This window comes from Theropithecus gelada, chromosome 1 (genome assembly GCF_003255815.1).
Source record: "Theropithecus gelada isolate Dixy chromosome 1, Tgel_1.0, whole genome shotgun sequence".
Taxonomy (NCBI): Eukaryota; Metazoa; Chordata; class Mammalia; order Primates; family Cercopithecidae; genus Theropithecus; species Theropithecus gelada.
Window position 1 is genome coordinate 21,304,929 of NC_037668.1, and position 70,656 is coordinate 21,375,584.

General features: G+C 45.9%; 3 protein-coding genes and 1 pseudogene across 7 annotated transcripts in view; 2 read left to right on the forward strand and 2 right to left on the reverse strand.

The window, feature by feature from the left end:
- Nucleotides 1-340, forward strand: part of LOC112631651 — a 1,261-nt pseudogene extending 921 nt beyond the window's left edge.
- Nucleotides 1-10,740, reverse strand: part of GON4L (gon-4 like) — a 96,646-nt gene extending 85,906 nt beyond the window's left edge. Inside the window, exons 1-2 of the mRNA XM_025378375.1 lie at nt 10,633-10,740; nt 7,127-7,657 (exon numbers count right to left, since the gene is read on the reverse strand). Of these exons, the coding sequence (XP_025234160.1) occupies nt 7,127-7,631 (505 nt within the window). The 5' untranslated portion in view covers nt 7,632-7,657; nt 10,633-10,740. The remainder of the gene's footprint in view (nt 1-7,126; nt 7,658-10,632) is intronic.
- A 2,652-nt stretch (nt 10,741-13,392) lies between these two features.
- On the forward strand, nt 13,393-41,153 carry SYT11 (synaptotagmin 11). Of its 2 annotated transcripts, none has more exons than XM_025384502.1 (4): nt 13,393-13,713; nt 22,660-23,486; nt 36,466-36,589; nt 37,160-41,153. In XM_025384502.1, the coding sequence occupies exons 1-4, from the start codon at nt 13,680-13,682 to the stop codon at nt 37,468-37,470; spliced, it is 1,296 nt and encodes a 431-aa protein (XP_025240287.1). In that variant the 5' UTR covers nt 13,393-13,679; the 3' UTR covers nt 37,471-41,153. The 2 variants fall into 2 exon arrangements, with proteins under 2 accessions (XP_025240287.1, XP_025240294.1); XM_025384509.1 differs by having other exon boundaries at nt 36,466-36,586.
- Nucleotides 41,154-57,265: 16,112 nt separating this feature from the next.
- The window catches only part of RIT1 (Ras like without CAAX 1), a 13,731-nt gene continuing 340 nt past the window's right edge, over nt 57,266-70,656 (reverse strand). The window contains exons 1-6 of one of the 4 annotated variants that reach the window (XM_025362893.1): nt 70,485-70,513; nt 70,263-70,411; nt 70,057-70,113; nt 63,760-63,833; nt 63,340-63,531; nt 57,266-60,071 (exon numbers count right to left, since the gene is read on the reverse strand). In XM_025362893.1, the coding sequence (XP_025218678.1) occupies nt 59,841-60,071; nt 63,340-63,531; nt 63,760-63,833; nt 70,057-70,113; nt 70,263-70,411; nt 70,485-70,492 (711 nt within the window). In that variant the 5' untranslated portion in view covers nt 70,493-70,513 and the 3' untranslated portion in view covers nt 57,266-59,840. Of the gene's footprint in view, nt 60,072-63,339; nt 63,532-63,759; nt 63,834-70,056; nt 70,114-70,262; nt 70,412-70,484; nt 70,514-70,656 lie in introns of those variants that run through there. The other 3 variants (XM_025362902.1, XM_025362918.1, XM_025362908.1) reach the window with 3 other exon arrangements.

Below are 70,656 nucleotides of genomic sequence, written 5' to 3' on the forward strand. Positions count from 1 at the left end.
GAGACGGGGTTTCTCCATATTGGTCAGGCTGGTCTTGAACTCCTGACCTCAGGTGATCCACCCTCCTCGGCCTCCCAAAGTGCTGGGAATACAGGCGTGAACCACCGTGCCCGGCCCTTGTCGAGGCCTTTTACCGAAGACCAATAACCAAATGGTGGTGGTGTACTTGGCCTCGCCGATCCATTCTGTGATCACCCTGCACAACCTCATCAACAAGATTGCCAACTGGGATGTAGAGAAGACAGACAGGAAAAAGAAGAAAGCAAAAAAGGATACAAAAGACGACAAAGAGAAAGATACAGGAAAAAAGTGATATAAAGAGAAAAAGGAGAAAATGTAAACCATATAGACTTTTTAATTTGTAAACTAAAATCTTATAAACTAAATCAGTGTGCTACTAGGGGGTTCTTTTCCACTTTAACTGCTTGTTAAAAAGCTGTCCTGGGCCAGGCATGGTGGCTCACGCCTATAATCCCAGTACTTTGAGAGGCCAAGGTGGGTGGATGACTTGAGGTCACGAGTTTGAGACCAGCCTGGCCAACATGGTGAAACCCCATCTCTACTAAACATACAAAAATTAGCTGAGCGTGGTGGCACACAAAATTAGCTGAGCTGTAGTCCCAGCTACTCAGGAGGCTGAGGCAGAAGAATTGCTTGAACTGAGGAGGGGCCATTGAGATTGTGCCGTTGCACTCCAGCCTGGGAAACAAGAGCAAAACTATGTCTCAAACAAAACAAAACAAAACAAAACAAAACCAGGAGTTGAATTTTTCCCATCTTGAAAGACTCTTTCGGTCTGTTTCTGGTAATTTACAAAATTGCTAAATGGAATACACAAATTCCGTATGTTCTCTGCCTCGTAACACCATGAGTTCTAACCCTTCTGAACTCTGAGAATACCACAAGTTTTGGACCCATAGCTCTAGCATTCTCAGGCTTGGGATCCAGGCTCCGTATATTGTTTACCTTGAAAGACACAATTAAATGGACTGGTTTTAAAAAATAAAAACGGGCCGGGCGTGGTGGCTCATGTCTGTAATCCCAGCACTTTGGGAGGCTGAGGCAGGCAGATCACCTGAGGTCAGGAGTTCACGACCAGCCTGGCCAACATGGCGAAACCCTATCTCAATTAAAAATACAAAAAAAGCCAGGTGCAGTGCCTCAAGCCTGTAATCCCAGCACTTTGGGAGGCTGAAGAGAGCAGATCACGAGGTCAGGAGTTTGAGACCAGCCTGACCAACATGGTGAAACCCTGTCTCTATTAAGAACACAAAAATTAGCTGGGCATGGTGGTGGGTACCTATAACCCCAGCTACTCAGGAGGCTGAGGCAGGAGAATCGCTTGAACCCAGGAAGCGGAGGTTGCAGTGAACTGAGATCGCGCCACTGCACTCCAGCCTGGGCAACAGACTGAGACTCTGTCTCAAAAAAAAAACAACAAAAAAATTAGCCGGGCATGGTGGTACATGCCTGTAGTTCCAGGTACTCAAAAGGCTGAGGCAGGAGAATCGCTTGAACCCAGGAGGCAGAGGTTGTGGTGAGCCAAGATCGTGCCACTACACTCCAGCCTGGGCAACAGAGTGAGACTCTGTCTCAAAAAAATAAAAAATAAATAAAAACATACATACACACATACATACAAAGAAGAAAAGTCCCACCAGTGCCACGACAGTTTACAAATGCCATGGCAACCCCTAGAAGTTACCTTAAATGGTTTAAAACGGGAGGATCTCTTGGTTCTGGGAACTCCCTGCCCCTTTTCTAGAATATTGATGAATAACCTGCCCTTATTTAGTATATAGTCAAGCAATAGCTATCTATTCACAAGGGCTGCTGCTATTGCTGTGTCTATGGGGCAGCCATTTCCTGTACTCTGCTGCTCTAATAAACTTGCTTTCCTTTTTCTCTATTGGCTTGCTCATGAACCTTGCACAAAGCCAAGAACCCCCTTGGGCTAAGCCCCAATTTTGAGGTTCACCTGCATACCTCATACCCAAATCTGAACTCAAATTCAAAGTCTTAAATACTTTCCCCATGAAGGCATGCATCACCATCCCCTACTCCAGATATCTTACATGTCAATCTCTGAGCAGTGTTAATTATTTCTTTGTAATGTATCCATGGTATACCCATTCTTCTCTACCCTTACTGCCAGCATCCTATTCTAAATCTTAAGGTCTTAAGGCGAAAGCTTCAAGGCTCTCTATAATCTGGATCTGCTCTTTCTACCTGAAGCCTTAGCACTCTCCCACACAAACACAGCATTTCTACATGTTTGCAGAATATGCTATTCTACTTCCACTTCTTCCCTAACAATCTATCAAATCCTGTGAATCCTTCAAGCTCCAATTCCAAAAAGTATGTGCTTATGGTTGTCTTCCCAATTACGATTCTAAACTTCCTGAGGTTAGAACTATGTCTTCTGCTTCTTTTAAATGTCACACAGATAAAGAGATTATATGTTTTAAATCAAAACTCAGAACAAAGGATCTGTCATTTTCAGACAAAAAAAAAATCTGACAGATAAAGTTAGACATCAAAATGTGTTTTATAGGTTACTGCAATGGCTTACTAAAACTACAGAATTATCATAATTCATGTTGAATACTTTTTGTGGAGTCTTTTATCATACAAGGAAGTTGTATAATACTACTACTAATAGTATTTCTGGGCTGGGTGCAGTGGCTCATGACTGTAATCCCAGCACTCTGAGAGGCCGAGGCGGGCAGGTCACCTCAGGTCACGAGTTCGAGACCAGCCTGGCAAACATGGTAAAACCCTGTCTCTACTAAAAATGCAAAAATAGCTGTATGTGGTGGTAGCCACCTGTAATCCCAGCTATTCGGGAGGCTGAAGCAAGAGAATCGCTTGAACCTGGGAGGCAGAGGCTGGAATGAGCCGAGATCACACCATCGCACTCCAGCCTGGGCAACAGAGTAACACTCTGTCTCAGCAGGAAAAAAACAAAATCCTTACCCCAAAGTTGGTCTCAGTCACTCAAAATGATTGATTTATTGAGCACCTACTAAAAGTCTACCACCAGCGTAATGGAAGGCACAGTGACTACAGAAGCCTCAGCCCCACGTCCTCCCATGTTCCGGTCTAGGGAGATCCTTCATGGCTCTTGAAAAACTTTGAGGCCGGGTGCAGTGGCTCAAGCCTGTAATCCCAGCACTTTGGGAAGCCGAGGCAGGCGGATCATGAGGTCAGGAGATCGAGACCATCCTGGCTAACACGGTGAAACCCCATCTTTACTAAAAATACAAAAAATTAGCCGAGCGTGGTGGCGGGCGCCTATAGTCCTAGCTACTCGGGAGGCTGAGGCAGGAGAATGGCATGAACCCGGGAGGCGGAGCTTGCAATGAGCTGAGATCGCACCATTGCACTCCAGCCTGGGCGACAGAGCGAGACTCCGTCTCAAAAAAAAGAAGTTTGAAACCAGCCTGACCAACATGGTGAAACCCCGTTTCTACTAAAATACAAAAATCAGCCAAACATGGTGATACACGCCTGTAATCCCAGCTACTCGGGAGGCTGAGGCAGGAGAATTGCTTGAACCCAGGAGGCAGAGGTTGCAGTGAGTCAAGATGGGGCCACTGCACTTCAGCCTGGGCGACAGAATGAGACTCTGTCTCAAAAAAAAGAAAAAAAAAAGCAAGAAAACTTGATTCCCTCCTATGCTTTGTATATATCTCTCCTGACTTCCTGAATTAAGTAGTTGAACTGATTCTTATCTCCTTACTATTTTCTTTAAACCATCACAAAGGAAATGCCTTTTTTCCAGTAAAAACACCTAAATTCCAGTATCACCTTAAGTTGTCCTCATCTAGTATACTCTGCTCTTACTTTTTAAAAAAAAGAATAGGCCGGGCGCGGTGGCTCAAGCCTGTAATCCCAGCACTTTGGGAGGCCGAGGCGGGTGGATCACAAGGTCAGGAGATCGAGACTATCCTGGCTAACATGGTGAAACCCCGTCTCTACTAAAAATACAAAAAACTAGCCGGGCGCGGTAGCGGGCGCCTGTAGTTCCAGCTACTTGGGAGGCTGAGGCGGGAGAATGGCGTGAACCCGGGGGGCGGAGCTTGCAGTGAGCCGAGATCGCGCCACTGCACTCCAGCCTGGGAGACACAGTGAGACTCCGTCTCAAAAAAAAAAAAAAAAAAAAACAAATAAAAAAAATAATAAAAGAGAAAAAAAGGAAAGGCATGGGGAGAATAAAGAAAAACCTTCATTTCTCCTTTCCTTATGTCTAAATAATGAGAACTCAAAAAGACTGAGGCTTACACACTTGCCTTATTAAGTAGAAAACTATCAAAATAAGAATTTCAAAGTAATAAAAAGTATTTGTCCACATCAACTATGTGCAGGACAATGTCCTGCCTTGTTTTATTTTTTATTTGTGATCAAAAGTCAAATCTATGTAATTAGCGAAATGGCACAAGCTATTTACCCTTTTTTATTCTAAAAAAATTGTGTAGAAGATTAGCAGTGAAACAATATGTAATACATACAAAAAAAAAAAATACTGCTATTTCTATCTACATTTCCAGATAAAACACAGGTGTCCCAAAAGCAATACAACAATGCAAGCTACTGTGAATAAGGTTGTAGATATATAGTAATATGCTATGACAAGGGATGATTTCACAGGAGAGCACTTTTCCCCAAAAGAGCTTTCATCTTTGACAATGTGCTTCAGGCAGCTCATGCCAGAGAGGGCATGACTAACACAGTACACCATCAAGATTAATGCTAAACTCCCTCATCTTGGGCACTCCATCAGTTTTCAAACACAGCAGGGTCAGAAACATAAAATTCTTCAATATAAACACACACAAGACACAATAAAACACCACATGCTGAAAAGGTACCAGTAGGACAAAATAAGAACAAGTGGACTTAAGGCCAGGCAGCTCACGCCTGTTAATCTCAGCACTTTGGGAGGCCAAGGTGGGCGGATCACAAGGTCAGGAGATCGAGACCATCCTGGCTAACGCAGTGAAACCCCGTCTCTACTAAAAGTAAAAAAAATTAGCCGGGCATAGTGGCGGGTGCCTGTAGTCCCAGCTACTCAGGAGGCTGAGGCAGGAGAACAGCGTGAACCCGGGAGGCGGAGCTTGCAGTGGCTGAGATGGCGCCACTGCACTCCAGCCTGGGCCACAGAGCGAGACTCAAGTGGACTTAAAATTTGGCAAAAAGGAAAACATCTTAACAGTCAAAATGAATGAATAGGCCAGGTGCGGTGGCTCACGCCTGTAATCCTAGCACTTTGAGAGGCTGAGGTCGGCAGATCCCGAGGTCAGGAGTTCGAGACCAGATTGGCCAGCATGGTGAAACCCTGTCTCAACTAAAATACAAAAAAAAAAAATAGCTGAGCATGGCAGCATGCGCCTGTAGTCCCAGCTACTTGGGAGGCTGAGGTAGAAAAATTGCTTGAACCCAGGAGGCAGACGTTGCAGTGAGACGAGATAGTGCCACTGCACTCCAGCCTGGCAACAGAGCTCAAAAAAAAGAAAAAAATCACCTACCTACCTACAGGAAAAGCTCAAATGCCTTAATATGAAAAACCCTTCACAATCTCGGCCAGGTGTGGTGGCTCATGCCTGTAATCCCAGCACTTTGGGAGGCTAAGGCAGGTGGATCACCTGAGGTTCGGAGCTCAAGACTAGGCTGGCTAACCCGGTGAAACCCCATTTCCACTAAAAATACAAAAATTAGCTGAGCATGGTGGCAGGCGCCTGTAATACTAGCTACTCAGGAGGCTGAGGCAAGAGAATCACTTGAATAGGGGAGGTGGAGGTTGCAGTGAACCGAGATCATACCACTGTACTCCAGCCTGGGTGACAGAGTGAGAATCTGTCTCCAAAAAAAAAAAAAAAAAATGAATAAGAGAAGTTGGTATCTTTTCTAAAGCATAAATGTGTTCTGCTTAGCCGTTTAAATGACTATCACCTACCTACAGGAAAAGCTCAAATGCCTTGGTATGAAAAACAAAACCCTTCACAATCTTAGCACAATCTACTACTCTAAAGTCATCTTAGTAGGGCGCGGTGGCTCACGCCTATAATCCCAGCACTTTGTGAGGCCAAGGTAGGTGGATCACCTGAGGTCAGGAGTTTGAGACCAGCCTGGCCAACATGGGGAAACCCTGTCTCTAATAAAAATACAAAAATTAGCCGGACATGGTGGCGGGCACCTGTAATCCCAGCTATGCGTGAGGCTGAAGCAAGGGAATCACTTGAACACGGGAGGCAGAGGTTGCAGTGAGCCAAGATGACACCACTGCACTCCAGCCTGGGCGACAGAGAGAGACTCCGTCTCAAAAAAAAAAACAAACAAAAAAAGAAGTCATCTCCCACCACCTCTTCCAAGCAACCATGTCACCATCCTCTTCTGCCAGTGTATCTTTGTGTACTGTTCTCGGCCTATGTGCCCATACCATTTTCTGTCAAACCGCAATTCATCCTTCAAATTGGAAGGGTCATTCATCTCAGTAGAGCCTTTCCCAGTGTCCCAGGCAGTAGTCTCCCCCTTTAAGCTGCTGCCCAATCACAAAAGACCATACACATCTCCAGACACACCAAATAAAGGATGAGAGAATGGAATGAAAGGGATACAGAAGTGGATATAGGGAATGGGAGGGGAAAGGAAAGTCTATATTCATTCCTAAAGTTCACTGCTGGCCAGGCACAGCGGCTCACACCTATAATCCCAGCACTCTAGGAGGCCAAGGCGAATGGATCACCTGAGGTCAGGAGTTCTGAGACCAGCCTGACCAATGTGGTGAAACCCCGTCTCTACTAAAAATACAAAATTAGCCAGGAGTGGTGGCAGATGCCTGTAATCCCAGATACTTGGGAGGCTGAGGCAGGAGAATCGCTTGAACCCAGGAGGTGGAGGCTGCAGTGAGTCGAGATCCCACCATTGCACTCTAGCCCAGTGACAGAGCAAGATTCTGTCTCATGAAAAAAACTAGTTAACTGCTGACCCTTAGAAACACAACAGTTCTAATTCCGTACCAAATCAATATCCCCTTTCAGAAATACTACTCTGTAAAGGCGCCCAGAAACAGCAATGGCAAAGAGGTATTGACAAGAATGTAACCTAGAGACCTTTTATACCTTACCTCCTTCTTCCTTGACTTCTTCACTAGGCTCTTCTGAAAAAGGCTCCTTTAGGATAGGATGATCACGTCTGTCTTCTTGGGTAACTGGCCCAGGCCTCAGTGTAATTTTTTTCCCTCTTTTTGAGCCAGTAGCCTGGAGTTTTCCTTTACCAATGTGTATATTAAGGGGGTGAAAAGACTCCAAGGAAGGTAGGGTGATTCCCTGAGAGATGGCAACATCAACACTTTCTAGAATTGGTACATTTGTGTCCTGGGTGAGCATCCCAGAGCTCAGAGATGTATCCTCCATACCAAGCTGATTTCCTGCATCCTGCACAGATTGTACTTCGAAGCCAGCTACTCTGCCATGACTTGGATCCCAGGACAGTGACACCGACCTCAAGTCCTTAACCTGGTCAGATTCTGCTTTAACAGCTGATTCTAGGTCTACGTTGTTTTCCTCCTGATTGCCTTTATGCTGCAGGGACTCTGTCACTGTAGTTCTTCTCTTCTTACAGGGCAACATTTTAAAAGTCCCACTTTTGTTCCATTCTGAAAGAATAAAAACAAGTTCTTACTGCCTTCATATTAATTAATCGTAGTAACATTTACTCAATTATCTTTTCATTTATTCATGTTCAATCACGAACACAATACTTCACACCAAACGCACAATTTCCCTTTAGGTGGAAGCTGAGAGACAGCGGTTAAGTGACTGAGTTCAAATCTCAACTCTACTGATTACTACTGATGGACTACTGTTACCTTGGCCAAGTGATTTAACTTTGCAAGTCTTCAGTACCCTCAACAGTAAAAAATTATTGCTCTTACTTCATAGAATTGTTACAAGAATTAAAGGGTAAGAGATTAATAAACATTGTTATTATTACCATCAGGGTGGTAGACTAGCATGATGCTGAGAATAAACTATGGAGTCAGACTGTCTGGATGTTTCCCGAGTCACCTTCTCTCCAGCTTTATGACCTTGTGTGAGTTACTCATCCTGAATCTCAGTTTTTTCAGCTATAAAATGGAATATAGTAGCATCCACTTCATTAGATGGTAAATGATCAATACATGTTTGCTATTGCTGTTTTAATAAACAGGTATTTCCATTAACGGAAACAAATCAAAAGCAAAGTGTGACTGTTTAAAAGGTTAGGCTATGTTGGCCGGGTGTTGGCTCACGTCTGTAATCCCAGCACTTTGGGAGACCGAGGTGGGCAGATCACCTGAGGTCAGGAGTTCGAGACCAGCCTGACCAACATGGAGAAACCTTGTCTCTACTAAAAATACAAAATTAGCCAGGCATGGTGGTGCACGCCTGTGATCTCAACTACTCCAGAGGCTGAGGCAGGACAATCACTTGAACCTGGACGTGGAGGCTGCCATGAGCCAAAATCGCTCATCATTGTACTCCAGCCTGGGCGACAAGAGTAAAACTCCATCTCAAAAAAAAAAAAAAAAAAGAAAAGGTTAGGCTATATTAACAAATTTTGTGTTGAAACAAGGAAGATGAGAGTCCTACTATCCTCTGTGCTATGTTACTTCTTGGCTTTTTGCTTCAATTCTAGTTATCACATTTTAAGGGCACTACTGACCTAAACCAGAGGGTATCCTCTATGTTCTTTTAGTACCTGTTTGCAAACCTCTTTTACAATACTTATCAGTTTTGTAATGGTTTCTCGTCTTTCTGTTTCTCGTCTGCTTCCTCCAAAACTATGAGCTTTTTGAGAAACAGGATTATTTCAACTCATATCCCTAACATCCAGCAGTATCTGGGTTTTTTTTGGAACAAGGTATTGCTCTGTCACCCAGGCTGCATTGCAATGGCATGAACATAGTTCGCGGCAGCCTCGACCTCCTGGGCTCAAGCAACGCTCCCACCTCAGCCTCCCAAGTCATTGGGATTACGGTTCCATCCAAGCCACTGCACCAGTTCAGTATTTGGGTATTGTAGATACTCCACATGTCACTGAATATTGTAGATACTCAGTGAAAGCTCCCTGAATAATAAATGAAACAGAGGTTAAACAACTTATTCTGTGCAGCATTTGGGCCAAGTGTTAAGCATTATATAAAAACTGATGGTGGCTGGGTGCAGTGGCTCACACCTGTAATCCCAACACTTTGGAAGGCCAAGGCGGGCGGATCACAAGGTCAGGAGTTTGAGACCAGCCTGGTCAATACGGTGAAATCTTGTCTCTACTAAAAAATACAAAAATTAGCCAGGCGTGGTGGTGGGCACCTGTAGTCCCAGCTTCTCGGGAGGCTGAAGCAGGAGAATCACTTGAACCCAGGAGGTGGAGGTTGCAGTGAGCCAAGATCATGCCACTGCACTCCACCCTGGGCAACAGAGCAAGACTCTGTCTCAAAAAAAAAAAAAAAAAAAAAGACATCTTATTACCCAGGAAAACTTTACTGTCATAAATAGATCCAACAATAGAATAAGCCGCCTTGTGTCAGATCACTGGCAATGTTCAAGCAAAGCCTGAATGTCCACTTATCAGAGTACTAGATGAAAGCTGGAACTAGAGAACTGAAAAACAAAAGTTCTTTGTAACTCTAAGAGTCTAAGGTTAGATTTCTCTTTCTTTCTTTTCTCTCTTTCTCTCCAGAGACAAGGTCTCGCTCTGTTGCCCAGATCGGAGTGCAGTGGCAAGATCCTAGTCACTGCAGCCTCAGACTCCTGGGCTCCAATGACCCTCTGGCCTCAGCCTCCCAAGTAGCCGGGACTACAGGCACTTGCCACAACCCTCAGCGATGTTTTTTGTTTTTTGTTTTTTGTTTTTTTTTGTAGAGACGGGGTCTCAATTTATTACCCAGACTGGTCTCAAACTCCTGGCCTCAAGCGATCCTCCCACCTCAGCCTCCCAAAGTGCTAGAATTATAGGCATGAGCCACCGCGCCCGACCTATAGTTAGTTTTAAACCTCCCTTCTGTTTCTCCAAGACATTAGGGGAGATTCTCCATCCCCTCAATCAACTGACGTCCTTAGTCATTAAAGCTTAATAAAACATGAAGATTTCGTTAGATTCCTGTGAGAGATGGTGGTGACTGGATGAGAAATAGAATGGGAGTAGCCAGGGCAACTCTTTAATTTCACAGATAATTACTGAGATCAAAAAAAGGAAAACAAAAGAAAAAGAAAGAAAGAAAAAAAAGGAAAAAAGACAGCTACTTCAGCTCCAGGCACTTCAAACACAACAGTAGCTCGACAGAGTCCGCTTTTTTGGGAACCCAAGTCGGACCAGCAGGGTGAATGAATGCCAATGTGGAGGCAGCCCCGGCACGGCCCTCTCCTAGGAAAACATTTTCAAAAGGCGTCCTAACCGCGCTTCCACCTCGGTGCCCAGGGCTGGCCCCAATCCCCATTCCCAACTAGAGACCTTCACGCCCTTAACTTCCGCTACGCACCCCGCGCCCACCCTCAGACCGGACCCTCTCGTCCTGGACATCGTTCGCCCAGGTGTCCCAGCTCCCACCTGCCTCTTCCCACCCCACCACACATAAACCTGTACCCTCACCTGCCGGCCTGATTCCGCGGAAACGGGTTTGGCACCACCGGAAGTCAGCCAACGACAGCGAATTGCGTGCGCGTCCCCGAGCCTAGGAGCGCCGCGCCGCAGGGCATCAAGGAGCATGCGCCTAACACTATGCGCCATCCCATTTGCGGGCAGAGTGAAGCCACAGCGGTAGTGCGTCAGTTATTGGCAAAAAAATTTAAAGGCACTACTTGACTTTCTCTGCCCATGGAGTTAGCCTACTCAAAAATGAGGTTAAGGTTCAGTGGTTTAGATTAACAGCTAATTTAGGGGCCGGGCGCCATGGCTCACGCCGGTAATCCCAGCACTTTGGGAGACGGAGGAGGGCGGATTACCTGAAGTCAGGAGTTCGAGATCAGCCTGGCTAACATGATGAACCCTCGTCTCTACTAAATATACAAAATTAGCTGGGCGTGGTGGCACACGCCTGTAATCGCAGCTACTCCGGAGGCTGAGGCAGGAGAATCGCTTGAACCCGGGAGGTGGAGGTTGCTAAGGCAGTCTTGGACTCAGGCTACAGTAATTATTCATATATGTACAATATTCTACATTTTACAAAATGCTCTCACATTTTCTTAGGTGACGTGGTCTCCACAATAAACTATGAGATTATTATATCATATTCCAGTTTGCACAGGACAAAGTTCTGGCTCAGCTGAGTAGGTGATTTCACAATGGTACACAGACAGCTATCAAGGAGAATCAGGTATTAAGTCTCCTAATTCTAGCTAATAATGCATTGACCCAGTGTCCAGGAGGCTGCCTGGGGTGTAACAGATGTTCAATAATTCAATACATGCTTTTTGAATGAGCGAATTAATGAATGAATGAATGACTCCTAAAATGATGTTATTTCCACTTTTCTAGAAATACAGAATGTCTGGAATCCACGGAGACTAAAAAAATAATAATAAAAATAAAAACAGAATGTCAAAAGCTGGAAAAATACTTTCAACCCCCTCATTTTACAGGTAAACCACCAACAAAAATTTATACATTTGAACTAATCCTATCTGTAAACAGAATCCAACAGGATGAAATTATCCACAGCCAAAATGAAGGTTCAAATTTACCCAAACACGGCTATAATTGGCAGTAGTCTGACTCTAACCTGAATCACACCAACTCTCCCAAATACCAAGGAAGACTCCAGAAGCTCAGAGTTTCATGTGTGTTGTCCTTTGACCTACAGAATACACAGATCCTTTGGTTTGGCCTCTCTCTCATACGAAACCCTAAGCACAGTGAGGCTCATGAAAAACAATTCAACCCTGGTTAACTTTGGCACTTTTCATTAGTTTTTGTTTGTTTGTTTTAAAAAAAGACAGCTTTACATACCACAATATCTATCCGTTTTACGTGTACAATTAAATGATTTTTTTTTTTTTTTAAGATGGAGTCTCCCTCTGTCGCCCAGGCTGGAGTGCAGTGGCCGGATCTCAGCTCACTGCAAGCTCTGCCTCCCGGGTTTAACGCCATTCTCCTGCCTCAGCCTCCCGAGTAGCTGGGACTACAGGCGCCCGCCACCTCGCCCGGCTAGTTTTTTGTATTTTTTTAGTAGAGACGGGGTTTAACTGTGTTAGCCAGGATGGTCTCGATCTCCTGACCTCGTGATCCGCCCGCCTCGGCCTCCCAAAGTGCTGGGATTACAGGCTTGAGCCACCGCTCCCGGCCTTTTTTTTTTTTTTTTTTTTTTTTTTTTTTTTTTTTGAGACAGAGTCTTGTTCTGTTGCCCAGGCTGGAGTGCAGTGGCGTAATCTCGGTTCACTGCAACCTCCACCTCCTGGGCTCAAGCGATCCTCGTGTCTCAGCCTTCCAAGTAGCGTGCACCACCACTCCCGGCTAATCTTTGTGTTTTTAGTAGAGACGGGGGTTTCACCATGCTGGGCAGGCTGGTGTCGAACTCGTGACCTCAAGTGATCTGCCCGCCTCGGCCTCCGAAAGGTTTGGGATTACAGGCGTGAGCCACCGTGCCCAACTGTTTTTTAAAAATTAGTAAATGTTCAGACTTGTGCAACCATCCCCAGGTTAGGTCTTTCATCAGAGTTTCTGAGGTTTAGGACAGTTTCCATCCACTGTGAAATATGAGCCTAAAAAAAAGTTCCGTAATAACCTTTAGCGGTCTCAGAAAGCATAATGATGGCAATCGATACTGAAATCCAGGCAGTACAGAATTTTATTTTCTCAAAATTCTGGAACTCAGGACCGAGAACATTTTGCTGCTGTATTAAAGCCCAGGAAACTGAAATCGGAGGATTTCATGTAATAATCTACCGACGCGGCCGGGCGCGGTGGCTCAAGCCTGTAATCCCAGCACTTTGGGAGGCCGAGACGGGCAGATCACGAGGTCACAAGATCAAGACCATCCTGGCTAACACGGTGAAACCCCGTCTCTACTAAAAAACACAAAAAACTAGCCGGGCGAGGTGGCGGGCGCCTGTAGTCCCAGCTACTCGGGAGGCTGAGGCAGGAGAATGGCGTGAACCCGGGAGGCGGAGCTTGCAGTGAGCCGAGATCTGGCCACTGCACTCCAGCCTGGGCGACAGAGCAAGACTCTGTCTCAAAAAAAAAATAATAAAAAATAATCTACCGACGCTTCTTACTCCTCAGAACTTTCTCGTTTTGGAACCACAGCCCATCAGTGGGCGGGGCCTCATTCTCGGGAAAACTCGGCGGTGGGAGGAGTACCCTCCCGGAGATCTTCCGGAAGGGGCGTGGTATGACTTCCGTAATCTTTCGGGCAGAGGCGGAGTCTTCTTCCGAGGACCATTCGGAAGAAGGCGGAGCCTACCTCGCATCAGGACCAGTCTGACTGCACCTGCATCCTTAGCTCAGCGCATCCCCGGAGCATCGTTAAGAGCCGAGCGCAGCTGACAACTAGGGGCCGGACCGTCGCAGGAGGCGTCCGCTGGATACCTTCCCCCTTCCCTGACCTAGAGCTCTACAGCTGCGGCCTCGGTACTGACCGAGGGTTCCCAGAGTTGTCTCACCATTGCAAAAACGTTATAGCAACAGCCTCTGATTACGACATGGCTGAGATCACCAATATCCGACCTAGCTTTGGTAAGTAGACTCGGGAAAACTAAGCTTGAGGTGGTCAGAATGGGTGCAAGGCCAAGGGGGCCCAGCGGCAGGGCAGAGAATGCAGCCCAGACCAGAGCCTTCAAAGTGCCAGCCTCGCTAAAATCGGGCCTGTGGTGGTGGGTAGTGGGCAGTTGACAGTGCATGAACTTGAGCTATGGGCTGCAGGGACTGGCAGGCCCAGAGCCACACCGAGGGTGGGGAAGTCCAGGATGCTAAAACCTTGTATGGTGCACTGTCAGCACTGCTGGAGGTGAGAAACAGCAAGCGTGCGGAGGATGTGAACCCCTCCTTCTGGGGGAGGAGAGGTGGGGTAGGACGAGCCCTCCCCCTTGGGGCACGCAGGGCGGTGCCCCTTCCTCCCCCTCCCATTCCTAAGGGCTGCGGGGGAGGGAGGTGACAAGGGGGATGGGGCATCAAGATGGCAGCTTGGAGACTGTGGGCCGTGTGGCTGGCAGCCAGGGGACGCGGCGGCCTCTGGGGAAAGAGGGGTGCGGGGGTGGGGAGCAAAAAGGAAGCCACTCCTTAAGCCGGTCAGCTGGATGCTGGAGCTAGGAGGAAACGTGAGCCCTGCAAGTTCCATTCTGCATCGTAATGGTGGGGTCCATCCGATGCTACCAAATGGCGCTTGGCGCTGCTGGGCTGGGGGATGACGTGATGTCTATTTCTGGGCCTCCTGGCAGCGCCGAGGCTGTCCTTCCGGGGCCTTTGTTCCCTGTTTCCCTGGGCCGGCTTTTCAAAAAGGGGGACTAACCCGCGTTGATGCTGGCGGGGGCGCGAGCCAGGCCGGAGGGGGAGGGGCGAAAGAGGCCCAGCCTGGGGGAGGCCGCTTTGTGTACCGCAGAAAGCATTACGTCATTTCAGAGCGGCTGGTCCCCGACCCAGCCCTGTGGGCTCCAAGATTAGTTTTACACTCCCGGAGCAGAAAGTGGAGTGGAAAATAGGGAAGAAGGTGGCAAAGACAAGCTTGAGAAGGAAGTTTTTTCCTCTTTGGGGACTCCTCCAGTATATGCTAAAGGAGCAAACTTCCTGTGTTATGCTTTCCTGGCCAAAAAAATAAAATATAATTGCCCTGCTTCTCCTTAATTCTACTACAGTTTAGAAGGGGGAAGCCAGTGAGAGTTGCTGCCAAAGAACCTTCTTATTCCTTCAGGGATTCTATTCCTCAGACAATCCAGAAGGTTTGAGCATCGGGACTCCAGTTTTTAGGGTGGAGACACAATCCAGCTAGGAAATGGCTTTTCTCATTCCTGAATAAGAGGTGCAGTGAAATGAGCAGAACCCAGTGTGTTCTATCCTCTCAGAATAAGGAAAAAGAAATCAAATCAGATGTATTCAGATAACAGATCTTCACACTCATTAACTACTTGTTCTCACTTATTCCCCAAGGCTAAATCTTGATTGTATTTTTTCTTCCACTTCACCTTCCGCATCTTTATTCTTTGAGTTCTAAGTTCCCAAAACAAAAGTCCCTTTCATGATCACATGAGCAATCCATGATTTCTTCCTGTTCTTTTTCTTCTTATGCCCTTCCAACAGATTCCTTTCCCTAACTGCAGTTCCAGAATCCTTGAAAAAGGAGATGGTGTGGAACATAATACAGTGATTTCTCTTAGAGGGACTATTATTGGAAAAGGGAAAATAAATTGTATCAGCCTGTTACGTACTACATTTTATTTAATCCTAACAAATACCCTTGACTGTATGTATGTATTATATATACTTGCCAGACAAGGAAACCAAGGCTCAGAAATAAAATAACTTGGCTAAAGTCAAACAAATGAGTAAAGGTAGTGCTAGTTTTTGTTTTTGAGACAGAGTTTCAATCTTGTTGCCCAGGTTGGAGTGCAATGGCATGATCTCGGCCCACCACAACCTCCACCTCCTGGGTTCAAGTGATTATCCTGCCTCAGCCTGCCAAGTAGCTGGGATTACAGACATGTGCCATCACGCCCGGCTAATTTTGCATTTTTAGTAGAGACGGGGTTTCTCCATGTTGGTCAGGCTGGTCTTGAACTCCTGACCTCAGATGATCTGCCCACTTCGGCCTCCCAAAGTGCTGGGATTACAGGCCTGAGCCACTGCACCTGGCCAGTGCTAGAATTTAAACCAATGTCTGGCTGAAACCAAAATTTATTCTCATTCCATTGTATTATATTGGCCTACTTGACAGTGAAAGGCTATGTTTAGGAAAGGGGGTATCAATAAAAGCAGTTCTGGTCAGAAGCTGAAGGAGCTGGCCAATAGCCCAGTGTGTCTTGCAGGTTTTTAAACCACAGAGGGTCTTCTACATAGAGAACTACCACTTCCAAATTTTTCACATCTCATAGAGTACTTCATTTCAAATGCCACAGCACTTGGGTGATACACCAAGCCAACACTCAATTATCTATGACCATGGAGGACAAAAGGAGCGAGAATCACAGGTCACTGCAATTTATAGCTACTTTAAAATACTCACTTCAGCCATTAGTTTCAACTTCCATTTCCCACCAAGCTTTTGACTAAAGCAAGACAGAGAGCTCTAGGTTTCAATATCTTTGATGTTTCTAGCTCATTGTCTTGGGTTTCAGGGAGAGAGGCAAGAGTCAACAAATACTAAAATGAAGAAAGGACAGCAAAAATAGGAAACAAGGCCAGGGGGAACACCTAGATAATTCAAAGATGCGTTCATCTGTTTCTCTTCCTTTCCTTCTCTATCCTCCTGGAATATGAGAATTCTTCATCTTCTCTCTTTACTACCATATCTCCATTTTCTTTTTTTTTTTTTTTTTTTTTTTTTTGAGACGGAGTCTCGCTGTGTCGCCCAGGCTGGAGTGCAGTGGCGCGATCTCGGCTCACTGCAAGCTCCACCTCCCGGGTTCACGCCATTCTCCCGCCTCAGCCTCCGAGTAGCTGGGACTACAGGCGCCCGCCACCTCGTCCGGCTAGTTTTTTGTATTTTTAGTAGAGACGGGGTTTCACCATGTTAGCCAGGATGGTCTCGATCTCCTGACCTCGTGATCCACCCGCCTCGGCCTCCCAAAGTGCTGGGATTACAGGCTTGAACCACCGCGCCCGGCCTCCATTTTCTAACAATAAAAGTTGATGCATTGTAAACATGTAAGCAGCAGTGGGTTCCTGCTCCCCCGCCACTCACTGCTGCAGAGAATAAATCTGTGATAGAGCCAAAAGAATTGCCCAGGTGTCTCCTAATCAGCCTTCAGATCTCTCTTTATGATTATTCTTAAAAATATGCCTGTCTTGGTAGTTTCCTGTCTTCCTCTTCTAATAGAGACAATGTTCAGTTTCACTAATGAGTAGCAAGCAATTTGCAGGAAAGCACCTGATTGATGAATGGAGAGCCACTTCCTTAGGCTGTGCCCATTCTTATTGGCAACTGAATCCAATTAGTTGTTCAACCAAATATTTACTGAACTCCTATTAGAAGCAAGAGACTCTGAGAGATTCAAAGATCCATAGGATATTCCTGCCTGCCTTCAAGTATCTTACTACCAAGGCTGTCTCCATTTTGTGAAAACTTTCCCTAAAAGCTATTTCATTTAATACTTTGAGACTAAACACTAGTATTATTCGGTATGGATATAGACATAGTCACCTTGATTTATTTTGTTAATAATGTTTTGCTCCTTATCTATATTATTTTAAAATGTATCTGGGTACAGTGGATCATGCCTATAATTCCAGCAACTCAAGAGACTGATGAAAGAGGATCTTGAGGCCAGGAATTCGAAACCAGACTGGGCAACATAGCACCTTGTCTCTAAAAAAAACTTTTTTTTTAATTAACCAGGCATAGTGGCATGGGCCTGTAGTCCCAACTATTCAGGAGTCTAGGGTAGTAAATTTGCTTGAGCCCAGGAGTTCAAGACTGCAGTGAGCTGTGATTGCACCACTGCACTCCAGCCTGGGCCACAGAGTGAGCCCATGTCTCTAAAATAATAATAATAATAAATATATATAATTTTAAATAAAATGTAACTCTTCCTTGGTTAGGCATGGTGGCTTACACCTGTAATCCCAGCAATTTGGTGGAGACTAAAGTGGGAGAATTGCTTGAGCCCAGGAGTTCAAGACCAACTGGGCAATATAGTGAAGACTCATCTCTAAAAAAAATTTAAAAATTGGCTGGGCATGGTGGCTCACACCTGTAATCCTAGCACTTTGGGGGACCAAGGCTGGCAGATCACTTGAGGTCAGGAGTTCAAGACCAGCCTGGCCAACATGGTGAAACCTGTCTCTACTAAAAATACAAAAACTGGCCGGGCGTGGTGTCACGTGCCGGTAATCCCAGCTACTCAGGAGGCTGAGGCAGGAGAATCGCTTGAACCCGGGATGCAGAGGTTTCAGTGAGCCGAGATCACGCCATTGCACTCCAGTCTGGGCAAAGCAAGACTCCAGCTCCGGAAAAAAAAAAAAAAAAAAATTAGCTGGGCGTGATGGCACATGCCTGTAGTCCCAGTTACTCAGGAGGCTGAGGCAGGAAGATCATTTGAACTGGGGAGGTCAAAGCTGCAGTAAGCTGTGATCATGCTACTTCACTCCAGCCTGAGCGACATGGTGAAATTCCATCTCTATAAAAAATACGAAAATTGGCTGGGCGCGGTGGCTCAAGCCTGTAATCCCAGCACTTTGGGAGGCTGAGACTACGAGGTCAGGAGATCGAGACCATCCTGGCTAACACGGTGAAACCCTGTCTCTACTAAAAAAATACAAAAAACTAGTTGGGTGAGGTGACGGGCGCCTGTAGTCCCAGCTACTCGGGAGGCTGAGGCAAGAGAATGGCGTAAACCCGGGAGGCAGAGCTGGCAGTGAGCTGAGATCCGGCCACTGCACTCCAGCCTGGGCGACAGAGCGAGACTCCGTCTCAAAAAAAAAAAAAAAAAAAAAACGAAAATTAGCCAGGTGTGGTGGCATGTGCCTGTAGTCCCAGCTACTCAGGAGGCTGAGGAAGGAGGATCACTTGAGCCCAGGTGGTGGAGGTTGCAGTGGGCCAAGCTTGTGCCACTGCACTCCAGCCTAGGCAATAAAATGAGACCCTGTCTAAAAAGAAAAAAAAAAGTAAGCTCTACCACAATGCCTGGCAGGGACATATAAATTTACACAAAAAATAGCAGTTTTATCATTGTCACTGCGATACACAATATTACATGTGTATTATGACCAGTGCAGATGAAATTATACCTGCCTCTCACGTAATCTGGACATTATGCTCATAGTATTGTGCTTATCATGCCCATAGGCTTTCTAGAGAAGATAAACCTTTCTTCCAGGTTTGGAGGGAAGAAAAAGATATGGATTCGTTGGAGAGGATGGGAAAGGATACCTCTAATAGAAGGGAAAATAGTAGGCATTATACTAATTATAGTCCAAGCTTGTGGTTGCCTAAATTCCTAAGTCATTTTTGACTCATCAGTGAGGTTATTGACTATAAATAGGTTTTTAAGTCCAAATAGAAATTTGCATTTATCCCTGATATATGTAATCATCTTAACTCAATCCCTTTTTTTTTTTAAGATGGAGTCTCGCTCTGTCACCCAGAATGGAGTGCAGTAGCACAATCTCAGCTCACTGCAGCCTCCGCCTCCTGGGTTTAAGCAGTTCTCTGCCTCAGCCTCCTGAGTAGCTGGGATTACAGGCACCTGCCACCATGCCTGGCTACTTTTTAAATTTTTAGTAGAGACAGGGTTTCACCATGTTGGCCAGGCTGGTCTCAAACTCCTGACCTCAGATGATCTGCCTACCTTGGCCTCCCAAAGTGCTGGGATTACAGGCGTGAGCCACCACACCCGGCCTCAATCCTCTCTTTCTAATCTTCGGAGGCTGTTTTGAATTCACTGACTCTTTTGTTCACTGAACAATTACTATGTACCGCATAGTTCTAGGACCTGGGACTATAGCAGTGAACAAAACAGACAGAGTTGCTGTTTTATTAAGCTTGTCTAGTGATCGAAGACAGATGATGAATATATGACAGGATAATAAGCTCCATGAAGAAAAATAGGGAAGGATGATGGGAACATTATCTTACTTGGGGCAGACAGGAAATACTTCTCTCATCCAGTGAGGTTTCAGGCTCACAAAAAGTGAAGCAGTGAGCTGCACAGATGCCTGATACAAGAATGTTTCAGGCAGGACACGGCGGCTCACGCCTGTAATCCCAGCTCTTCGAGAGGCTGAGGCAGGAGAATCGCTTGAACTTGAAAGGCAGAGGTTGCGGTGAGCTGTGATCGCGCCATTGCGCTTTAGCCTGGGCAACAAGAGCGAAACTCCATCTCAAAAAATAAAAAAAAGAATGTTCCAAAAAGAATCTGGAAAATGCTGGAATTATGTCTATTTCTTTTTTTTTTTTTTTCCTCGCTCTGTTGCCCAGGTTGGAGTGCAGTGGCATGATCTCAACTCACTGCAACCTCCACATCCCGGGCTCAAGTGATCTTCCCACCTTGGCCTCCCAAATAGCTGGGACTACAGGCATGTGCCACCATGCCCTGCTAATTTTTGTAATTTTTTTGGTAGAGATGGGGTTTTGCCATGTTGCCCAGGCTACATTTATTTCCTTAGTTCTCCCTCCCTTCCAAATGGTCCCCTAAAAAGTAAAGTGGAAAACTATAGACCTTATCTGGACCTTTAAGGCCTAAACCCAACTTAGCCTCAATGAACTTGAGGGAGCGAAAAAACTTGAGGGTCCAATTTGTGTGGGAAAAGATAAGACTAGGGTAAGGGAAACAAAAAAAAAACATCTATTTCTCTCTCTCTCTCTCTCTCTTTTTTTTTTTTTTTTTTTGAGATGGAGTCTCAGTCTTTCACCCAGGCTGGAGTGCAGTGGCACGATCTCTGCTCACTACAACCTCCACCTCCCGGGTTCAAGTGATTCTCCCGCCTCAGCCTCCTGAGTAGTTGGGATTACAGGTGTGTGTCACCACACCTGGCTAATTTTTGTATTTTTTTTAGCAGAGACAGGGTTTCGCCATATTGGCCAGGTTGGTTTTGAACTCCCGACCTCAGGTAATCTGCCTGCCTCGGCCTCCCAAAGTGCTGGGATAGCAGGCGTGAGCTGCCACACCCGGCCTATTTCTCTTTAGTTATTTGTTCATCCAACAAATACATATTAAGTACCTGCTATGTGTTTTAAGTGCTGAGGGTACAGCAATGAACAAAACAGACATAAATTTTTGTCCTCATGAGACTTATATTCTAGTGAAGATAAATAATGAATTGTAAAATAATGTGTGTGGGGGTGTTTATTCTTACATATTTGTGTATGTATTTTATATTTTTTTTCTTACATGTGTAGGGGTATGTGTATCAGAGAGAGATAATGACAAGGCATGTTGAAAAAATTAAGGCTAGGAAGAGTGGGTGGCAAGAATGGAGAAGATTGCACTTTTAAATAGGGGAGTGAGGAAAGGCCTAAGAAGGTGACATTTGAGCAAAGATCTGACATTTTCCACTAATAGGGAAGAAAACTCCTATGTCTTCCAGCGAATGATTTATTAAGGTAATAATAATGAAAAGAGAAAGTCCCTATTTCTTCCTATTTAGAATAATATATGTATAAATAAATACATGCATGTATATATACACACACACACATACACACACACATACATATATACATATACACCTATTTTTGCCTACAATGGATATATTCATCCCGGAGGAATACTTTTTTTTTTTTTTGAGACGAATACTTTTTTTTTCCATCGCCCAGGCTGGAGTGCAGTGGCACGGTCTCAGCTCACTGCAACCTCTGCCTCCCAGGTTCAAGCGATTCTCCTGCATCAGTCTCCCAAGTAGCTGGGATTATAGGCACATGCCACCACGCCTGGATAATTTTTTATGTTTTTAGTAGAGACGGGGTTTCACCATGTTGGTCAGGCTGGTCTTGAACTCCTGACTTCAGAGTCCGCCTGCCTCAGCCTCCCAAAGTGCCAGGATTATAGGTGTGAGCCACTGCCCCCAGCCTTGTATTTTATATACATGGGAGCTAAAATTTTGGAACATATTTTGAAAGTACATAAACCCAGAGTTCTTTCTTTTGGCACCCATCTTTTTTTTTTTTTTTTTTTTTTTTTTTTTTTTTTTTTTTTTTTTTTTTGAGACAGAGTCTCACTCTGTTGCCCAGGCTGGAGTGCAGTGGCCAATCTCAGCTCACTGCAAGCTCCACCCCGTGGGTTCACGCCATTCTCCTGCCTCAGCCTCCTGAGTAGCTGGGACTAGAGGCACCTGCCACCACGCCCGGCTAATTTTTTGTATATTTAGTAGAGACGGGTTTCACCGTATTAGCCAGGATGGTCTCAATCTCCTGACCTTGTGATCCACCTGCCTTGGCCTCCCAAAGTGCTGGATTACAGGCGTGAGCCACCGTGCCTGGCCCACCCATCCATTTTTAACACCCTGAGCACCCTACCAAGACCATCTAAACTCAGCTCCACATCCTTCCACCCTACCTGACAGTGAGTCAGTCGATGCAGGCCTTGTTCTGGATGCTATGGAATATCCTCCTGAAACTAAAAATCTTGTGTAACAGTTGAAGTGAACAGGTGCCCATGAAAAAGGTGACCTTGGAACACGTACAGAGCAGCTTTATGTGAAGCACAAATCAATATGAGCAAACCAAGTCTATAAATGCTGAGAGAAGGTCTAGAAAAGAACAGAAAGTCAAGTGGGGTGCTTCAGAGAAGGCTTTCTAGAGAAGATAAACCTTTCATCTAGGTTTGGCCGGGAGGAAAAGCCATGGAGTGGTTGGAGAGGTTGGGAGAAGGTGCCTCTAATAGAAGGGAAAGACTCTGAAGCCCAGATGAGCACATTTTGCTTTAGAGGCTAGACTGCAGATTAGCTTGGCTCCAGCAGCAGCAATGAGCAGGGGAAATCTAGACAGGAGGTAAAGTCCACCCGCCCTGACACACCTCTGGTCTCTGCCTTCAGATGTGTCACCGGTGGTGGCCGGCCTCATTGGGGCCTCTGTGCTGGTGGTGTGTGTCTCAGTGACCGTCTTTGTCTGGTCATGCTGCCACCAGCAGGCAGAGAAGAAGCACAAGAACCCACCATACAAGTTTATTCACATGCTCAAAGGCATCAGCATATACCCAGAGACCCTCAGCAACAAGAAGAAAATCATCAAAGTGCGGAGAGACAAAGATGGTCCTGGGAGGGAAGGTGGACGTAGGAACCTGTTGGTGGACGCAGCAGAGGCTGGCCTGCTAAGCCGAGACAAAAGTCCCAGGGGGCCTAGCTCTGGATCTTGTATAGACCAATTACCCATCAAAATGGACTATGGGGAAGAACTAAGGAGCCCTATTACAAGCCTGACCCCCGGGGAGAGCAAAACCACCTCTCCATCATCTCCAGAGGAGGATGTCATGCTCGGATCCCTCACCTTCTCAGTGGACTATAACTTCCCGAAAAAAGCCCTGGTGGTGACAATCCAGGAGGCCCATGGGCTGCCAGTGATGGATGACCAGACCCAGGGATCTGACCCCTACATCAAAATGACCATCCTTCCTGACAAGCGGCATCGAGTGAAGACCAGAGTGCTGCGGAAGACCCTGGACCCTGTGTTTGACGAGACCTTCACCTTCTATGGCATCCCCTACAGCCAGCTGCAGGACCTGGTGCTGCACTTCCTCGTCCTCAGCTTTGACCGCTTCTCTCGGGATGATGTCATCGGCGAGGTCATGGTGCCACTGGCAGGGGTGGACCCCAGCACAGGCAAGGTACAACTGACCAGGGACATCATCAAAAGGAACATCCAGGTGAGTAGGAAGTGTGTGTTGGGGAGCAATGGTAGGTTGGGGGAGAAAATATCTCAGGGGATAAATGGAAATGGGAGGGGAGTGGGATGGGTGGCAAAGAAGGGCTATAGAGAGGAAGCTCTTGGCTGTCAAGAATAAGCAGTGGTCAGAGTAAGACAGAGGACCTGGCAGATTAGGTCTCCTCTAAGCAGCAACTTCCTGAGGAGAGAAGGTCAGATAGCTTCCACCATTTCACTTAGTGGTTGGCATCCTGATGATGCTCAGCTTACTTGGAACAGGCTGGCCTACCAGTTGTAGATCCTCCATCATATCAGAGATATGGGGGCTAATTTCCTCTCCAAAATGATGTGATCTTCCTCCAGTGAATTTATTTTTCACAGCTGAGAAGCTAGGACAATAGTTCAGTAATTTTTCCCTCAGCTTCCCTTTCCCAACCTAACCTAGGGGTGTAAATGATACCATGTACATATCTTTTTTTTTTTTTTTTTTGAGACAGAGTTTCACTCTTGTCCCCCAGGCTGGACTGCAATGGTGCAATCTTGGCTCATTGCAACCCCCACCTCCCGGGTTCAAGCGATCCTCCTGCCTCAGCCTCCCGAGTAGCTAGGATTACAAGTGCCCATCACCACACCCGGCTAATTTTTTGTATTTTTAGTAGAAACAGGGTTTCACCATGTTGGCCCAGCTGGTCTTGAACTTCTATCCTCAGGTGATCCACCTGCCTTGACCTCCCAAAGTACTGGGATTACAGGCGTGAGCCAGCACGCCCAGCCGTCATGCATATGTCTCCTTATGACCATTTTACAATATAATTCAGTGAATTGCTTTACCCTTCTAGGCCCAAGCCTTTGCCATAGAGAAACTTTGGAAAGTTTTGCCAATGGAGAAAACTTTCCCTCTCTCCATTTCTCCTGTCCTCCCTCTTTGTATTAGAAGAGGGACGAGGGCCCTCCATCCTGTTTTCTCTCCCCCTCTTCCCACTGGATGGACATTGGCTCTTGAGTTGTCATTTCAGGAGCACAGTAAATGTAGTCCCATCCAACCCCATTAGTTCATTTATTTCTTCCACAACTGGGGAGGCAGTCAAATGCTGCAGTTAAACACTTGGGCTCCAGAATTGGACTGCATGACTTTACTCTCCAGCTCACCACTTGCCAGCTGTGTGACACAGGTGAGTTACTCGACCCCTCTAAGCCTCTATTTTCTCATCTGTAAAATGGAGCTCATAATATTGCCTTCCTTACATGGTTATGAGAATCAAATGAGATAATATGCCTGGCATATGATTGCTCTTGAAGAGGTTTCATTTTATTGGAGGAGAAAGACAAATATTTTTTGCAGTTTCTCTATAGTGAGTATGGTAGGTGCTATGAAGGAAGTTGCTGAAATTTTAAACTTAGAGTTTCATGTCTTTTTCAGGGTATAACGTAAGTGGTTAAAACAGCAAGGACTTTGAAATCAGACTTGAGTTTAAGTCCAAATTCCATCAGCTAAATGACCTTGGGCAAGCTGCTTCACTTTCTTTCTTTCTTTTTTTTTTTTTGAGACGGAGTCTCGCTCTGTCGCCCAGGCTGGAGTGCAGTGGCGCGATCTGGGCTCACTGCAAGCTCCACCGGGTTCACGCCATTCTCCTGCCTCAGCCTCCCGAGTAGCTGGGACTACAGGCGCCCGCCACCATGCCCAGCTAATGTTTTTGTATTTTTAGTAGAGACGGGGTTTCACTGTGTTAGCCAGGATGGTCTCAATCTCCTGACCTTGTGATCCGCCCACCTTGGCCTTCCAAAGTGCTGGGATTACAGGCGTGAGCCACCGCGCCCGGCCGAAGTTTCAGTTTCTTATGGGACTAGAGTAGGATGATGATTTTATGTAGCCACTAGGACATAGTGAGCCTTCAATAAATTGTGACCGTTACTACTATTGTTATTTCTATTATTAGTCAAGTTTGATACCTGGGTGATGCATGTGGTTTGTAAATATTTACATTTTGTTTTGACAAAGTGGAGGAAGACAAGGGAGGACTGAATTGGTGAAGGAGATTAGGAAAGAATTTCGAGGCCACTAGAAACAACTGCACATCTCCCAGAAAGAGCTCTGCCTGGGGGCAGATCATACTTATTTCTTGATACCTTTTTTACCTGCAAGCCCTCAGTGGACTCAGTGGGGAGACAGGAGGCTCAGGATTGGATAGAAGAGGCTCCTAAGTTAGCAGGCGCAGAGTGAGCAGTGAGCACCCAGGAAGAAGGTTTGCCTGCCGAAGAAGGGCACTGTGTCAAGTCTGGGTCGTCGACAGTGGGGAGCACACTCTGCGTGTGTGTGTTCTTGCCTTCTCTCTTCTGTAGTAGGCACCTGTCCCCCTGCAGCCAGCCCAGTCCTGCCTTTCATTTCCTGAAGGAACCGCTGCTGCCACCTGGCACACTCAGATTCTTGTCACAGGGGCCAGGGAAGTCCAAGAATCTTGAAGAATATTAGACACATTTGGTCAGAGCATAAACAAGACACTGCCACATCTTGTGGTTCTCAATGCCAGGATACAATGAGACATCCCAGAGTCCAGCACTGCAGGGGTTTTCGCATCCTCTGAGATTGGAATCAGAAGGTGTGAACAGAAACAGATGCAGGGGCCTGTTTCATCCCCTTCTCTCCCCTTCCCTCTCCTCCCATCTTTTTTCCTCAGGGCTCTGCCCACCCATTCCGCTGTTTCCTTATTCCCTTCACAGCGGCTCCCATCCTCCACTCCTTCCCTTGTCTACCTCTCCTTAAAGGAGGAGCCTTTCCAGTACACCCTTCCATGTGACTCCAACCTTGGTAAAGCCACCAACCAGCTGGACTCCTCCAGACAGCTATACACTTGCAGCCCAAGGCTGGGAGTGGAATATGGCTCTGTGCCAAGCTGCAGCTGGGAAGAGATTGGCAATGAAAGGGACTGATTTGGGCTGGGAACAAAACAGTCTCAAATCAAGGGCACTGGACACAGCACAGACAATGGCATTTGCTAAACTGCCAGGGGCTCTTGGCAAGAGCCACATTTCTTTCCACTTTATTAACTCCCTTGAGGAGGGATAAGCCAGGGCTAGGATCCTGAGCAACACACGCCCTGGAGGAGGCCCGAGATAGGACACCCAGAGCCTGTGCAGCACCACCCCAGAGCTTTCCAGCCTCCCAGGCTTCCTAAGCCCATTTTCCCACCCAGTGCCCATAGGCAGGACTATGTTCCATCTGAGCCATGGCTGTCATCTCCCTAGTCACTCATCCACTAGGTTCCCTAGCAGTGCAGGCTGCAAATGTCTCTCCTAAATCCTCCCTACTGCAGCAAAGTAGGATCTCCCCTAGGTGAACATGAGCTAGAGCTGCGCTGGACCATGCCACACTGGCTGTAATAGGCTTTTTCCTAGTCTGGCTTACACAGACCAGGAAAAAGCTACTGCACTCTAGTCTGGATGACAGAATGATACCCTGTCTCAAAATAAAATTTGAGAAAAAAAGAAAAAGAAAAGAAAATATGGCCAGGCACAGTGGCTCCCACCTGTAATACTAGCACTTTGGAAGGCCAAGGCGGGAAGATTGCTTGAGCCCAGGAGTTTGAGGTTGCAGTGAGCTATTACCACAAACTGCACTCCAGACTGGGCAACAGATCATGTATGTGTATGCAGGGAGGAAAAGGGGTATGGGGTTGAATGTTAAGGTTTTGTTTTTCTATGGTTGTGATTTAGGGTAGAGGTGGCCCTTAGGACATCTGGCCCCAAGAAGGGTTTATTGAGGTTATGTTGGTCCACCTAATACAAGGGCTCCTTGGCTAGAACATCACTCTGAAAGAGGTTCTGCTAATTATAGGAAAACAGACTATTCCTTGCCTAAGTATTATTTCTTCTGAGTGTATTCTTTAGGACCACTGTTCCTGTTCCTCTGTTCCACTGAAGGAGCAAGGAGATTGCTCTCAGACAGCCGAGCCCCGCAGCTCTGTCAGGCATGAGAAAATCCTTTCTCCCCCTTGTCCTTCTGCTTGCCTGCCCCCCAACAGGGCCTTTACCTCACTAGGCCAAGGGGCTGGGAAACAGAGCTTGCTCCCAGCCTTCAATGGCTCTTTCAAAAGAAAGAGCCATTGACATAGCTACTTGGAATGGGAATTGGGTAGAAAGAGAAAAGGAGGGGGCCTGAGGGAACGACATTAAACTGCCTTCAATGCAGGATGGAGTGGCATTCAGGTGGTGTTGTGGCTACAGACTTGGGCATCGCAAAGCGGTGCTGAGTGGGGACGGGCATGCTGCCAGTGTGAGATGGCCCAAGGTGAAGGAGGGGTCAGATGGAGGACAGTTGCCTGAGGAGTGATTTTTAAGGGAGAAAAAGATGAAAATGGTGACTAGAAGTTGTCTACTTTCCAAAAACACTAGGAAAGAGGCACGGGGATTTTGATTACAAAGATTTTGCTAGAATATATGATTTAGGATACAGAATTTTAAATAAGTAATCAGAAAACCTAAGCTATAATCTTGTCATTCATGTTATTCTTGCAAATAAAACTGTGCTTTTAAAATCAAATTTTGTCCGGGCGCGGTGTCTCACGCCTGTAATCCCAGCACTTTGGGAGGCTGAGGCAGGCAGATCACAAGGTCAAGAGATCGAGACTATCCTGGACAACATGGCAAAACCCCGTCTCTACTAAAAATACAAAAATTAGCTGGGCCTGATGACACGTGCCTGTAGTCCCAGCTACTCCGGAGGCTGAGGCAGGATGATTGCTTGAACCTGGGAGGCACAGGTTGCAGTGAGCCGAGATCACACCACTGCACTCTAGCCTGGCAACAGAGCAAGACTCCATCTCTAGGCCGGGCGCGGTGGCTCAACCCTGTAATCCCAGCACTTTGGGAGGCCGAGACAGGCGGATCACGAGGTCAGGAGATCGAGACCATCCTGGCTAACCCGGTGAAACCCCGTCTCTATTAAAAAATACAAAAAACTAGCCGGGCGTGGTGGCAGGCGCCTGTAGTCCCAGCTGCTCGGGGGGCTGAGGCAGGAGAATGGTGTAAACCCAGGAGGCGGAGATTGCAGTGAGCTGAGATCCAGCCACTGCACTCCAGCCTGGGCGACAGAGCGAGACTCCGTCTCAAAAAAAAAAAGACTCCGTCTCAAAAAAAAAAAAAAAAAAAATCAAATGTTGCTTTTCCCCTCACCTATCCTTCCTCCGTGTATAAAGTTAGAATCATAGTTAAAGACTGCATATTTAGTATTTAGATACTCAGTATTGAAGGATGACCCCAGAAATTGATATCAAACCTAGCTAACATTTTATTTTATTTTATTTTATTTTTTTTTTTTTTTGAGACGGAGTTTCGCTCTGTCCCCCAGGCTGGAGTGCAGTGACCGGATCTCAGCTCACTGCAAGCTCCGCCTCCCGGGTTTACGCCATTCTCCTGCCTCAGCCTCCCGAGTAGCTGGGACTACAGGCGCCCGCCACCTCGCCCGGCTAGTTTTTTTTTTTTTTGTATTTTTTAGTAGAGACGGGGTTTCACCGTGTAAGCCAGGGTGGTCTCGATCTCCTGACCCCGTGATCCGACATTTTATTATTATTCATGGAAACAGAGGGGAGCAGTAGCCAAAACCATGCAAAAGTCCTTTTTAGATCAGTGCTGTCTAATGATGATAGAAATGTTCTATATTTGCACCATGCAGTGTGGTAGCTACTAGCTACATGTCGCTGTTGAGCACTTGAAATGTGGCTAGTGTAACTGAGGAACTATAATTTTAATTTTATTTAATTTAAATTAAAATTTAAATAGGCACATGTAGCTAGTGGCTACTGTATTGGATAGCTCAGTTCTGAATGTTTTGGAATCCATTCAATTTTCTTTTCCATAGGGGATTACTTTTCTTTCTTTTTTTTTTTTTTTGAGACGGAGTCTCGGTCTGTAGCCCAGGCTGGAGTGCAGTGGCTGGATCTCAGCTCACTGCAATCTCCGCCTCCTGGGTTTACACCATTCTCCTGCCTCCGCCTCCCAAGTAGCTGGGACTACAGGCGCCCGCCACCTCGCCCGGCTAGTTTTTTGTATTTTTAGTAGAGATGGGGTTTCACCGTGTTAGCCAGGATGGTCTTGATCTCCTGACCTCCTGATCCACCCGTCTCGGCCTCCCAAAGTGCTGGGATTACAGGCTTGAGCCACCGCGCCCGGCCGGGATTACTTTTCATTTGATGTGGCTAATAGTAAAAGTGAGTTTATATTCACTGATTACATTCTGACTTCTAGCAAAATGAAACAACCCAGAAGTATATTGGTTGGCAAGGGCAACCAGAGTGTAATTCAAAACTGGCCGAGGGCTGGGCATGGTGGCTCACTCCTAGGAGCACCTTAGCAGGCTGAGGTGGGTGGATTGCTTCCACTCAGGAGATCAAGACCAGCCTGGCCAACATGGCAGAAACCCTAGACATGGTGGTTCACACCGGTAATCCCAGCTACTCAGGAGGCTGAGACACCAGAATCACTTGAAGCCAGGAGGTGGGGGTTACTGTGAGCTAAGATCGTGCCACTGCCCTGCAGCCTGAGTGACAGAGCAAGACCCTGTCTCGAGGGGAAAAACAAACAAAAAAAAACAAAAACACACTGGCTGAGGGACCAAGCATGGTGGCTCACACCTGTATTCCCAGCACTTTGGGAGGCTAAGACGGGCAGATCACTTGAGCCCAGGAGTTTGAGACCAGCCTGGGCAACATAGCAAAACCCCATCCATCTTTACCAAGAACACAAAAATTAGCTGAGCAAGTTAGCACATGCCTGTAGCCCTAGCTACTCAGGAGGCTGAGGTGGGAGGATCACTTGAGCCCTGGAAGTCAAGGCTACAGTGAGTCAAGATCACACCACTACACTCCAGCTCAGCAACAGAGTGAGACCCTAGCTCAAAAATAAAAATAAAATAAAATTGGCTGAGGGTACCTCCCATGGACACAATTAAGAGCTGACAATAGGCCGGACATGGTGGCTCACACCTGTAATCCCAGCACTTTGGGAGGCTGAGGCAGATGGATCACGAGGTCAGGAGTTCGAGACCAGCCTGACCAACATAGTGGAACCCCGTCTTTACTAAAACTACAAAAATTACCTGGGCATGGTGACACACGCCTGTAGTCCCAGCTACTCGGGAGGCTGAGGCAGGAGAATTGCTTGAACCCAGGAGGTGGAGGTTGCAGTGAGCCATTGCACCACTGCACTCCAGCCTGGACAACAGAGCAAGACTTCATCTCAAAAAAAAAAAAAAAGAAAAGAGCTGACAATACATATGTTATGGGTAAGGACAAAATGTGGGGCTTCTCTCTAGCAGAGAAAAACCATGCAAATATTTTTAAAGTTGATTCCCTTTTGTATTTCAATTTCAAAAGCTAAGGGGTGGGTTTAAACCTTGGTTAGTTTTTTGTTTTTTTTTTTTTTTAGACACAGAGTCTCGCTCTTTCACCCAGGCTGGAGTGCAGTGGCACAATTTCAGCTCACTGCAACCTCCACATCCCGGGTTCAAGCAATTCTCCTGCCTCAGCCTCCTGAATAGCTGGGATTACAGGTGTGCACCATCATGCCCCACTAATCTTTTGTATTTTTAGTAGAGACAGGGTTTCACTATGTTGGCCAGGCTGGTTTTGAACTCCTGACCTCAAGTGACCCGCCCTCCTCGGCCTCCAAAGTGTTAGCATTACAGGCGTGAGCCACCATACCCGGCCTAGTTAGTTATTTTTTTATGCCCCATGAGAGACATTTCCACATGCTCCTAGGATGAAACATAGACTGAAGAAATTTTTAAAGTCATGTGAAATGTCACAGTTTCATTCCTTGAGATGACTTCAGGCCTACAATCAAAGCACAAATTATTAGGCTTATTCCTTGTTTTTTATTGATGAGCTACTTGGCATATTTGCTGCTGCTGTTCTTTCCAGCACCAGACATACCTGAGTAGATAGTGAACTAGGCTGGGAGCTTCTTAAGGGTAGGATTCCTCAGTATCCATCTTTTCAGCCCTAGCTTCTAGCGGAGAGTGCTCGGCACTTAATAAGTAAGTGCCTAATAAGTCGTTTTTGCGAGTGTGTGGTGTATATAAGGCTGGTGATGAGCATAGTCTATTTTTGCTCAATTTAAGACTTCCTGGAGTAGATGACATTTCTTTGGGTCTTTGAAGAATACAAGGAATAAGGTGATAGCGGGGCAATGATTTGTCCCAAATTTAACTTACTGTGTTCTACATTCCTCAAAACTCACCTCCTTTTGTTTTCTTTATCCTGGCCTCATCCCCACTTTCTAAAGCTAAAAACATAAGAAATAGTCCACCCTTTCCTCCCTCTTCCCTAGGCTTCACAGCCAATTGACTGTCCAAGCCTAAAAAGCCCTGACAATTCTTCCTGAGACATATTTTACCTCCGTGTCCATCTCCTCTGCCATAGCCCTAGTTCCAGTCCCAATCATTTCTTCTGTAGCAGGTTGCTACAGAACAACGGAATCTGTTTTTTTGAGATGGAGTCTCACTCTGTCGCCCAGGCTGGAGTGCAGTGGCGTGATCAAGGCCTACCTCAACCTCCACCTCCTTGGTTCAAGCGATTCTCCTGCTTCAGCCTCCTGAGTAGCTGGTACTACAGGCATAAGCCACCACATCTGGCTATTTTTTCTATTTCTTTCTTTCTTTTTTTTTTTTTTTTTTTTTTTGAGACAGAGTCTCCCTCTGTCACCCAGGCTGGAGTGCAGTGGCGTGATCTCAGCTCACTGCAAGCTCCGCCTCCCGGGTTCACGCCATTCTCCTGCCTCAGCCTCCCGAGTAGCTGGGACTACAGGCGTCTCCCGCCTCGGCCTCCCAAAGTGCTGGGATTATAGGCGTGAGCCACGGCGCCCGGCCTAATTTTTTTTTTTTTTTTGAGACGGAATCTCCCTCTGTCGCCCAGGCTGAAGTGCAGTGGTGCAATCTTGGCTCACTGCAAGCTCCGCCTCCCGGGTTCATGCCATTCCCCTGCCTCAGCCTCCGGAGTAGCTAGGACTACAGGCGTCTGCCACCATACCCGGCTAATTTTTTTGTATTTTTAGTAGAGACAGGGTTTCACCATGTTAGCCAGGATGGTCTCGATCTCCTGACCTCGTGATCCGCCCGCCTCGGCCTCCCAAAGTGCTGGGATTACAGGCGTGAGCCACCGCACCCGGCCCTAATTTTTCTATTTCTAGTAGAGATAAGGTTTCACCATGTTGGCCAGGCTGGTCTTGAACTCCTGACCTCAGGTGACCCACCCACCTTGGCCTCCCAGAGTGCTTGGATTATAGGCGTGAACCACTGCGCCCAGCCACAGCAGCCTCTTTTTGACAGGGTCTTGCTCTGTGGCTAAGGCTGGAGTGCAGTGGCTCGATCACAGCTCACTGCAGCTTTGATCTCCTGGGCTCAATCAATCCTCCCGAGTAGCTGGGTCTATAGGCACACGCCACTGTGCCCAGCATTTATTTATTTATTTATTTATTTATTTTATTTTATTTTATTTTATTTTCCAGAGACAGAGTCTCACTCTGTCGCCCAGGCTGGATTGCAGTGGTGCAATCTTGGCTCACTGCAAGCTCCGCCTCCCAGGTTCATGCCATTCCCCTGCCTCAGCCTCCGGAGTAGCTGGGACTGCAGACACCGGCCACCACGCCTGGCTAATTTTTGTATTTTTAGTAGAGATGGCGGTTTCACCATGTTAGCCAGGATGGTCTCGAACTCCTGACCTCGTGATCCGCCCACCTCAGCCTCCCAAAGTGCTGGGATTACAGGCGTGAGCCACTGCGCCCGACTACAGCGGCCTCTTAACTAAGCTTTCTGATGTTGGTCTTTCTCCACTTTAGTTCATTCTCCACCTTTCTCTGAAATAATAATCATTTAAATAAAGTGATGACAACCGGCCAGGCCTGGTGGCTTACGCCTGCAATCCCAGCAGTTTGGGAGCCCAAGGTGGGCAGATTGCTTGACCCCAGGAATTCGAGACCAGCCTGGGCAACATAGTGAAACCCTGTCTTTACAAAAAATACAAAATTTAGCCTGGCATGTTGGTGCACACGTGTAGTCCCAGCTACCTGGGAGGCTGAGGTGGGAGGCTCTCCTGAGCCCAGGAGGTAGAGGTTGCAGAAAGCTGAGATCTCACCACTGTCGTTCAGCCTGGGCAACAGACTCAAAAAAAACAATGACAGGTTTCCACTCCTATACTCACCAACCTCCTCTTGTATGGGTGCTGCTGACTCTGCTCTTTGGTAGTGTCCCAACAGCCCTTTACTCCAGCCTTGCCCACCTTTCCAGGTTCCTGACCTACCCGTCCTATCAGCCACCCCTACTTCAGGCATATTCACCTCTCAGCCATTCTCTAAACACAGCTTACCTTTTCAGGCCCAACTCCTTTGTGCCAGCCACTCCTGTCCACCTGCCTGACATGATCATCTCTCTGCCCATTGCTTCATGGTTTTGTACCCCCAGCAACTCAGTCCAGGCATCAGCTGGTAAAGCCTTCCCTCAGTCTCCCAGCTCTAGGTGCCCAGAGCACTTAGACAGGCTTCTCATTTCTCTGACAAGTCCCGTACATGCTTTTTTTTTTTTTTTGAGACGGAGTCTGGCTCTGTCGCCCGGCTGGAGTGCAATGGCCGGATCTCAGCTCACTGCAAGCTCCGCCCCCCGGGTTTATGCCATTCTCCTGCCTCAGCCTCCCGAGTAGCTGGGACTACAGGCGCCCGCCGCCTCGCCCGGCTAGTTTTTTGTATTTTTTAGTAGAGACGGAGTTTCACCGTGTTCGCCAGGATGGTCTCGATCTCCTGACCTCGTGATCCGCCCGTCTCGGCCTCCCAAAGTGCTGGGATTACAGGCTTGAGCCACCGCGCCCGGCCCCGTACATGCTTATTTACTTCTCTGTCTCTTCTACTGAGTGGTAAGCTCCTTGGGAGCAACAGCTGAGTCACATCAGCTCTAGATCCTCAAAACCTGGCATGCAGTGCCTATGCAAATGTTCTTTAAAATGTTCCTGGAGGGGCCAGGCGCGGTGGCTCACGCCTGTAATCCCAGCACTTTGGGAGGCCAAGCTAGACAGATCACCTGAGGTCAGGAGTTAGAGACCAGCCGGGCCAACATGGTGAAATCCTGTTTTTACTAAGAATACAAAAATTAGCCGGGCGTGGTGGTGGGCGCCTGTAATCTCAGCTACTCTGGAGGCTGAGACAGGAGATTCACTTGAACCCGTGAGGCGGAGGTTGCAGTGAGCCGAGATCATGCCACTGCACTCCAGCCTGGGCAACAAGAACAAGCCTCTGTCTCAAAAAAAAAAAAAAAAAAAAAAAAAATTCTTGGAGGACTAGAGGTTTTTTTCAAGCTCCAAATGAAGCCTAGCATCACATTTAAAGATGGAGAAACAAAGATCAGGGTGCTAGGGAGGAAGCTGATTTGGCTGGAGAAGATACACTGGAGTGCACATTGGGGTGGGCAGAGCAGGTGTGGATATTCACCTTGTGAAATGCAGGGACAGGTTCAGGGACTTGCCCAAGGCCATGTGGTGAGTAAGTGGCAAGGTTAAGATTCAAACCCAGTTTTCCTACCTCCCACCGTACAGTCTTCGAACTTTTTAAAGGTTAAGAACCAAATGAGAGGATGCACTTCTATAGTGCACACTATGTGCTGGGCACCATTGCAGTTTACAAATTTTAACTTATTTAATCCTTTTGATAATGCTATGTGGTAGGTACAACCTTTCACCCACATTTTATAGATGAGGAATCCGAAGTACAGAGATGTTGAGTAACTTGTCCAAGGTCACAGATAAGAAATAGCATCTGGGCACGGTGGCTCATGCCTGTAATCCCAGCATTTTGGGAGGCTGAGGTGGGAGGATCACTTGAGACTAGGAATTCAAGACAAGCCTGGGCTACATAGTGAGACTCTGTGTATAGGAAAAAAAAAAAAAAAGGCCGGGCACAGTGGCTCAAGCCTGTAATCCCAGCGCTTTGGGAGGCTGAGATGGGCAGATCACGAGGTCAGGAGATCGAGACCATCCTGGCTAACACGGTGAAACCCCGTCTCTACTAAAAAATACAAAAAACTAGCCGGGCAAGGTGGCAGGCTCCTGTAGTCCCAGCTACTTGGGAGGCTGAGGCAGGAGAATGGCGTAAACCTGGGAGGCGGAGCTTGCAGTGAGCTGAGATCCGGCCACTGCACTCCAGCCCGCGTGACAGAGCGAGACTCCGTCTCAAAAGAAAAAAAAAAAGGCCGGGCGTGGTGGCTCAAGCCTGTAATCCCAGCACTTTGGGAGGCCGAGACGGGTGGATCACGAGGTCAGGAGATCGAGACCATCCTGGTGAACACGGTGAAACCCCATCTCTACTAAAAAATACAAAAAACTAGCCAGGCGAGGTGGCGGGCGCCTGTAGTCCCAGCTACTCGGGAGGCTGAGGCAGGAGAATGGCGTGAACCCGGGAGGCGGAGCTTGCAGTGAGCCGAGATCCGGCCACTGCACTCCAGCCTGGGCGACAGAGCGAGACTCCATCTCAAAAAAAAAAAAAAAAATAGCCAGGTGTGGTAGCACACACCTGTAGTCCTAGCTGCTCAGGAGGCTGAGGTGGGAGGATTGCTAAAGTCCAGGAGATGGAGGCTGCAGTGAGCTAAGATCATGTCACTGAATTCCAATCTGGGCAACAGAGTAAGACCCTGTCTCAAAAAAAAGATAAATAGTCAGGATTTGAATCCAGGCTACTCTGGTTCCAGAGGTCCTGCTCATAAATGCAAGGCTATGGCTATACAGGCTCTCCATGCAAATTATTTAATATCAGAATATGGTTATAATGTATCCTTTCTGCCTCCTTGTTAAATAAAATCATAACACGTTTCTAGGCGATGAGCATCTTTCCAACAAACTTATCATTCCTGCACTTGTCCTCCCCCAGACTCTTCCCACTGCTCTGCACACTTTTTGTGCTCCGCCCTGCACCCTCTGACAGGATTCTCACCTGCCATTTCTTCCTCACAGAAGTGCATCAGCAGAGGGGAGCTCCAGGTGTCTCTGTCATATCAGCCTGTGGCACAGAGAATGACAGTGGTGGTCCTCAAAGCCAGACACTTGCCGAAGATGGATATCACCGGTCTCTCAGGTAGCAGCTATTTACTTCAACCTATTTCTTACTGTCTGAACCACCCCTGACTCCTTGCCTGTGGCCCAGATAGACCTCCACACTTCAAGATCCTTGCCTCTTTCAATTTAATCTACTCCTCTTTCTATAGACATTCTCTTCCCAATGAGTGTCTACATCCAATAGATTTCCCTAGCTAGGAAGATTCTTCAGTTGAACAAATGGGGTCTTTACATTTGGCAAGGTATCCTAAATAATATGCATGACAGGTGCTAAGAGAGACTTATCAAAAAGGCTGCAGGCATTTGCCTCTGTGCCCTTTAAAATACTTATTGGTATCATTCTTCAGACCTTACTTGAGAAAGTTGTTCTGTTCTATTCCTGCTTGGTTTCCTTGGCCCGTTGTCCAGGGCAGGCAGACTCACATATGGTCAATGTGTGTTTATTGTGCAATCACTAAAGAACACATGGGGTGGCCATCAAAGATATGAACAACAGAGCCCCCCGCCTTTCCCAACATGAAATTACCATTACATAGGAGAGGACTGTGTCATAGGCCTGTCTCCCTTTTTCTTATCTTTTTGGGGGTCCCAGATCCTTATGTCAAGGTGAACGTCTACTACGGCAGAAAGCGCATTGCCAAGAAGAAAACCCATGTGAAGAAGTGCACTTTGAACCCCATCTTCAACGAATCTTTCATCTACGACATCCCCGCTGACCTCCTGCCTGATATCAGCATCGAGTTCCTCGTTATCGACTTCGATCGCACCACCAAGAACGAGGTGGTGGGGAGGCTGATCCTGGGGGCACACAGTGTCACAGCCAGCGGCGCTGAACACTGGAGAGAGGTCTGCGAGAGCCCCCGCAAGCCTGTGGCCAAGTGGCACAGTCTGAGTGAATACTAATCCTGTTCTTCTCTCCTCTAACCCCTGGGGCCAGGCTGGGGAGGGATGTGGCAGGGAAAGAGATGACAGAGAAGTGGACTCAAAACCTCATTTTAGTTGTAGAAGAAAATGTCTTACAAAACAAACTCAACAAAGAACACCCTACGTGACCACAGCTGCAGATCAGTTCTTAGCAATGATGTTTGATGTTTTTTTCTCCTTTGCAAGGCACTAGAATCTTTTTTTTTTTTAGACGGAATTTCGCTCTTGTTGCCCAGGTTGGAGTGCAATGGTGAGATCTCGACTCACTGCAACCTCCGCCCTGCGGGTTCAAGCGATTCTCCTCCCTCAGCCTCCCAAGTAGCTGGGATTACTACAGGTGCCCACCACCATGCCTGGCTAATTTTTTGTATTTTCAGTAGAGATGGGTTTCACCATGTTGGCCAAGCTGGTCTCGAATTCCAGACCTCAGGTGATCCACCCGCCTTGGCCTCCCAAAGTGCTGGGATTACAGGTGTGAGCCACCATGCCCAGCCTCTGTTTTTTTTTTGTTTGCTTTTTGTTTTTTGTTTTTGTTTTTTGTTTCTTTAATGGGGGACAAAAGAGAGGGAAAGACCCCTACAAATCTATATATAACAATGTAACCATATACTTGCATGTCTAATACAAACTGAAGAAATTAGCCTAACTGCCAATATCAAGTTGCAGATTTTAATCCATGGAAATTGTGTTTTGTGCTGCATTGTATTTGCTGATTATCTGAAATTGGCTTCTTTTTATTGGGCTTTTCTGGAGAATTTCTCCCACTCTCCACCTCTGCAGAAGAAAATTTTGCTCTTACAAAACCTCATGTTTTCATCATTCCCATCTTTTCTTTTTATTGCCTCTTATATCTCTGCTCTTTGACCTCAAGGTCTAGAGGTCTGTAGTAAGCCAAGAAACAAAGGTGGGGTGAATGAGGCAAGGTTTGCAGGAGAAAGGAATTGAGAAATGGGGGTATTTTTGCTATCAGTCTTCTGCTATGAATTAGTAAAGGGTAGTCTATAATTAACTGACAGACCGAACTGAAGCACAGAGAATACATCAAACTTATGCATCCAATACATCAGAACGTGGACTTTTATCAAACTTGATGACTTCTCTAAAAGGAGTTTGGAGACTTCAAATTCAGCTATAGGATAGTACCAATGAACACATCCAGCTGATCCCAAAAGCTGTTTTCAGGTATAAGGACAAGGAGAGAAGACAAGTGATGATGACAGCAATTCCCCTTTGCAGCTATTTACTGTAGGGACAGCCATTTCTTGGTTAATGGGTTGGAAGTTATCAGAGGTTTGAAGAATTACACTGGCCTTTGTTTTTCCAGAAATGCCGACCATGGAGATGCTTTAGAGTCTTCTTCTCAAATAGCTTAGATGTTATAATTTTTGCTTCATAAAAAAATGGGCCCTCAGAAGTTCTCCTTAAATTTTTCAATAAAAATTTAGCTCTTAAAAAAATAACAGTAGGACTGAGTGAATGAAGATAAGTTGGATTCTTTCAGAGCATTCTTTTCCTCAAAACAAGCTGCATAGTTCTAGGAACTTATGTCTTACCACATGGTGAAGGGATGGGGGAACTACAGGATGCAATTCTTCTTCTACCACTGGGCAATAGAGGTTGAGAGAGATTCAGCATATTTCTGGGATTAGAATTCAAGTCTCTTTACTCCTACAGCAGCTATGTCTCCAATGTTGAGACTTCTCAGGTGGCACAGACTCCATGGATAATAGGTAAACTTGAGGCCAGGCACAGTGGCTCACGCCTGTAATCCCAGTATTTTGGGAGGCCGAGGTGGAAGGATTGCTTGAGCCCAGGGGTTCAGGACCAGCCTGGGCTACATGACAAAACCCCATCTCTATCAAAAATACAAAAAAATTAGCTAGGTGTGGTGCTGCATGCCTGTGGTCCCAGCTACTCAGGAGGCTAAGGTGGGAGGATCATTTGAGCCAGAGGTAGAGGCTGCAGTGAGCCGTGATCATACCACTGCACTCTGGCCTGGGGAACAGAGGGAGACCCTGTCTCAAAAATTAATTAATTAATTAAAATAAACGAGGTAAACTTGGTAGGCAGTAGATATTTTTGCCCACCTGAGGAGGAACTCAGTCAAGCTGTTGCTTAACCGCTTGATCCAGGGCATGAAAGATTAGTTGAGTCCACACAAGAACATCACTTTTAACCTTGCTTTGGTGAAGGGAGTCGGAAAGCTGAGTCTCCATGGAGAGGGGGCGATCTTGCTTTCAGTGTTCCCTTAGCTTTTGTGGATTTAAAACCACTCTGCTCCCCCTAAACCTTTTGTTTGATTTCAGCCCATGTTCTTGACAATGCAGAGCCATTCCGAGCAGTCACAAAGCCTACTCTCTGTTCTTGTCCCCGCCAACCCCCAACCCCATAATCTGACTCACTATTTCACCATCAGTTGGGGTCACACCACTACTCTCTGTCCTATACCCCATGAAATGTAAATACTGTATCATAAGTAGAAGAAAATAATTTTTGTTTTCTAAAAATGCATTTTGAGATAGTTTAATGTAAATCTGACAGGAGCATTCTGAAGCCCCATTAGGAAAAAATTTAAATGGTTCCTCTTCATCGCCTTAATGTCTAAAGATCAGAAATCGCTGAGCAAACCCGCTTTTGTTTCCTTCCCAGAAACAATGCAAAACAACAGGTGGAGATAGTCTGGTCTTTGCCCTGCTGTGTGTGCCTCTGTAGCTCCTCCTGACAAACGTCTGGGAAAACAGCCTCACCCCACTCTCCTCTCTCTTCCCCATTTCCTTGTAGCTTTATTCCTTGCATTCTTTGGGTCTACTGAGCAGTGGGTGCTGAGGTGACAGCGGAGGAACCAATTGTTCTGTAGCCTAGGAACTGCCTCAGTGTCTTTGCCAGAAAAAGGCAAAGAGGCGGACAGTACAGGGCTCCTTCCTCCTACCTCAGGCCTGATCCATCGTGCCCTTGACTTTGCTGTCCCAAAGTTTCTTAGCTGACTTTGGCTTTCACGTTTGTTCTTTCCAGAGCTAACTGATAAGAGTGGAGGAGGAATGCCTCCTCCTAAGAGTCGGTTGAAAGAAAGACAAGAGAGTCACATCTTAGCTTTTGCACAAGGCATTCGTGGTCAGGAATAGGTTAGGGAATGGTCACTCCTGATTTTCCAACAGTCGCTCCTTATCTGCAGATATCTTCCTTTGGGAAGACAAGAATTTTTCTTAATAACGAAGATCCCTTTACGAGTTATTCCTTCTTTCAGTTCATCTCACTGGAGCACAGCCAAGATGGACATGTTTATGGATAGTGCTCTAGATGTGAAAACAGATAGAACTGGTTTGTGGGACAGGGGCAGCTTGCTTAGGAGAGGGAATAACGCAGGTCCCTTTTCTTGGAAGGCTTGCACTATGGCCATGACAGTGACATTGCCCTTACCATGATCCGTCTCCGAAGTGGTTGTCTTTCTTTACCTTGTGTCTTCTCTTGTAAAAATGAAACTCAAAAATAAAATAAATGTGTCAAATTTTGAAAAAAAGAAAAACTGAAAAAGCTAACATGAATTGTGTGAAATTGCATAATGCTGTAATGCTAACCTACAATATGTAATGCTATCTTGTATGTTGAATTTGTTAATGCACCACACAAGTGCAAAATAAAGACTGATTCACATTAAATAGGCACAGTGATGTCAGCCTGATTCTCTGGAAAGCGGGAGGCCTATCAGTGAGGTTAACACTCAGACTCCAAAAGGATGTTCTAGGGTGTTTTCCAAACTGTGGTCCCCAGGCCACTCGCTTCAGAATCATCTGAGGGCACTTGTTTAAAAATGCAGATTCCAGGCTCCCATCCTAGATACTCTCATTTGGCAAGTGAGTTGGTTTGCTGCTTGCTCTAGTCCTAGTTCTAGTCTTTCTGTTTTCCTCTTGAAATGTAATTTCTGAGACCATCACTACCAGAGGGAGAGATGATGGTTCTTAGTGCTGAGAATCAATCTGCCCCTTTAATTGGAAATACTTATCCCAAAAAGCAATCCTGAGATAGGCCAATTCTGTTCCCTCATTCATTCATTTACCCCTTTTTTTTTTTTTTTTTTTTAGACAGTCTTGCTCTGTTGCCCAGGCTGGAGTGCAGTGGCTCAATCTCAGCTCACTGTAACCTCTGCCTCCTGGGTTCAAGTGATCCCAAGCAGCTGGGACTACAGGTGCGCACCACCAAGTTTGGCTAATTTTTGTATTTTTAGTAGAGATGGGGTCTCATCATATTGGCCAGGCCGGCCTCAAACTCCTGGCCTCAAGTTATTCTTCTGCCTTGGCCTACCAAAGTGCTGGGATTACAGGCGTAAGCCACTGCACCTGGCCTCATTTACTATTATTATTATTTACATTTTTTGTTTTTGAGACAGAGTCATGCTGTTCCCCAGGCTGGACTGCAGTGGCTCAATCTCGGCTCACCGTAACCTCCACCTCCTGGGTTCGGCCTCCCAAGTAGCTGGGACTACAGGTATGCGCCACCATGTCTAGCTAATTTTTGTACTTTTTTTTTTTTCTTTTTTTTTTTTTTTTTGAGATGGAGTCTTGCTCTGTCACCCAGGCTAGAGTGCAGTGGCACGATCTCAGCTCACTGCAACCTCCACCTCCTGGGTTCAAGCGATTCTTCTGCCTCAGCCTCCAGAGTAGCTGGGATTACAGGCGGCTGCCACCGTGCCTGGCTAATTTTTGTACTTTTAGTAGAGACGGGGTTTCACCATCTTGGCTAGGCTGGTCTCAAACTCCTGACCTTGTGATCCAGCCGCCTCAGCCTCCCAAAGTGCTGGATTACAGGCTTGAGCCACCATGCCAAGCCTATTTTAATTTTAAACACCATTTTATTGGAGCATTTTGTACATATACAACTTGGTGAGTTTGGAGATAAGTACACCCATGAAACCAAAGGTTAATCTTGTTTATTTTTCAGAAATTCTATTTTTCCTCCTACAAGCTGATAGACTTCTGAACCTGTCTATAAGATTAATTGTGCAGTAAACTGTGTGAATTGGGAGGTAACCTATGAAGACACGAAGTCATAAGAATGATACAATAGGCCAGGTGTGGTAATTCACGCCTATCATCCCAGCACTTTGGGAGACTGAGGCGGGCGGATTGCCTGAGGTCAAGAGTTAGAAACCAGTCTGGCCAACATAGTGAAACCCCGTCTCTATTAAAAATACAAAAAAATAAGCTGGGTGTGGTGGTGTGTGCCTGTAATCCCAGCTATTCAGGAGGCTGAGGCAGGGGAATTGCTTGAACCAGGGAGGTGGAGGTTACAGTGAGCTGAGATCGCGCCACTGCACTCCAGCCTGGGCGACAGAGTGAGACTCCATCTCAAAAAAAAAAAAAAAAAGAATGATACAATAGACTTTGGGGGACGCAGGGGAAAGGGTGGGAGAGGGGTGAAGGATAAAAGACTACACATTGGGTACAGAGTACACTGCTCGGGTGATGGGTGCATCAAAATCTCAGAAATCACCACTAAAGGCCGGGCGCGGTGGCTCACACCTGTAATCCCAGCACTTTGGGAGGCCAAGGAGGGCGGATCACAAGGTCAGGAGATCAAGACCATCCTGGCTAACACGGTGAAACTTCATCTCTACTAAAAATACAAAAAATTAGCCGGGCGTGGTGGCGGGTGCCTGTAGTCCCAGCTACTCGGGACGCTGAGGCAGGAGAATGGCGTGAACCCGGGAGGAAGAGTTTGCAGTGAGCTGAGATGGCGCCACTGCACTCCAGCCTGGGTGACAGAGCGAGACTCCGTCTCAAAAATAAATAAATAAATAAATAAATAAATAAATAAATAAATAAGAAATCACCACTAAAGAACTTATTCATGTAACCAAATACCACCTATTCCCCAAAAACCAATTTTTTAAAAACAGAGAATAGTGCTTTTTTACAAAACAAAACCAAAAAAAAGAATTAAATTGTGTGAATTAATTGCTTACATAGTCAAAAGGTCAGTAGAAAACGGGTGATGCTTTTGTTTTGTGTTTTTGAGACGCAGTTTTTGCTCTTATTGCCCAGGCTGGAGTGCAATGCCGTGATCTTGACTCACTGCAACCTCCACCTCCCAGGTTCAAGCCATTCTCCTGCCTCAGCCTCCCGAGTAGCTGGGATTACAGGCATGTGCCACCATGCCCAGCTAATTTTGTATTTTTAGTAGCAATGGGGTTTCACCACGTTGGCCAAGCTGGTCTTGAACTACTGACCTCAGGCAATCCACCTGCCTCGGCCTCCCAAAGTGCTGGGATTACAGGCATGAGTCACCGCACCCGGCCTCAAAGCCTTTCAAGAGTCATGAAGTATCTCCCTAGACCTCAACATGGGAGGATGTGGGGCTGAGGCTCCTGTAGTCACTGTGCCTCAGAGCAGAGAGAGCCTGAGAATGGAGTCTGCACAGAAGTGCAGCTAAAACGGGGAGAGAGAAATCAGACTCCATGACATCATTTGACCTCAGATGAAGCCGTGTCCTCAGACAGATCTGAGCCTTCTCAGTTCCAAGGTTTAATAAATTATCTTTTTATTTTTTCTTTCTTTCTTTTTTTTTTTTTTGAATCGGAGTCTCACTCTGTCGCCCAGGCTGGAGTGCAGTGGCACCATCTCGGCTCACTGCAAGCTCCGCCTCTCGGGTTCATGCCATTCTCCTGCCTCAGCCTCCCGAGTAGCTGGGACTACAGGCTCCTGCTACCACGCCCAGATACTTTTTTTTATTTTTAGTAGAGATGGGGTTTCACTGTGTTAGCCAGGATGATCTCGATCTCCTGACCTCGTGATCCGCCTGCCTTGGCCTCCCAAAGTGCTGGGATTACAGGCATGAGCCACCACACCTGGTCAAATTATCTTTTTCTTTATGCAGGTTGCACTGGGTTATGAAAGTTTAATTTCTGAGTGAAACATTAAATGGCAAACGTTAATGTTTGATGTTTGGCTTGAGTAATTTTTTTTCTTTTTTCTTTTTTCTTTTTTTTTTTTTTTGAGACAGAGTCTTGCTCTGTTATCCAGGCTGGACTGCAGAGGCATGATCTCAGCTTACCGCAACCTCCACTTTCCAGGTTCAAGCGATTCTCCTGCCTCAGCCTCCTGAGTAGAGTAGCTGGAGGGAGCCACCATGCCTGGCTAATTTTTGTATTTTTAGTAGAGACGGGGTTTCAACATGTTGACCAGGCTGGTCTCAAACTGCTGACTTCATGATCCGCCCACCTCAGCCTCCCAAAGTGCTGGGATTACAGGCGTGAGCCACTGCACCCGGCCATAATTTTTTTTCAGCTTTCATTTTAGATTCAGGGGGGACACATGTGCAGGTTTTTGTTACCTGGCTCTATTGAGTGATGCCAGGATTTGGGATAGGAATAATCCTGTCACCTAGGTACTTAGCATAGTATCCAGTTGTTCGTTTGTTTTGAGACAGTCTCACTCTATTGCCCAGGCTGGAATAGAGTGGCACAATCATGGCTCACTACAGCCTCGACCTCCTGAGTTAAATTGATCCTCCTACCTCAGCCTCCCACATAACTGAGACTATGGTGCACATCACCATACCTGGCTAATTTTTTTTTTTTTTTTCCTGAGACAGAGTCTCACCCTGTCACCCAGGCTGGAGTGCAGTGGCATGATCTCGGCTCACTGCAAACTCCACCTCCCAGGTTCAACCAATTCTTGTGCCTCAACCTCCCGAGTAGCTGGGATTACAGGAACACACCACCTTGCCCGGCTAATTTTTGTATTTTTAGTAGAGATGAGGGTCTCACTACGTTGGCCAGGCTGGTCTCGAACTCCTGACCTCAGGTGACATGCCTTCCTCGGCCTCCTGGCTGTGATTACAGGCCAGGCGCGGTGGCTCATACCTGTAATCCCAGCACTTTGGGGGCCAAGGTGGATCACGAGGTCAGCAGTTCGAGACCAGCCTGGCTTACACAGTGAAACCCTGTCTCTACTAAAAATGCAAAAAATTAGCCGGGTGTGGTGGCGGGCTCCTGTAGTCCCAGCTACACGGGAGGCTGAGGCAGGAGAATGGTGTGAACCTGGGAGGCGGAGCTTTCAGTGAGCTGAGATCACGCCACTGCACTCCAGCCTGGGAGACAGAGCGAGACTCTGCCTCAAAATAAATAAATAAATAAAAAACAGGCCGGGCGCGGTGGCTCAAGCCTGTAATCCAGCACTTTGGGAGGCCGAGATGGGCGGATCACGAGGTCAGGAGATCAAGACCATCCTGGCTAACCCGGTGAAACCCCGTCTCTACTAAAAAATACAAAAAAACTAGCCGGGCGAGGTGGCGGGCGCCTGTAGTCCCAGCTACTCGGGAGGCTGAGGCAGGAGAATGGCGTAAACCCGGGAGGCGGAGCTTGCAGTGAGCCGAGATCCCACCACTGCACTCCAGCCTGGGCGACAGAGCGAGACTCTGTCTCAAAATAAAAATAAAAATAAAAATAAAAAATAAAAAATAAGGCCGGGCGCGGTGGCTCACGCCTGTAATCCCAGCACTTTGGGAGGCCGAGGCGGGCGGATCACAAGGTCAGGAGATCGAGACCACGGTGAAACCTCGTCTCTACTAAAAATACAAAAAATTAGCCGGGCGCGGTTGTGGGCGCCTGTAGTCCCAGCTACTCGGGAGGCTGAGGCAGGAGAATGGCGGGAACCCGGGAGGCGGAGCTTGCAGTGAGCTGAGATCCGGCCACTGCACTCCAGCCTGGGCGACAGAGCGAGACTCTGTCTCAAAATAAAAATAAAAATAAAAATAAAAAATAAAAAATAAGGCCGGGCGCGGTGGCTCACGCCTGTAATCCCAGCACTTTGGGAGGCCGAGGCGGGCGGATCACAAGGTCAGGAGATCGAGACCACGGTGAAACCTCGTCTCTACTAAAAATACAAAAAATTAGCCGGGCGCGGTTGTGGGCGCCTGTAGTCCCAGCTACTCGGGAGGCTGAGGCAGGAGAATGGCGGGAACCCGGGAGGCGGAGCTTGCAGTGAGCTGAGATCCGGCCACTGCACTCCAGCCTGGGCGACAGAGCGAGACTCCGTCTCAAAAAAAAAAAAAAAAGAATAAAAAATAAAAAATAAAAATAAAAAATAAAAAATAAAAAACAAAGTGCTGGGATTACAGGTGTGAGCCACTGTGCCTGGCCACCTGGCTAATTTTTAAATTTTATTTCGTAGAGACGTGGGTCTCACTATCTTGGGAAGGCTGGTTTTTGTTTTTTTTTGGAGACAGAGTCTTGCTCTGTTGCCCAGGCTGGAGTGCAGTGGCATGATTTTGGCTCACAGCAACCTCTGCCTCCTGGATTCAAGTGATTCTTGTACCTCAGCCTCCTGAGTATCTGGGATTATAGGCGTGCACCACTACATCCCGCTAATTTTTATTTTTATTTTGTGAGACGGAGTTTCACTCTTGTTGCCCAGGCTGGAGTGCAATGGTGCAATCTCAGCTCACCACAACCTCCACCTCCAGGTTCAAGTGATTCTCCTGCCTCAGCCTCCCAAGTAGCTGGGATTACAGGCACGCACCACCATGCCCAGCTAATTTTTGTATTTTTAATAGAGACGGGGTTTATCCATGGTGGTCAGGCTGGTCTTGGACTTCTGACCTCAGGTGATCCACCCGCCTTGGTCTCCCAAATGTAGGCCGATCGTTTTTAAACCCTCCCGCTTCTGGTAGTCCCCAGTTTCTATTGCCGTTTCCACGTCCATAAGTACTCAATGTTTAGCTCCCACTTACTGGTAAGAACATGTGGTGTTTCGTTTTCTGTTTCTGTGCTTAGGATAATGGCCTTCATTCATTTATTAGTCAACAAACATTTATTTATTGAGTGTCTACTATGTGCCAGGCACTACAGATACAATACATTGATGAACAAGAGTGCTGTTCTTATAGAGTGTAGCAGAGGACAATATTAATCAAGTAATTACACTAATCCATGTATGATTACAAATTAGGAAATGCTCTAAAAGAAAAGAAACACAGGCCCGGCACGGTGGCTCATTCCTGTAATCCCAGGAATTTGGGAGTCCGAGGCGGGCAGATCACCTGAGGTTGGGAGTTCGAGACCAGCCTGACCAACATGGAGAAACCCTGTCTCTACTAAAAATACAAAATTAGCTGGGCGTGGTGACACATGCCTGTAATCCCAGCTACTTGGGAGGCTGAGGCAGAAGAATCACTTGAACCCAGGAGGCAAACGTTGCGGTGAGCCAAGATTGCGCCATTGCACTCTAGGCAACAAGATTGAAACTACGTCTCAAAAAAAAAAAAGAAAGAAAGAAAGAAAAGAAACACAAGTAAATGCAACACTCTAGGGTAATATACTGGGGTAATATGACCCTTGCAACTGCTCTTTGTGGATTTCTCTACATACCTTAAAGTCTGGAGTGATTCACTTTTCATATTTTCTGTTCTGTATAATTTATCCTCCCCGTGACAGGAAGAGAGAATGGAAGGAGGATCAATTCCTGCTCTTTTAAAATTTCAGTGAAGGAACTACAAAATATTTTCAAATTATAAACTAACATAAGCACGTTATAAGAAAACTGGAGCAGGCCGGGCGCGGTGGCTCAAGTCTGTAATCCCAGCACTTTGGGAGGCCGAGATGGGTGGATCACGAGGTCAGGAGATCGAGACCATCCTGGCTAACACGGTGAAACCCCATCTCTACTAAAAAATACAAAAAACTAGCCGGGCGAGGTGACGGGCGCCTGTAGTCCCAGCTACTCGGGAGGCTGAGGCAGGAGCATGGCGTGAACCCGGGAGGCGGAGCTTGCAGTGAGCTGAGATCCAGCCACTGCACTCCAGCCTGGGCGACAGAGCAAGACTCCGTCTCAAAAAAAAAAAAAAAAAAAAAAAAGAAAACTGGAGCAGGGCGTGGTGGCTCACGCCTGTAATCCCAGCACTTTGGGAGGCCGAGGCAGGTGGATCACAAGGTCAGGAAATCGAGACTAACATGGTGAAGCACCATGTCTACTAAAAATACAAAAAATTAGCCAGGCATGGTGGCACGCATCTGTGGTTCCAGCTACTTGGGAGGCTGAGGCAGGAGAATCACTTGAACCTGGGAGACGGAGGTTGCAGCGAGCTGAGATTGTGCCACTGCACTCCAGCCTGGGTGACAGAGCAAGACTCCGTTTAAGAAAAAAAAAAAAAGAAAACTGGAACCAGATGCAGTAGCTCACCTTGGGAGGCTGGGACAGGAGGATTGCTTGAGCGCAGGAGTTCAAAACCAGCCTGGGCAACAGGAAGACCTTGTCTCTACAAAAAGTCAAAAACTTAGCTAGGCATGGTGGCGTGTACCTGAAGTCCTGGCTACTTGGGAGGCTGAGGTGGGACATCCCTTGAGCCCAGGAGTTCAAGGCTTCTGTAAGCCATCATAGTGCCACCGCACTCCAGCCTGGGAGACAGAGTAAGACCTTGTCTCAAGAAAAAAGAAAAAGAAAATTGGAAAATAAAGAAAAGGAAAAAAAAGTCAAGATTCCAAAATCTTAATAATTACTTTGTCTTCTCTTTATTTTTTATATTTATTTACTTATTTTTATAAATAGAGACAGGGTCTTGCTCTATTGACCATCGTCTCGAACTCCTGGCCTCAAGCTATCCTCCTGCCTCAGCCTCCCAAAATGCTGGGATTACAGGCATGAGCCACCATGCCTGGGCCCATTTTGTCTTCTGAATTTATTTCCTGTGCATATTTTTCTTGATACATCACTCGGGATCAATGTAGAAAATATGTAAAATAAAGTACAAGTCATAGAAATAGTGGGAAATCCACTTAGAGGCAAGCATTGCTAATTTTGGCACGTCTTCCAATTTGTTTTAACTATCTTACGATTGCAATCATGGTATGTATATAATTTTGTATATTACTTTTTTCTAGATGACAGTCTTAAAAATAACAACATCATCATATCACAATGATGGTAAGATTATCTTGGCACTCAGCATACTTTTGGCTACAATTAACAGGAAACCCAATTCAAGTTGGCTTAAACATTAAGAAAATGCATTAGCTCACCTAACTGGAAGTCCAAAGGTGGGGCAGCCTTCCGAGTTGACTTCTGCAAAAGGTCACTAATACTGTCAAGGACTCAGATTCTTTCTGTGGGTGCCCCCGACATTCAATGTCAGCTTCATCCTGTGGCTTTCATCTGATGAACCACTCCCAAACCAGTTTCTTGCTTCCTCATTCACCCCCAGGTGGAAAGAGGAGATGGCTCAGGACCTCTCCCAGAAAAATAAGAGAGCCTTATTCCCAGAATAAATTCCGAAAAGTCTCTAGCAATCCTCTCATCTGTTTTTGCTGATCCAAAATGTAACATGGTCATTTCTGAACCAAACATTGACAAGGAGGATGGAATTTTCTTTAGATTACTTAGGACGGTCCTAGAGCTGGGTGTGGGAAAAGGTGAATTCTTGAATAAAATGTCGGTTTTTCTGGAAGGAGGAATAGATGCTGGGCAGGCAGCCAACCAAGAGCACTGCAGTAGTCCACTCTATCCTAATCCTGGGTTTTGCTTTCCGTAGTTTCACTTACCCACAGTACAACACAATAAAATACCCTATTTTGAGAGAAACCACAGTCTTATAACTTTTATTACAGTGTATTGTTATAATTGTTCTATTTTATTAGATTGTTGATAATCTCTTACTGAATCTAATTTATAAATTTAACTTTATTATAGATACATGTGTATAGGAAAAAGTATATATAGGGTTCGATACTATCCATGATTTCAGGCATCCTCTGGGGGTCTATGAATGTATCCCTTGTGGATAACTGGAAGCTACTGTACCTCGTCTTTTTTTTTTTTTTTTTTTTGAGATGGAGTTTTGCTCTTGCTGCCCAGGCAGGAGTGCAATGGTGTGATCTCAGCTCACTCCCAGGTTTAAGCAATTCTCCTGCCTCAGCCTCCCAAGTAGCTAGGATTACAGGGATGCATCACCACACCCGGCAAATTTTGTATTTTTGGTAAGACGGGGTTTCACCATGTTGGTCAGACTGGTCTCGAACTCCTGATTTCGTGATCCACCCACCTCAGCCTCCCAAAGTGCTGGGATTAGAGAAGTGAGCCACCGCGCCCAGCCACCGTACTTTGTTTTCTATAGACTTCTCACTCCAAGGTGCTTTTTCATGTGATCTCCTTATAACAAACTCCCATAAATGAGTTGCCCACCATCAGCTGGGCGCGGTGGCTCACACCTGTAATCCCAGCACTTTGGAAGGCCAAGGCGAGTGAATCACAAGGTCAGGAGTTCAAGACCAGCCTGACCAACATGGTGAAATCCTATCTCTACTAACAATACAAAAATTAGCCGGGCGTGGTGGCACATCCCTGTAATCCCAGCTACTTGGGAGACTGAGGCAGGAGAATCGCTTGAACCCGGGAGGCGGAGGTTGCAGTGAGCCGAGATCACACCATTGCACTCCAGCCTGGGCGACAGAGCAAGACTCTGTTTCACACAAAAAAAGAGTTGCCCACCAAGTAAGGGCCTTCAGTACTGCTTTCATCGATCCCCCATACCTTGTGGTCTGAAAAGGCAAACAGCCTAGTGCTTGGGGTTTTCTTTGAATACTTCAAGAGCAATGTTTTTTGTTTTTTTTTTTTTTTTTTGAGACGGAGTCTCGCGCTGTGTCACCCAGGCTGGAGTGCAGTGGCGCGATCTCGGCTCACTGCAAGCTCCGCCTCCCAGGTTCAGGCCATTCTCCTGCCTCAGCCTCCGAGTAGCTGGGACTACAGGCGCCCGCCACCACGCCCGGCTAGTTTTTTGTATTTTTAGTAGAGACGGGGTTTCACCATGTTAGCCAGGATGGTCTCGATCTCCTGACCTCGTGATCCGCCCGTCTCGGCCTCCCAAAGTGCTGGGATTACAGGCTTGAGCCACCGCGCCCGGCCTAAGAGCAATGTTAAGTTTAGACATAGGGCATCAATTTTCAGAAAACTAGAAAATATCGATTCTTAACTAGTATAACTTTTACGAGATGGTAAACTGGTGAACATCCCAATTGCCTAACACTGTCTATACTAGGGTCAATACCACCTTCTGGACACCTCTAAGAAATGCTCAAAACTCTGCTTGGCCTTTAGGAGACAAAGTCCTAGAGAAAGTCCTAAGGCTCAACGGGCCCAGGATTAGATGCCTAACAGAAAATTTTGAATAAAAGTATGGGAATCCATGAGCAAGTCTTGTGTCTAAGCCTGGTGAGCTGGTAATTCACCTCAAATAGTACTTTTCTTTTTGAGACAGAGTGCTGCTCTGTCACCCAGGCCGAATTGCAATGACCTGATCTCGGCTCACTGCAACCTCCACCTCCCAGGTTCAAGCAATTTTTCTGTCTCAGGAGTAGCTGGGATTACAGGCACACGCCACCACACCCTGCTAATTTTTGTATTTTTAGTACAGGTGGGGTTTCATCATGTTGGCCAGGCTAGTCTCAAACTCCTAACCTTAGGTGATCCGCCCACCTCGGCCTCCCAAAGTGTTGCGATTACAGGCATGAGCCACCATACCCAGACAGTACATTAAATCTCAATCTAATTGAAAAGCTCTGACAGGGCCATAAGGAGAAAAACTCATTTTCTTTCTTCTTATTTACTTGTTGAGACAGTGTCTTGCTCTGTTGCCCAGTCCAGAGTGCAGTGACATGGCTCACTACAGCCTTAGCCTCCTGGGTTCAGTTAATCCTCACACCTCAGCCTCCCAAGTAGCTGAGTAGCTGGCACCACAGGCATGCACCACCATGACAGGCACGTGCTACCATACCTGGCTAACTTAAACAATTTTTCTGTGGAGACAGGCTTGTTGGAACTCCTGTGCTCACGCAATCCTCTTGCCTCGACCTCCCAAAGTGCTGGGATTACAGGCGTGAGCCACTGCACCCAGCCTATCTATCTATCTGTCTGTCAATCAATCAATCAATCAATCAATCATCTATCTATTGAGACAGTGTCTCACACTGTCACCCAGGCAGGAGTGCAGCGGCACAATCATAGGTCACTGCAGCATCAACCTTCTGGGCTCAAGCAATCCTTCCACCTCAGTCTCTCAAGTAGCTGGGACTATAGGCACACTCCAGCACACCCAGCTAGTTTTTAAATTTTTGTAGAGATGGGGTCTTGCTATGTTGCCCATGCTAGTCTTGAACTTCTGGCTTCAAGTGACCTTCCCACCTCAGCGTTCCAAAGTGCTGAGTTTACAGGCATGAGCCACCACACCCAAATGAAACTGGACATTTTCATGATTTACATTAACTCACATCAAATCAGCTGCTTCTTTCTCAGGCTTTTTTCCAAGTTAACATTTAATTACTGTTTTTTTTTTTTTTTTTTTTTTTGAATCGGAGTCTCGCTCTGCCGCCAGGCTGGAGTGCAGTGGCCGGATCTCAGCTCACTGCAAGCTCCGCCTCCCGGGTTCACGCCATTCTTCTGCCTCAGCCTCCCCAGTAGTTGGGACTACAGGCGCCCGCCACCGCGCCCGGCTAGTTTTTTGTATTTTTTAGTAGAGACAGGGTGTCACCGTGTTAGCCAGGATGGTCTCGATCTCCTGACCTCGTGATCCGCCCATCTCAGCCTCCCAAAGTGCTGGGATTACAGGCTTGAGCCACCGCGCCCGGCCAACATTTAATTATTGTTTACCAAGCAGTTGAAATTGCTATGGGTCCCTTATTCCTTCTCATTCTCCCACCATTCAATCCAAATCTCTGTCAGGTTATGAATGTTAGAATTAGAGGTGCCCACTGAAAATAACTGAGACTCTAAGAACTGTGAGCTTTTCTTTATTCACTGTTGAATTCCCAATGCCAACACATTGCTTGGCGTGCAGCAGGTACCCAATACAGGCAAGAAGGCAGGGAGCAAAATATTGCCTGGGAAGCAGACTTAAAGTAAACATGAAAAGGCTGTCTCTTCTTCCTACTTATTCTGAGTTGGAGTTTCAAAACAAGTTTGGTATAATGATTGGTTTTGGTTCTGTCTTTTTTGGTGATGGTGGTAGGTGTGTGTTAGTTGCAACTACACCCATGTATTTCTCTTCAGGAGTCTAAGGACATGAAAGTAAGAGTGCCCAGAATGTTTTGGGTGGGACTGCACAAGTTAATTCTCTGGCTGACTACATTGATGTGCATGCCTTCCTGGGCAGCAGAGATTTTATGTTGGATTGCAGTGTATTGAGCACTTGGATTCACCCTCATAAAAGCCAGACATTTCTCTGCCTCTGCCCCCTCACCTGCACACTCCTCTGCCAGGAAACTAGGGAAAGCATTTTGTGGGAAATGTTTTGGAGCTAAAGTTTTTCTTCTGGCTCAGAGCAAACTGCAATAAACTCTGGCAATAACCAGCTCCAGGAAGGGCAGGAAATGACACATGTCCCCACTGCAGCAGCTTTTGTTCAAAAACTGAGTGACTTCATGATATGATCACGTGTGCTGTGGAATGTATGCACTGAACCAAAAGCTGCTCATCATGAGTTTTTTTTAAGCAAAGATTATTAAAGCTAAAACATTTCAGTAATTTTGTCTCAAGGCCATGGTTTTTTGTTTTTGGTTTTTTTTTTTTTTTTTTTTTTTTTTGAGACAGAGTCTTGCTCTTGTCGCCCAAGCTGGAGTGCAGTGGAATGATCTCGGCTCACTGCAACCTCCACTTCCCATGTTCAAGCGATTCTCCTGCCTCAGCCTCCCGAGTAGCTGGGATTACAGGCGCCCACCACAAAGCCTGGCTAGTTATTTTTGTATTTTTAGTAGAGATGGGGTTTCACCATGTTAGTCAGGCTAGTCTTGAACTCCTGACCTTGTGATCTGCCTGCCTCCGCCTCCCAAAGTGCTGGGATTACAGGTGTGAGCCACTGTGTCCTGCCTATGTTTAAAAGTTGATTGGACAGCTTTGCACAGTGACAGGATCATAGCCAATGAGGCACACTTAGTGCTAACTGAAAACTTTTCCTAATACCCTGGCATTGGCAATTTTTGATAGTCTCTGTGGAGACTGAACTTAAAAAACAAAAGTTGATTGGAAACTTTTTTTTTTTTTTTTGAGATGGAGTCTTGCTGTTGCCCAGGCTGGAGTGCAGTGGCACAATCCTGGCTCACTGCAACCTCCTCTTCCTGGGTTCAAGCGATTCTCCTGCCTCAACCTCCTCAGTAGCTGTGATTACAGGTGCATGCCACCACACCCAGCTAATTTTGTATTTTTAGTAGACAGGGTTTCGCCATGTTGACCAGGCTGGTCTTGAACTCCTGACCTTAAGTGATCCATCTGCCTCAGCCTCCCAAGTGATGGGATCACAGGCATGAGCCACCACGCCTGGCAATATTTCAAATTTCTATAAGAATTTGGAAAAGGCATAACATTATCAATGACTTATTAGGAGTTTACTAAATTTACTAATTCCTTCCTTTCCGAATTCCTATAACATTTCCAGTTTGAAGCATATGACTTACTACTTTAAGACTGATCTCTAGTTGTTTTATACATACAAATTTTATCTAAGCTCCAGAGTAGGGATAATATATATATATTTGTGTATATATGTAATATACATGTAATAATATATATTGTGTGTATACATATACATTTTTTTTTTTTTTAATAGAGTCTCACCATTGCCCAGGCTGGAGTGCAGTGACACAATCCTGGTTCACTGTAACATCCACCTCCTGGGTTCAAGTGATTCTTGTGCCTCAGCCTGCTGAGTAGCTGGGATTACAGGTGTAGGCCACCATGCACAGCTAATTTTTTTTGTTTTGTTTTGTATTTCAGTAGGGACAGGGTTTCACCATGTTTCTCAGCCTGGTCTCGAACTCCTGAGCTCAGGCAATCCGCCCGCCTCCACCTCCCAAAGTGCTAGGATTACAGGCCTGAGCCACCATGCCAGCCCATATTCTATATTCCACTGAATCCCTCATAGCTCTTTAAAACAGTGCTTAATGCATGAAAGAGGCTTATAAATACTTCATCTGAAATTCCATTACCTATTCGAACAGAGGTTACATTAGAAAATGGAATGCCATTAAGTATGAGTAATTTAATCAAAGGGAACGATTTTTTTTTCTTCGAGATGGATTCTTGCTCTGTCTCCCAGGCTGGAGTGCAACGGCGCAATCTCAGCTCACCGCAACCTCTGCCTCCCGGGTTCAAGCGATTCCAATTCTCTCCCTCAGCCTCCTGAGTAGCTGGGATTACGGGCACCCACCACCACACCCAGCTAATTTTTGTATTTTTAGTAGAGAAGGGGTTTCACCATCTTGGCCAGGCTGGTCTTGAACTCCTGACCTCGTGATCCACCTGCCTTGGCTTCCCAAAGTGCTAGGATTACAGGTGGGAGCCACCACACCCAGCCAGGGAACGATTTTTTAAATTAAGTAAAAAAAAAAAGAGAGAGAGAGAAGGAAAAATGGAATGCCATTCCTCCAGTGCCTGTTTCTAGTGGACACTGACAGTTACTGACCATTCAAAAATGTTAAATAGGCAGGGTGCAGTGGCTCGCACCTGCAATCCCAGCACTTTGGGAGGCCGAGGAAGGCGGATCACTTGAGGCCAGGAGTTTGATACCAGCCCGGCCAACATGGTGTAACCCTGTCTGTACTAAATATACAAAAAACTAGCCAGGCGTGGTGGTGCATGCCTGTAATCCCAGCTACTTGGGAGGCTGAGGCACAAGGATCACTTGAACCCAGGAGGCGGAGGCTGCACTGAGCTGAGATGGTATCCCTGCACTCCAGCCTGTGACAGTGAGACTCTGTTTCAAAAAAAAAAAAAAAAAAAAAACACTTAAATAATAATGAAGACATAAAAATCCACTCCTGGGCCAGGTGAGGTGGCTCAAGCCTGTAATCCCAGCACTTTGGAAGGCTGAGGCAGGAGGATCGCTTGAGGCCAGGAGTTCGAGACCCGCCTCTACAAAATATGTAAAAATTTGGCATGGCATGGTGGCATGTGCCGTAGTCCCAGCTACTGAAGAGGCTTAGGCAGGAGGATCACCTTAAACCCAGGCGTTCAAGGTTACAGTGAGCCGTGATCACACCACTGCACTGTAGCCTAGCAGACAGAGGGACACTGTCTTTTTTAAACCAAAGACGGGTCAGGTGCAGTGACTCATACCTATAATCCCAGCACTTTGGGATGCCAAGGTGGGTGGATCACTTGAGGTTAGGAGTTCGAGAGGTCAGGAGTTCGAGACCAGCCTGGCCAACATGGCGAAACCGTCTCTAATACAAAAATTACCTGGTCGTGGTAGTGTGCACCTGTAATCCCAGCTGCTCAGGAAGCTGAGGTGGGAGAATAACTTGAACCCAGGGGGCAGGGGCTGCAGTGAGCCCAGATCACACCACTGCACTCCAGCCTGGGCGACAGAGTAAGACTGTCTCAAAACAAAAAAATCCATTTGTTTAATGTCCAAACTAGGCCCTCTCCACTAGTGGCCATTTACAGTAATGGAGATTAAATGACCTTCATGTAAAAAATTATCATTCTTTCACTTCTTATTTAGTGTATTTACTTATCACAACTTTAAGTAATCCCTGATCAGGTATCAAATGTGCTGTCATTATCCATATGTGTTTTTCCTGTCCCCTCCCAAGAGGTAATCTCTTCAAATGAAGGGGGATTCCATGGCATGCTCCCTAGCACTTGACATGGGTGTTTTGTTCATGGTGGGCACTCAAATTTTTTGAATTCATATTTTCCAGAATATCACATCTCATAGTTATGTTTTTCTTAAAACAACTCTTTTGCAATGATTCCAAAAATTCTACCCACTGATAGGTAAGCAAAGGAAAGCCCAAGTTGTTTAAAAGTTTTGTATTATGTCATACAAACTGTCTTCACATACAAGTGCATTAAAAAAAATTTCCCCCTCCTCCTCCCCAAACATCACAGTAGACCAATTCTTGCTAATATATGATGAAGTCAAAACATATGTCCCCTCTGAATTCTAAAGACCTAATTCTAGATACTACCATCTGGATCTTATAATTTACTGGTCTGGTATGGGCAGAAACAGTTCCAGTGCCTTTCAACTTATCCCTGAATTTTTCTCTTTTCAAAGTTCTAGGCAGTAATTTTAATGCCCTCATTAAAGCTGATTACTTAGAGCTTATAAATTAGCTACACTTTATGACACTAAGAATAGAGCTATGACTTATGCATATCATACCTGTCAAACTACCTAGCACCGCAAATAGAACTAATATTAATGGATGGACTAATACAAGGATCTAATATATGACAGTGATAGTCTTAAAAACACCAATTTGTTATTTTCCTTATATATAATCCAAATTCCTTTCTATCCTTCTGGCAATGTTTTCTACTGCCTAGACTACCTTAAATAATTACATAGTGTCAATTTCTTGCTTGGGCTAGGTGGTGGCTCATGCCTGTAATCCCAGCATATTGGGAGGACTGCTTGAGCCTAGGAGTTCAAGATCACTCTGGGCAACATAGTGAAACCTCATCTCATTAAAAAAAAGAAAAAACAAACAAACAAACAGAATATATATATACATATATATATATATTGCTTAATGCTAATAATTCCTTCCCCAGGTCACTAGTAATAAGAAGCTATGGGCTTTAAACTTAAAAGGTGCTAAACCAGTTTAAATGTAAAACATTCTCATAATAGAATTGCACTGTATTTCTTTTCTACTTTGATGCTTTTCCAAAGTGCTACAGTTCCTGTGAGATTTTTGTCCTGCACAGAATCAAATTCTAGGTCTTTCACTTTTGGATGGCTAAGTACCATAAAACATGATTTATTTGGTAACAAAAATGTTTCCAGGAGTTTAAAAAGGGACCACTACTCAGAGCTAAAAAAGTTCTAACAGTCACTTTTTAAAAAAATCTAGAATATTTATCATTAGTTTACAAAGAAAAACACAACTCTGTCCAACTTCCTCTAATAAAAATGGAAAATATTAAGATGAGCTGTGTGCTTATAAAGAGGTGCTACACAAGTCATCTTATGTTTCTAGTAGACACAAACATTGCTTCAGTGACATTTAATATTCAATATATGATGCATTACTCTTAGCATTTTTGCATTTACTCACCACATATAACAAGGTCAGATATCAAAACAGTCCTGATCTTAAAACAGAGAACTCACTAACAATATTTAACTGTTTCTTCCTCGGACTACAGTTCCTAAACTATGCACAGGGAGCAAAGTGGTATTCCCTTAGGATAAACTTAGTCAAGGCTCAGATAACCCTGAGGTGAACTTAGCAAAGTCCTCGTAAGGAAATCTTCAGATGAGAAACTCCACCTATGTGAATTTTAAAGCTTTAAGACTGACCCATTAAACAGAAATAGCATTTTCTCAGAGCACTGAGTCTAGTGATTGTCCACGTAAAGGAGGCACACACACAATTTTACCCAAATCCCTGATGTCTCTTCTGTATGGAAAATGCAATCAGCGATGAAGGGCCGAAAACACATCTTGCCAGCTGTAGTTCTTTTACAGAGCACAACGTAGGAGGAAGCAATTAATATAAATGTGTCGGTGTGTGCATCTATGGGGAAAAAATAAACCTGTACAAGGCAATGGCTGATCCAACTATGAATTCTGATTAAACACATTTAGTAATACAGTTATGATTTCCAACATGTCTACCTTTGAAGATAAAAAAAGAAAACCCTGAAATGAAGCGTAAAATAAGGTTCCCGGGAGAAACCTTCATCACATTTTATATGCTTCTGGTTGTTCTCACTCATCCCGATGCATTTGGGCCAAATGTGTACTTCTTAGAAAAGCCAAGCTTGTATTGAGAATATTGTTCTGAACCTACCTTTCTGCAAACATATAGCCCAACTTCCCCAAATCTCACCACTCCATAGTCTGCAACAGGTGTCAGCCCCACAGGTATCTGCTGAAATCTGGCATTGATCTCCTTAGCCCCAATTTCCCTACATGACTTTTGTTCAGTCTCTAGGAAGCATAATGTGAATAGAAGAGACTGAGGTCTTTCTCTGGTATAGTCCCAGGAAATTGAAATTGAAGGATAATGTGGAGTGCAGAGCCAAAAACTTCCCTTGTGAACTTAGTCAAACACACATGGTATACATATTCTCCTGGGTATAAACAAATTTACATTAATTAATATCAGCGCAACAGAACCCAAAACATTGGTAGATCAAATTCTAATGTGACGATTTAAAAGCAGACAGTGCTCCACTGGGTTAATAAATCATACTTAACTAAGAGACAATACTTCAAATACCACATCACTAAAAACTCCTAGTAGGCATGTCCCTCTTATCAGTTAGGAGAAAGAGCAAGCACCATGCTCAGTACTGCAGGTTACTGGACTGCTTTGATACAGCACTGCAGTTCACAGATAAACACTTCCCATCTTCTCTTCAAGTTACTGAATCTTTCTTCTTCCGGAATGGTGATTTTAGCCTCTTCCATACGCTGTTTTTGGGCTTAGATTTTTTTTCCATAGCCAGTACTGCCTCCTTTTCTTTCCTACGTATCTCCCGTACAAGGGCATGGAAAACATCATCAATATAGTAGCGGTATGCAGCAGACGTCTCAAAAAAGGGACAGCTGAATTCTCGGGCCAAGGCCAATCCTTCTTCCTTGGTGACCTTTAAAGGCAAAATGTGAGAAAAAGTAATGATGAAAAACAATTAAATTGTCCAAAAACCTGAATGCACCACCACCTTAACACAAAGAAAGCTTCTCAACTCTGGAGGTGTTCAAGCATATGGCACTAATTTTTGCAATTTTTGGAGGCTAGATTACTTCTAAGGTTTCTTCTGCCTGCCTTCAAATGATAAGATTCTATTTCTAGTCTACTTTTTTTTTTTTTTTTGAGATGGAGTTTCGTTCTTGTTGCCCAGATTGGAGTGCAATGGCGTGATTGTGGCTCACTGCAGCCTTGGCCTCCTGGCTTCAAGCAATTCTCCTGCCTCAGCCTCCTAAGTAGCTGAGATTACAGGCATGCGCCACCACACCTGGCTAACTTTGTATTTTTAGTAGAGATAGAGTTTCTCCATGTTGGTTAGGCTGGTAGCGAACTCCTGACCTCAAGGGATCTGCCCACCTCGGCCTCCCAAAGTACTGGGATTACAGGCATGGGCCACTGCGCCCAATCTCTAGTCTATTTTTTTTTTTTTTTGAGACGGAGTCTTGCTCTGTCGCCCAGGCTGGAGTGCAGTGGCCGGATCTCAGTTCACTGCAAGCTCCACCTCCTGGGTTTACGCCATTCTCCTGCCTCAGCCTCCCGAGTAGCTGGGACTACAGGCACCCGCCACCTCGCCCGGCTAGTTTTTTGTATTTTTTAGTAGAGACGGGGTTTCACCGTGTTAGCCAGGATGGTCTCGATCTCCTGACCTCGTGATCCGCCTGTCTCGGCCTCCCAAAGTGTAGTCTATTTTTAAGATACTTTTTGGAACAGGGAATAGTTATAGATATCAAACACACAACCTTAGTTTTCCCCATACTTTTTATTTTAAGAAAGATAAATAGGCTGGACTCGGTGGCTCACACCTGTAATTCCAGAACTTTGGGAGGCTGAGGTGGGAGGATTGCTTGAGCCCAGGAGCTTGAGACCAACCTGGGCAATATGGTGAGACCCTGTTTCTACAAAATTTTTAAAAATTTAGCTGGGGCTGGGTGCAGCGGCTCACGCCTGTAATCCCAACACCTTGGGAGGCTGAGGCAGGTGGATCACTTGAGGTCTGGGGTTCGAGACTAGCCTGGTCAACATGGCAAAACCCTGTCTCCACTAAAAAAAAAATTAGCTGGGCATGGTGTTGGGCACCTGTAATCCCAGTTACTCGTGAGGCTGAGGCAGGAGAATCGCTTAAACCTGGGAGGCGGAGCTTGCAGTGAGCTGAGATTGCGCCACTGCACTCCAGCCTGGGCAACAGAACCAGACTCTGTCTCAAAAAAAAAAAAGAAAAAACAATTAGTTGGATGTGGTGGTATACACCTGTGGTCCCAGCTACTCAGGAGGCTGAGGTAAGAGGATTGCTTGAGTCCAGGAGGTCAAGGCAAGGCTGCAGTGAGCTGTGTTTGCGCCACTGCACTCCAGCCTCAGTGACAGAGCAAGACTCTGTCTCAAGAAAAAAAAAGTTGGGTGTGGTCACTCACGCTTGTAATCCCAGCACTTTGGGAGGCTGAGACAGGCAGGCAGATGACCTGAGGTCAGGAGTTCAAGACCAGTATGGCCAACATGGTGAAACCCCATCTCTACTAAAATAGAAAACTTAGTTGGGTATGGTGGCAGGTGCCTGCAATCCCAGCTAATTGGGAGGCTGAGGCAGGAGAATCACTTGAACCCAGGAAGCAGAAGTTGCAGTGAGCCAACATCATGCCACTGCACTTCAGCCTGGGTGATAAGAGTGAAACTCTGTCTAAAAAACAAAACAAAACAAAAAAACACTGGGCACGGTGGCTCACATCTATAATCCCAGCACTTTGGGAGGCCAAGGTGGGTGGATCACGTAATGTCAGGATTTCAAGACTAGCCTGGCCAACATGTTGAAACTCCATCTCTACTAAAATACAAAAATTAGCTGGATGTGGTGGCAGGGTGCATGTAATCCTAGCTACTCAGGAGGCTGAAGCAGGAGAATCACTTGAACTCAGGAGTCAGAGAGGCTGCAGTGAGCCTAGATTGTGCCACTGCACTCCAGCCTGGGCAACAGAGTGAGACTCCATCTCAAAACAACAAAATTAAAATAAAAATTAAAAAAAAAAAAAAGAAAGAAAGCAAGCTGGGCACAGTGGCTCATACCTGTAATCCCAGCACTTTGGGAGACCGAGGTGGGCAGATCATGAGGTCAGGAGTTTGAGACCAGCCTGACCAACATGGTGAAACCCCGTCTCTACTTAAAAATACAAAAATTAGCCAGGCATGGTGGCATGCACCTGTAATCCCAGCTACTAAGGAGGCTAAGGCAGAAGACTCGCTTGAACCCAGAAGGAGGAGGAGGTTGCAGTGAGCCGAGATTGCGCCACTGCACCACTCCAGCCTCGTCAACAGAGTGAGACTCCGTCTCAAAAAAAAAAAAAAGAAAGAAAAAGAAACACAAAGGAAGGGAAAGAGATAGACGCTTACACTAAAATACTGAAAACTATTAGGAGCCCATAATTGATACATCTAGTTAAGGATATGCCATAATTTCTACTTTTGGATGGTTAGACTGTTTCTGCTACCATAAATAGACTTGCAATGAACATGTTATATACAAATTCCTAAGACTGTTTTCCAATGGAGATTAACAGAGAAGCATTATGAATTTGACAACTATCAAACTACTTCCATCCAGGTGTGGTGGCTCATACTTGTAATCCCAACACTTTGGGAGGCCAAGGCAGGAAGATCACTTGAGTCCAGGTGTTCAAGATCAGCCTGGGCAACATAGTGAGAGCCTGTCTCCACAAAAAGTAAAAACAATTAGCAGGGAGTAGTGGCACACACCTATGGTCCCAGCTACCCTCAAAGCTGAATTGGGAAGATCGCTTGAGCGGGAAGATAGAGGCTGCAGTGAGCTGTAGCCTCAACCTCACTGCAACCTCCACCACCCCAGGTCAAGGGATCCTTCCACCGCAGCCTCCCAACTAGCTGGGACCACATGTGCATGCACCACTATGCCCAGCTATGTTTTTTAGTACTTTTTGTAGAGATGGGGTTTCGCCATGTTGCTCAGGCTGGTCTCAAACTCCTGACCTTAAGCAATCTGCCCACGTTGGCCCCACAAAGTGCTGGCGTGAGCCACCTCACCCAGCCTGATTTTCTATTTTAAGGCAAAAAAATCTGTAAGCCAAGTCAAGAATCTGTAAGCCAAGAAACAAAAATGACTGATTGTGTAAGATTATAGACACTATTTTCTTCTCTATCCTCACCTGTCTTAGCTGTTTGAGGTCTGACTTGTTTCCCACAAGAACCACAGGTGTATCATCAGTACGTCGAACTCGATAAATAAGCTGTTTAAACTCACGAACTTCATGGAAACTTCGACGATCCGTGATAGAGTAACAGATGATAAACCCTTCTCCCGCCCTCATATACTGGTCCCGCATGGCTGTAAACTCTGCCTAGAAGGAAACAAGGATCATTATGTATTGACGCATTCTAGCGCTACTACACACATAATTAGCTATTTCTTTCAGATTAAAGAAAATGTATGTCCATTACCTGCTATCCTGAGTCAGAGTGCATGAAAAATTAAGAGAGATAAACTAGTGATCTTCTCTGCGTAGGCCTTCCCCTCCCCTTTACTAGAGTAAAAAAGCCTTTACTCATAACATTCTGGGATTTAATACCTGTCCAGCTGTATCCAAAATGTCCAGATTGGCAGGCTCATCATCAATACGGATCCTGATCTTATAAGCATCTTCTACAGGAGGGAAGAAAGGTGTACTATAAAGTCATAAATGCAGGAAGAAATGCCTATTTAAAACTCATCTTACAGAGTAGTACATTGCATCCAAATTCATTAAATGCCCACATTTGCTCAGGAAGCATGCTAAATCCACTGAGATACATAAACTGAGTCTTCAACTGAAGTTTTTTCTTTTCCACATAGGTGATGATGTAGTTTATTCATAGCTGAAGATTTCGCCTACAATTCTAAGCTAAAAAAGGATTCTGAGAAGATGTCTTTCTCAGGCCAGCTGGACACAGTGGTGACTGCCTATAATCCCAGGTACTTGGGAGGCTGAGACAGGAGTATTATTTGAGCCCAGGAGTTCAAGACCAGCCTGGGCAACACCGCAAGAGCTCATTTTTTTTTTTTTTTCTTGAGACAGGGTCTCACTGTCACCCAGGCTGGAGTGCAGTGGTGCCATCTCGGTTCACTGTAGCCTTGACTTCTCAGGCTCCAGTGATTCTCCCACCTCGGCCTCCCAAGTAGCTGGAACTACAGGCATGCGACCACCATGTTTGGCTAATTTTTTTTTTTTTTTTTTTGAGACAGAGTCTCGCTCTGTCGCCCAGGCTGGAATGCAGTGGTGTGATCTCGGCTCACGGCAAGCTCCGCCTCCAGGGTTCATGCCATTCTCCTGCCTCAGCCTCCCGAGTAGCTGGAACTAAAGGTGCCCGTCACTACGCCTGGCTAATTTTTTTGTATTTTTATTAGAGACGGGGTTTCACTGTTAGCCAGGATGGTCTCGATCTCCTGACCTTGTGATCCGCCTGCCTCGGCCTCCCAAAGTGCTGGGATTACAAGCGTGAGCCACCGCGCCGGGCCCTATGTCTGGTTAATTTTTGTATTTTTGGTAGACATAGGGTTTTGCAATGTTGTCCAGGCTAGTCTCGAACTCCTGGGTTGAAACAATCCTCCTGCCTTGGCCTCCCAAAGTGCTGGTATTACAGGTGTGGGCTACTGCACCCAGCCAAGACCCCATCTCTTAGGGGAAAAAAAAAAAACAAAAAACATTAGGCCTGAAAAGCAACCTTATCATTTATTAAATAGTTATTATCGGCCGGGCGCAGTGGCTCAAGCCTGTAATCCCAGCACTTTGGGAGGCCGAGATGGGCGGATCACAAGGTCAGGAGATCGAGACCATCCTGGCTAACACAGTGAAACCCTGTCTCTACTAAAAAATACAAAAAACTAGCCGGGTGAGGTGGCAGCGCCTGTAGTCTTAGCTACTCAGGAAGCTGAGGCAGGAGAACGGCATAAATCCGGGAGGCGGAGCTTGCAGTTAGCTGAGATCCGGCCACTGCACTCCAGCCTGGGCGATAGAGCGAGACTCCGTCTCAAAAAAAAAAAAAAAAAAAGTTATTATCTACCATTATACTAGGTAACTTACATATATTAATTCTTCAATAATCACAATAATCCAATGAAGTAGGCATTATTACCTCCATTTTACAGCTAAAGAAAATTCAACTCGAAAATATTAATGTCTTCTCTAAATTATAGTTAATTAGTGACAGAACGAAGATTAAAACCCAAGATTGCTGAACTGAAAAGCATTATTAACCATGTGTTATACTGCCTCCTCATTACTATAAAAAAAGGAAAAAAATACATAATTCACTATTTTCTTTCTTTTTTTTTTTGAGACAGGGTCTCACTCTATCACCCAGACTGGAGTACAGTGGCATGATCTCGGCTCACCACAACTTCTGCCTCCCAGGCTCAAGGGATTTTCCTGCCTCAGTCTCCTGAGTAGCTGGGATTACAGGCACATGCCACTACTGCCCGGCTAATTTTTGTATTTTTAGTATAGACGGGGTTTCACCATGTTGGCCAGGCTGCTCTTGAACGCCTGACCTCAAATGATCCACCTGCTTTAGCCTCCCAAAGTGTTAGGATTACAGCCATGAGTCACCACACCCGGTCTAATTGACTGTTTTCTAAATAATCCACTGTTTCATAATTTCTCTTTTCTGAAAGCAAATTTCTTTATGCATATTCCTAAAGTAACCTTGGAAAATATAGAAAACTAAAAAGAGAAAAAAACACTCAATATTTCATTCACTTAACAACTGCTGCTTACATCTCAATGTATTTCCTTTTAACATTATTTCTTGAATTCCTGCTTCAGACTTGTCCTCAGGAAGAGCTCATTAAATCAATGCTTCTCAATTATTCATTAGGATTAGTGAGTTGTGAAATCTACTTAACGGGTTGGGACCAGCATTAAAATAAACAAGCAGAAACCTAAATAAAAATAGAAAATACCAGGCCGGGTGCAGTGGTTCACACCTGTAATCCCAGCACTTTGGGAGGCTGAGGCGGATGGATCACCTGAGGTCAGGAGTTCAAGACCAGCCTGGCCAATGTGGTGAAACCCCATCTCTACTAAAAATAGAAAAAGTTATCTGGATTTGGTCATGGGCACCTGTAATCCCAGCTACTTGGGAGGCTAAGGCAGGAGAATCACTTGAACTGGGAGGCGGAGGTTGCAGTGAGCCAAGCTTGCGTCACTGGACTCCAGCCAGGGCAACAGAAGCGAAACTCTCCGTCTCAAAAAAAAAGAAAGAAAGAAAATACCAGAGTGGGTGAGGTACGGTGGCTCTCACACCTGTAATCTCAGCGCTTTGGGAGATCGAGGTGGGACGAACACTTGAGCTCAGGAGTTTGAGACCAGCCTGGGCAATAGAACGAGACTTCATCTCTACTAAAAAACCAAAAATATTAGCTGGGTGTAGTGGCATATGCCTGTAGTCCCAGGTATTTGGTAGGGTGAGGTGGGAGGATCATTTGAACCCAGGAGGTCCAGGCTGTAGTGAGCCAAGATCATAACACTGCACTCCAGCCTGGGCAACAGAGTAAGACCTTACCTCAAGAAAATATCAGAGTGCACCAGATGTAGTGAGGTAAAGTTTCATAATATTTTAGTTACACATACACATGTGCTTGTGTATATAATTTACATGTACATATGCACACATTCATATACTTTTTTTTTTTGAGGCAAAGTCTCACTCTGTCGCTCAGGCTGGAGTACAGTGGTGCAATTTTGGCTCACTGCAACCTCTGCCCCCTGGGTTCAAAGAATTCTCCCACCTCAGCTTCCTGAGTAGTTGGGATTACAGCAGCATTAACACGCCCAGCTAATTTTTGTATTTTTAGTAGAAATGGGGTTTTACCATGTTGGCCAGGTTGGTCTTGAACTCCTGACCTCAGGTGCCTTGGCCTCCCAAAGTGCTTCGATTACAGGATTACAGGCTCAGGATTACAAGTTCAGGATTACAGGCATGAGCGTCTGTGCCCAGCCTCGTATGCTTTTATATCTCTACCAGTTACAATGCAAAGTTTTTCTGACTTTACAGTCAGAGCTTGAAACCAAATGCACTAAATTATAAATTCAAGAACAGACACCTCATCTTTTTGATCACCACTGTACCCTGAGGGTAAGCAGTGCTTGGCACATAATAGAAACTCAGGAGACATAAGTATTTGCTATTGAATTAGACAATATTGCCAGGAGAGTAGTTAACTGGGGGAAAATTAAAACAGATAACTCTTACAGGAGACGAGTATTTGAATTTTACTTTAAAGAAAGAAAAGGCCGGGCGCGGTGGCTCAAGCCTGTAATCCCAGCACTCTGGGAGGCCGAGACGGGCGGATCACAAGGTCAGGAGATCGAGACCATCCTGGCTAATACGGTGAAACCCCGTCTCTACTAAAAAATACAAAAAACTAGCCGGGCGAGGTGGCAGGCGCCTGTAGTCCCAGCTACTCGGGAGGCTGAGGCAGGAGAATGGCGTGAACCCGGGAGGCGGAGCTTGCAGTGAGCTGAGATCCGGCCACTGCACTCCAGCCTGGGCGGCAGAGCGAGACTCCGTCTCAAAAAAAAAAAAAAAAAAAGAAAGAAAAGATGCTGCCAGGTGCGGTGGCTCATGCCTGTAATCCCAGCACTTTGGGAGGCCAAGGTGGGCGGATCACGACGTCAGGAGATCGAGACCATCCTGGCTAACATGGTGAAATCCTGTCTCTACTAAAACTATAAAAAATTAGCCGGGTGTGGTGGCGGGCGCCTGTAGTTCCAGCTGCTCGGGAGGCTGAGGCAGGAGAATGGCATGAACCTGGGAGGCGGAGCTTGCAGGGAGCCGAGATCACACCACTGCACTCCAGCCTGGGCGACAGAGTGAGACTGTGTCAAGAAAAAAAAAAAAAAAGGAAGGAAAAGATGCTTCTGGAATTCTCAAGTAAATTATCACAAGCCCTAAATTCATTTTATTCCTAGTACTCCCACCATAATCTGAATCTCTGAACAATGTTCTTTTTTTTTTTTTTTTGAGACAAAGTCTCGCTCTTGTCCCCCAGGGTAGAGTGCGATGGTGCTATCTCAGCTCACTGCAACTTCCGCCTCCCGGGTTCAAGCAATTCTCCTGCCTCAGCCTCCACAGTAGCTGGGATTACAGGCACCCGCCACCACGCCCAGCTAGTTTTGGTATTTTTAGTAGAGATGGGGTTTCACCATGTTGGCCAGGCTGGTCTCAAACTCCTGACCTCAGGTGATCCACCCGTCTCGACCTCCCAAAGTGCTGGGATTATAGGCGTGAGCCACTGCGCCGAGCCTGAATCTCTGAACAATGTTCTAAATTTGATATAGTACATGAAAAAGTCAAGATTTTTTTCTATTTTTCCCATCCCTGGAATCACCTGCTGTATGAAATAACCATACAAAAGCTGGGCCACCAAAAAACATTATTGGCTTTGTGGGAAACAGAGCAGCAGATGCTTGACCCAATGGAAATCCTTCCTAGAGAACTAGAATCATAGCAGAGTGTCACATACTGAAAATAACATGGCCGGGCGCAGTGGCTCACGCCTGTAATCCCAGCACTTTGGGAAAAGGCCGAGGCGGGCGGATCACGAGGTCAGGAGAACGAGACTATCCTGGCTAACACGGTGAAACCCCGTCTTTACTGAAAATACAAAAAAAATTAGCCAGGGGTGGTGGCGGGCGCCTATAGTCCCAGATACTCGGGAAGCTGAGGCAGGAGAACGACGTGAACCCAGGAGGCAGAGCTTGTAGTGAGCCGAGATCGTGCCACTGCACTCCAGCCTGGGCAACAGGGCGAGACACCGTCTCCAAAAAAAGAAAATAACAGCAGCACAGCTGACTTCCTGTGTCCTCTCCCATTCCCACATCCATTTTTCTTTCATATTAGGATATAAACCCTTAGAATCAAACCTGCTTCCTTATGGTTTAGGAATGACAGTAATGTTCTTAGTCTTTGTAGAGACTAGCAATTAAAAAAAAAGTCAAAGCAAACAAAATGACTTTTTTACTCTATTAGCATTCTGCAACAAGAGTTAAAGACTATAAAAGACATTGGAGGGCTGGGAGTGGTGGCTCACGCCTGTAATCCCAACACTTTGGGAGGCCAAGCCGGATGGATTACTAGAGGTCAGGAGTTCGAGACCAGCCTGGCCAACATAGTGAAATCCCATCTCTACTAAAAATACAAAAATTAGCCGAGTGTGGTGGCAGGCACCTATAATCCCAGCTACGCAGGAGGCTTAGGCAGGAGAATTGCCTGAACCCAGGAGGCGGAGGTTGCAGTGACCAGAGATCGCGCCATTGCACTCTAGTCTTGGAGAAAGTGCGACACTCTGTCTCAAAAAAAAAAAAAAAAAAAAAAGAAAAGAAAAAAAAGAAAGACATGGGAGAAGACATCACTATGTAATGAACTCAAGGTATACGGAAGTAAATGAAGAGCTCCAAGTGCAAGATGTCCAGGCTTGGCATGTCTGGGTTGTAAGAGTTCAGCAGCCTGGCTCTACTTGTTTTTCTGCTTCCTTTTGTGGAAGTTCAAACCAGCTGACTCACAGTTAAAGAGTGAGTCTCAAGTCATTCCCTTAGAGAAGTGACAGCAAGAAAAGGCTTCGTTAAGTGGCCTGTATGCAACCATAAAAAAATACAAGAGAGTAGTCCCATTAATGTTCAGTAAGAGACAAAAGACTAAAGATGGCTTATGACAAAGTCTGAAAAAAAAGAAATATTCAGTTGCTTACCAATTGCTGATACCCTTGTCTCTAAATAAATCTGAATGAGACCCCAGGAGCTCAAAATATAAACAGTTAGAAACCATTGATATTCATTAAGATATTTTTATGGGGTATATTTGGAAACATAAGTGATGATCTGGCTTACCAATGGTGGGATCATGATCTTCTGGGAATCGGTGGCTGATGAACTGCATGGTCATGGCTTCGAAAGAAGAAATAAAAGTCAAATCCTCACAAAGGTGACCCACAGAGAGAATTTTAAGTATTAACATTGCAAGATAGCAAGTATCCCATCTGGTCACTTAAGTACTTTTCATCCATGCTTTCTGTCAAATGGAAAATGTTACCTACCACTCTTCCCTACACCACCAGCACCCAGCATCACTAGTTTGTACTCCCGTGAGAGCCCAGCGGGGCTGCTACAGCAGCTACCAACTGGGCGAGTTCCAGAATCCATTGTCCTCTTGGGCCCTTCCTGGGCTGCCCCGAGGAAAAGCCACCTAGAAAAGGAGGAGGAAATGCTTAATCCAGGATGGAGACACCACGGCGACAGCCCTCAAGCCAGTGCCTTACCTTTCCATACATACTCTGGCCTGTCCCTCTTGCTCACCACTGCACCCCTTCTGGTGGCCCTAAGAAACCCCCCACATCTTCACCCTCCCTCCGAGATAGTTCAGTCACATGACAGACACATCACAGGGTTTACTTTTTCCAAAGAGAAAAATTAAAAGATACAAATAAATTT

Excerpts from the sequence above, each read along its gene's own strand:
- SYT11 (XM_025384502.1), top strand. The coding sequence starts at position 13,680 with ATGGCTGAGATCACCAATATCCGACCTAGCTTTG. Across the intron at positions 13,714-22,659 it reads CAATATCCGACCTAGCTTTG|ATGTGTCACCGGTGGTGGCC; the intron begins GTAAGTAGACTC and ends CTCTGCCTTCAG. Across the intron at positions 36,590-37,159 it reads TATCACCGGTCTCTCAGGTA|ATCCTTATGTCAAGGTGAAC; the intron begins GCAGCTATTTAC and ends TGGGGGTCCCAG.